The following is a 72089-nucleotide window of genomic DNA, read 5'->3' on the forward strand; positions in this document are numbered from 1 at the left end:
TTGTGGTTGAGCCCCTCTGGTAAAGAAGGTAGGAACTCCCGCACCTGTTGGTGAATAGAACATAAACTTTTGGTTAACTGGCCAAGATAATCAAGCAATACAGGATATTCAATATCGGAATATTTTCGAGGATGGGGGACATTTGCCAGGCGTCCAAAAACGACCTCATAAGGTGACATTCCTGTTCTAGAATGGGCTGTAGTTCTTGTTGACAGAAGAGCTAATGGTAGAGCATCTGGCCATTTCAACCCTGTTGTCTCCTGAATCTTTGCCAATTTCAGGTTGAGAGTACCATTGTACTTCTCAACCAAACCGGCTGACTGTAGATGATTGGCAGCATGAAATGTTTGTTTAATATGCAAACCTTCACAAATCAATGTAATCACTTTCCCATTAAAATGACTCCCGTTGTCACTCCAGATAATTCGGGGCAAGCCGAATCGAGGAAAGTACTCTTTAAGGAGTATCTTTGCAGTTGTAATGGCTGTACTATCCTTAGTGGGGTAAGCCTCAACCTACTTGCTCAACGCACAGATAACCACTAAAATATACTTAAGATTATTACATCTCTCTGGTTCAATGTAGTCCATTTGAAGGACTTCAAAAGGGAAAGTAGGTGGTGCAAAATTACCAGTTGGTGTAGGGGTACCCTTCCCTAGATTATGTATCATACAGATCATGCAAAGTTTCACCAAGTGTGCAGCTGTCTTGGAGATTTTATCATTATGCCAAATGGGGGCTAACAATTTACCAATGCCTTTCGCACTAATATGGGCTGGTCCATGGCCCATAGTAGCCACAGAAAGGACATATGCATCCGGCAACATCCATTTCTGTTCTCCAGATTTATCAATCCAACTTCCTTCCTCATTTAACTGTTCTGTACTCTCCTGCCATTTCGTGTTTTCAAACTTAGCAACTTCGGGAACCCACCTAGCTGGACCAGCAGCAAGCATATGTTTCATTTTACTGCGGGCCATCTCCTTGGCTACCTGATCTGCAAATGCATTTCCTCTACCCACGTCATCAGTAACCTTCCTATGTGCGCTGCACTTAATTATTGCTAATCTCTTGGGGAGCATTAAAGCAGACAGAAGCCACACTGTAGGGTGCCCATGTTGAATCTTGGTACCATGAGAGGTAAGAAACCCTCTCTCTGCCCAAAGTTGCCCAAAATAATGCGCGACCCTGAATGCGTACTGGCTGTCTGTACAAATATTGACAACCAACCATTCACTCAATTTGCAAGCTCGAATAAGGGCAGCAAGCTCAGCAGCTTGAGCTGACTGATAGTGGACCCGTGATGTCTCTACCACTGTACGCAACGTAGTGATAGCATAAGCTGCAGTGGTGGTGCCATCTGCTAATCTAAAACTGGAGCCATCGACATATAGTTCCCCTTGAGGGTCGGATAAGGGAACATCAGTCAGGTCTACCCTTCCCTTCGTCTCTTCTTCCATCCGGAAAATACAGTCATGTTTGTCAACTGCATCATTCTCAGACGGGAGGGGTAGTAACATTGCTGGGTTCAGAGTGGCACATCTTTTGATCAATATATGTTACCAAACAATGTCAATTCATAACCAGTAAGACATGCACTGGTGAGGTGTTGTGTCTTTGTCTTATTCAAAAGTGTATCATAACACGGGGTACCATAACTGTGAGGTTGTATCAAGTACGAGTCCAGCTGATTGCCTGGTTGAAGTGGCCACAGCCACAACCGTTCTCAGACAACTCGGAAGGGCCCTTGCGACAGGGTCAATCACAGCAGAAAATAAGCACAAGGCCTCTGTTTATCCCCAAATGTTTGTGTTAAGACAGAAAGTGTGCAACCAGCCATCTCATAAACAAAGGAATACAAACGGTTTTCTATAGTTTGGTGTGCCAAGCACCGGAGCTGAACACAACTCAGTTTTTAATTGCTCAAAAGACTTCTGACATTCTGGCGTCCAAGGCAAAGGCTCATGCACTGCCTTTGTTGTTAATGCAAGCAAAGGTTTGATTAGTAACAAATAATTTGGGATCCACTGGCGACAGTAGGAAGAAATACCTATAAAAGTGCATACATGCTTTTGAGTTTGTGGAATGCGCATCTTATTAATGGTACTGATGCGCTCAGGGGTCAGCCTCCTGCCCTCGTTCAACAGTAGGTGACCTACATATGTAACCTCCTGTCGACAATATTGAAATTTTGAAAGAGTGACCGTATGTCCATGATGCACCGAATGCAACAACAATTTCACTGTACTGTCCTTACAACCTTGTTCCGTATCAGAGGTTATTAACAGGCCATCGACATACCGCACCAATACATTACCTGGGGAAAGCGATAGTGAATCCAACTGACTTTTTAATGCTTGACTATAAATACTAGGACTCTCCGTATAGCCTTGAGGAACACGACAGAATCTAAAGCTTCTGCTGGCCAGTGTAAAGCCAAATAAATACCTACTGTCCGGGTGGATAGGAAAACTGAAGAATATGCTTTTCAAATCAATAACAGAAAATAACTTAGTAGTAGATGTGATCATCGTTAGAAGTGTATTAATGTCAGGAACCACCGGAAACTGCTGGACTGCAATTTTTTTAACCTCCCGCAAATCAATCACAAAGCGATAAACATCATCAATAGCCTCAGAGGAACCCGTGGGTGCCCTCTTAAGGACCGGAAGAATAGGACTATTGCAAATGTTGGCAGACATTTCTTCAACCACTCCCTTTCGTATCAAATCCAGAATAATCTGAAGAAGGGCCCATTCTCCTGCCTGCAGTATTTTATATTGGGGAATACGGGGCAGAATAGCGTTAGCTTTAACCTGTATAGAAACTGGTGGTATATACAACAAACCCACATCTGTATCACCTGTGGCCCATAGCGTGGGTGGTACCACAGCGAATTCAGCTGGGAGGGGCGCATCTTGAGATAAACACTATCTTATACTCATATCTGGACCCATAGTAATATAAACACCAGCAGGGGAGCAATAAATAGTAGCATGTAACTTCTTCAAGAAGTCCAAACCCATCAAATTTTCACCACATTTAGACGTTAACAAGAATGGAGATTCCACAGTGAAAGGACCAACAGTTAATGCAAGGGGGCATGAAATGGGGCTGACGACCGGAACACCGGAAAAACCTACAGAAATATTATTCTGGCGAGACGGGGCCGCCCCAGGGACCATGTGTCGAGAAACAGAACTTTTTGTCGCACCTGTATCCACCAAAAATTCCTTTGTCAAACTCTGGCAATCCGCTGTGACATAAGGACCACGCTGATCTACAGGTATCTGAACTGGTCCCCCTCCCTGTCCCTGGCTGTCCTAGCTATAAGACATATCATTCACAATAATAATACTGTCCATCTCTGGGGTCATCAAAATAATTGTTGTCGGGGCGGCCCACAGGAGCCACAGCATTCTGATTTCTGTTGGTCTCACGACCTCTACCACCAGAACTCTGTCCTCTAGGGGATGCGACCTTCTGTAAAAGCACAGGGCACTGGCATACACCAGTGTCCTTCCTCCTTGCAATAAGCACACTGGTTTTGTCCCAAAGATGTTGTTGAAGGCTGCCTAGTACGTGGGAGTTGTCGAGAAGGACCTCCCCGTCCCCTATTATTTCCCCAAAATTCTTGTGTTTTTTATCTGTTTTAGCCTTCTCCTCCTGATCTCGATGCTCATAATATTGAGCCATATTCAAGATAACGGAGGGAGAAGACGTAGACCAAGTACTTTTAGATGCCTGAAAACGAGTCATTATTCCAGGAGGAAGATTAGTAACATACCTGTCAATAAACAAACAAACTCCTCCCTTCGTGGACATATCCTGCCCAATGTAATCCAAAAACGTATCTTCAAACCTAGTGAAGGAATGAGATGCACTCTCATCCTTCTGTCAACAAGCTGTCAATCTATCCCAACTTACTTTCTTTGGTGAAATAGGGGTATGCATATATGTAATAATATGACCAGGCAAGGTAAGTATCTCAGCACGGGGTTTGTCTCCTGGCTTTGTTTCCTGATCCCATCCTTTAATTACATACCATGTGCCGCCCAACTCTGCGACATGCATCTGCCGCCAAATATCAACTGGAACAAGAATACCAGAGAATATTTCAATATCAGCAAGAGTCATTACAGTGGAAGAGGCAGCCTCTGTTAACTCCTTATTATAGGCAGTGGGGTTTTTCTAGAATCGGGCAGAGTTGCCTTAAGGGCTAAAACCTCACTTCTTTTCCATGAAGTGTAAACCCATTGCTCCTGAAAGCGAGCAGCCACGGCCGGTCTAGTGACCAGTCCGTTCTGAACCAAAGGTATTTCTGGATAATAGATTGGGTGGGCTTTATGCATAGGAAACTGGGTAATTTTAGCGGGACTATTATCATACAATCAACCTCTATAAGAAACTATAGTGGCAAGATTTGCAAGCACCTGTCCTGGCGCTAAATCAGCTGCATAAATGCGATCTCTAATATCAAATAGCACTTGATGTGCCTTCATTTTTATATGCATGCGCCAAAGGTCTATCAATGTAGCAGACATGTGTTTAAGCACGTGCTGCTGTAGAAAAGGCTTAATATCACAAACAACTTGCTCAGTACTATAAACCACATTACCTCCGTCTCATCTTCACCTACTCCAGAACCCACCAACGAACCCATTCGCTCCATAAATCTCTCCCAATCCCTGTCTTCAAATGTTCGTACAGGCGTTTCAAAATCCAAGGATATCAGAGGATGAGTAACCATAGGAGGAGACGGAGTGATAGAAGTAGTGGGTACGGCTGTAGCCAAGGTTTATACCGCAGGAGAAAGAACAGAGGACACAGGTCAGAACAGTAGATGTACCAGAGGTCACAGTCGTCAAAGATAGCGAGAAAAGAGAAAGAACCGGGGGTGCCGTAGCCAGAGCCGTAGACACTGGGGCAACCGGAGCAGATGAAACAGGCTGCTGTGACTGTAAAGGAACAGTGAGAAATATCCTCTGCTGGGCATAAGGAGGTGGGGGTCGAATAGCTAACAACTCCTCTACAAAAGTGTAATTTTCCTCTTTGGCCAGATAGGACTTTTCAATGTGCAACCGAAATCTCCTATCCTCACATTCAATTCCTGTCTCCTGTTTTTCACTATCATATGCTACAACTTCCTGCGTTAATGTCTGTAATTCCATTTCCGTGTCTCTTTCTCCATTTTTAATAGTCTTTGCTTTGTCTCTTTCTGCCAAATTCGAAGAGAGTCAAACATCGACTGTCTACTTCGTCTCTTAAAAAACTGTTCTTGTAAAAAACAATCAAAGGCCACTGTAACTCGGCAATGTCCCTCGTATATTTGTGCCATAATGTACTAAACTTAATAGGGCCAAGACCATGTTTCACATACATATCAAAATGAGGGCTGCCTTCAGGAGGTGCAGGCTGAGCTTCTTCCAACCGAGCATCTTCAGAACAACAACGACAATACAGATCCAAAACTTGCTAAGGCCAAGCGTTGCAAAAGAAAAACAAAGTCGTTATTTTCACCTGGCAAAGTATTTGCAAACAGTTTTTATCGAAACAGTCCTTAGACTGTACCAAACTCAAACCCAAACAGTACCATATCCACAAAGAACCAAAACAAACTCACCTTATATCAGTAGTACAAACGAACTGGTTCTCCACTGCTGACGCCTCAGACCAAACAGTCAAATCAAGGGTTTCACCGTTAAGGACTCCTGTCGGGATGACCACTGGGCAAAGCACCATCTGGAGGGACAGAAGGAGCAGCTGCGAGTAACAGAAACTCTTCGTGCAGGGATCCCTGAGCCGTCAGTCTGACCCGACGATGTCCTTGACCTTCCCCCGTCTGCGGAAAGGGGATGGATTAATCACTGGAAGGAGTCCCTGTTCAGATGCCAGCTGAAGGAAGTGACCTGCTTGGGGCCACCCGGGTCTCCTCAGACCACGTCTCAGCCTTCCATACCAAATGAAAAGTCGGAAGAACAGTGGAGAATATACCAATAATTGTTTTATTCAGATGCACTCAGAGTGGAGCCCCATCTGCACAGTCTCGAGGAGTGGTACAGAGGGAACTGAAATCGACAAGCAAAAAGATACATTATGTATGTTTCATAGCCGGGCAAGAACATGCCCACAGTGGAATTTTCCAAGCAGATGCAGCTAAACAGTAAAATACAAAAAAAAGGTTTCCGCCCTCATATCTTACACAAGCTAGCATAGACCAAAGTTGTTCCATCCTGAGCCCGCCACCAGACACGTGGGAGAGGGCCTCTATCTAGTGAGAAAGCTATGCGCTGACATGAACAGTGTACTCATTACTGCAACAAAACCTAACATGTCCGAAACAAAACTCAGGAGGGGGTATTTCTTGGAATTGAACAAGATCAGTTTCAAGCAGCCTAAAATGGCGCCTGAAGAGAAAATGGTCCAGCGAATGCTAACTTACATAGGGCACTGTGTAAGCGCAGACGGGTCCATTCTTTTAAGTTCAGAAAGATTTTATTAATAGAAGTAAAGGTGTCGATACACAATTCACAATATAAAACTCATGTCATTACAATGGAAATTGCAATAATACAGTAATATGAATTGGACTCATAAATAAACGAGAAAAGGATTAAAACAGTATAATAGATCATAAGAATCATTAAAATATCAAACAATTTAGAAACATTGAGGGGATTCAAGGGGGTTTTAAAACTTCTTGTCGAGATGGTTGCATCTGGGAACACCGCTTGGCATTTGTGTCAAGGTATATTGTAACAGGTCCCCACAAATCCAAGCGCTTCGTTGCCATATGTAAGGGATGGACAAAAGCGGTGTCTAATCTATGATTGTGGCAAACAGTATACCACCATGCCTTATAAGAAATTTTTGTAAAATCTTGCCAATTTGCAGTAATTTGTTGGCATGCAACCGCTAACAGCAAATAAATAATTTTAATATTAAGCGTAATATGCTCCCAACAAGAAGATAGACTGCCTAAGAAAACATTGGTAAAAGAGAAAGAACACTTAGTTCCATAAAACAGGTTAATTTGAGACCACACTTGCTTCCAGAAAATATGTACAATTGGACAGGAAAAAATCATGTGAAACAAATCAGCATTTGGGGAGGTACATGTCCAGCAAGCAGCAGGTGCAGTTGTAAACCGTTTACTTAAGACATTGGGTGTCAAGAAAAGTCTATTATACACAAAAAATGGCGTCTGTGTGATTTTGGCTGCTCTGGATGACTTAAGAATCTTGGTCCATATTTTATTCCATAAGGACACTGGCCAGGATATCGTAAAATCCTTTTCCCATGCCTCTTCTATTCTGGATTTCTGCCTAATAAAGTCTTTGTTTTGTAGATAACTGTATATCGTGGAAGGGGGGGCGTAGCTTGGACTCCATCGAGCATGGACGTGTGAGCTCTGAGCTCCGTGTCGGCCGTGCGAGTTATCCTGATTTAAATCTTCCTGGTGGCGTCGGAGTCTCAGAGGGGGACCCCCCCTGACGGAGAGGTGCCTGCCGGTGGGTTGAACTGCCCGGATCGGCGACTGCTGTGGACCTGCTTGGTGGGGCCCGGCCATCTTGCCTGCGGCCTGTGGAGGGCCTCGCATCCCCAGTGTTGCGTGCAGAGCAGCCCCGCCGGAGGTGGACAGTGACCCGGCTGGGGCGGACCATCGGCCGCGCTGCTGCCCTCTGGCCCAGAGGTGAGCGGGGTGAGCGGTGTCGGCCCAGGCGGGGCATGGAGGATCGCGGACGGCTGGTGGCACTAGCGGAGCCCGCGAGGACCGGGGAGGCGCAGTGGTAGCAGCTACGCTGGCAGTGGTTGAAGCTAAGCTGGGCCCAGCATCGATGCCCCGGGGAGCGGTTAGAAGGGCGGCCTGCGGCAGGAGCGGCGGAGGAGAAGCTGTGCGGGCACTGCAGGGATCCTGAAGCGCTGGATACCCCCATAGCGCTATCGCGTCTTGGAGTGGGGGAGCACCGGCCCTCGGGAGGACTAGCGAGGACTGCGACCATTATGGTCTCCACCGCAAGTGGCAGCACAGGTGCCAGGGTGCCTTCTTCGTGGGCTTCTGCTGCAGTTGGCGCTGTATGGGGACATTGCAGTGAACGGTGCGCCCCGTAGCTTGGGTCCCTTGGGCCTTTCCGGCAACGGCGGGGACCCGCTGCCTTTGCCGGTGTTGGAGCCATGCCAGATGAGCCTGCGCATTCTAAGCCGATGAGGGAGCCCTTAAGCAACAGGAACGGTAGAGTGCATCGCTGTCTCCCAGTGCGCTGAGTCAGGAGCAGTACCGGACTCGTTTTAGACTAGGCAGTGGTATTATCAATAGAAAATAGGCGCTTGTAGTGAGTACACCTAATATTAGTGACGTAATCAATTAATGGCGGTGCTCAAGGGTAAGGGAGAACCACTAGCCTCCCAAAAGGATTGTGACCAAAGCCACACAAGTCAACACAAAAAGGTACCTAAGCACACGCAGAAGTAATTTTTGCAAATATTAATGCGTTAATTAAAACATGTAACACAACAAGTGAGTCTCCGTTTCTTTCTTCAATTTAATTTTCATGTTTTCATAGTGAGTTTGTAGTCTTCACAGTAGTTCCCAAGCCAACACGTGTTTCGTCGCCTCTAGTATTATTGTACATGCGACTTGTTCACGGCTGAACACTGTATTTTAAACAATCATGTATGTATGACGATAATTCCGGGTCATACAGTCAATCGACGGGGGGGGCTCAGTCCTAGTTTAGGAAGGCGTATTTCATCCGTAGCGGTCCTCAGTATTTGTGTGAGGTGCCCATCTCCGAGTAGAGGAGAGAGTGTCCGAAGTCTGCAACTGCCCCCAACCGCGTCTGGCTCCAATTCGAGTACCGGACTCGACAGCACATGACATAAACCTCTGTGGAGATACAGGTCAACTGGAACTGTTGCTGCTGAGCGGGGAGATCGGGGCGCATTTCTCGCTCTCTGGTGATCACTGTGTGAGCTCGTCGTCCTTTGAGCTGGACAGCTGTGGTCGGGGCCCGACCATGGGGAAGCCGCAGCGTGGCCCGGGGGCGGCGCAGACTGAGCACAGGGAGGACCTGCCTGACTCTCCAGTTCGGGACCCGGCTGGAGCCCTGGCGGCGGGACTACAGCAGCAGCAGCTGGATCAAATCCTCAAGGCCATATCGGACACGAGGGAGGCACTGTGTCGCGATATAGCGCAGGTGTCCACGAGCCTTGGATTTTTTCGCGCTGATCATGGCAAACTGGTTGGCCGCGTCAAAAGCACGGAGCACAAACTTGAGACGCTGGAACCTGCCCAGAAGGCGACGGAGGCCTCACTGGGTGACTTATCGCGCAGATTGCAGATGTTGGAGAAGAGGGCTGAGGAGGCGGAAGGGCGCAACAGGCGCAATAATGTACGGGTGGTGGGCCTTCCCGAGAGACTTGAAGTGGACAATATGGTTGAATATCTGGAGAAGTGGCTGCGAGAGGTGGTGGCACCGGAAGGTTTATCGCAGTTCTACACCCTTGAGAGGGCCCACCGAGTGCCGTCTCGCCCACTGGCTTTGGGCCGTCCCCCTAGGCCGGTGGTTGCACGCCTGCTGCATTTCAGGGACCGTGACCTTATGCTGCGGAATGCCCGGACATCTGGCCCATACAGAGTGGATAATGCCTCGGTCTCCCTTTACCCTGATTACTCCCAGGAGGTCCAGCGGAGCCGCTTCTCCTTCATGGCCCTTTGGGCGGAGGGGATCCAGTATGCTCTGTTCTTTCTGGCACGGCTGAAGGTGATGGTGGACAGGACTTCTACATTCTTTGACACGCCAGACGACGCATGGCACTGGCTGGAGCAGTATCATGCAGGTGGGGGCGCAATAGGAAACGTGTGGCGAATGGACGGTCGACGTCGGCCTCTCAGACGGAGCTGGAGAGGCAGGCGGCTCTGCAGGCAGTTTCCGCCATTTCTGGAGTGGCAGTTGTGGCTTCACCGGCGGCTTCAGGATCTCGACGGACATCTGAAGGGGAGGAATCAGCAGGGTCGGAGGATTCTGGGGAGGATGTCGAACACCTGCCAGAGGTTACGCCAGGCACTGCCGATGATATACTGGACGAGTGACGATGCCTGTCTACAATTGGTTTACAATAGGGGGTGGCACGCCGGGGGCTGCTCTGTGGCTCAGTGGGGAGTGGCTGTGGTTCTGCTGAAGATAGTGGGAGACCTGGTTCCTGGTAGGGACGGGGGTGGGGTGGGAGGAGGGGGTCCCTTAACCGGGGGGGGCCACCGGGGACGGGACGCTGCCGGGAAGAGGGGAATATGACGATTGAGGCCTGACACACAGGCTGGGCTGGTGGGATCGCTGTCTGGCTTGTGTTGGTGCTGGGTCACCCCCTCCACCTCACACTTATTGTGAGTCTCTGGTAGCTACCAGGGTATTTTTCTTCGTTGGGTCTGTGTTTGGATGGGTACCTATGGTTTAGAGCCTGTTCTGGGGAAGGGAGGGAGGGGGGTTCTTTGGGGATGTTTTGCAAAGGGGGGGGGGTTTGTCAGTGTGCCCGCTAGGCCGTATTGGCTTGTGCTCTGTTGTATCCTTCTATATGGCGACCCGACTTGAGTTAAGATGTGTCACTTGGAATGTGCGAGGGCTGAACTCCATGAGAAAACATTATAAAGTACATGCTTATTCGGTCCGTAGGAGGATTCAGGTGGCCTTCTTGCAGGAGACACACGTTGACCAGGCGGAGGGGCGGGCATTACAAAGGAGCTGGAGGGGACAGTTGTTTTACACTACCTATTCAGCCTTTGCTAGAGGGACTTTAATTTGGGTTAGAGCCGGGATTCCTTTCCAACCCTTGAACACACTAGTAGATCCGGAGGGGAGGTTTGTGTTGGTGTTTGGCCGCCTAGACGGCAGAGATGTGACATTCTGCAGTGTATATGCCCCGAACTCCGATCACACCGCATTCTTTGCGCGGCTTTCTGGGAAACTGGCATCGTACTTAGCTGGCACGGTGTTCCTCGGGGGGGACTTTAATTCTGTTACTGATGTGGAGCTGGACCGTTCTCACCCCCCGCTGGCTCAATCAGCGGTATGTAGGGTGGCCAAGGTGAGACGGGACTGGCAGGAAGCTTGGGGCCTTATGGATGCCTGGCGGGTACAACATCCGTTAGACAAGGACTACTCCTTTTATTCAGTGCCGCATGACTTACATGTCCGGCTTGACAGCTTTTTGTGTACCCCGGGAGCCCTAGAGCTTACGCGCCATAGTGAGTATCTGGCAAGGACACTCTCGGACCACAACCCCTGCTTGATAACGATACTCTGGTCGCAGCAACGGCAAGCGTTTGAATCCGGTGACGCTGGAGGATCCCGTGTTTAATGCGGAGTTAGGGGAGGGCGTGGAGCGCTACTTTCTCGGCAACTCGGGGACGGCGACGAGTAGAGCTCAGGAGTGGGACGCGCTTAAAGCGATGGTGAGAGGGATTTGCATCTCATCCGTAGCTGGGACGCGCAAGGTGCTGCTACGGGACATTGCCCGGACTGAGGCGCGGCTGCGTCAGGCAGAGTTAGATGACCACGCAGCTGGGGGCGCGCGGGAGGAGTTGTTGGTGGCGCGAGAGGGGGTGGCCTCTCAGGTTGAGCGGCTTTGCTGCTATGACTATAAAGAATACATGGTGCGGGCGCATGCTGAGCGGGACAAAGTGGGGTCGCTTTTGGCCTGGCTGGCTAATCCGGCTGTTCGGGGATCCCCGGTGGTGTCGCTGGCTGCGCCGACGGGGAGCCCGGTTCACTCGCAAAAGGAGATTAATGACCAGTTCCTGGGTTAATATTCGTTGTTGTACCAGAGTAGGATGAGGGACCTGCCCGACGGTCTGGACGCTTGTTTAGAGGCTGCGGGGTTGCCCCGCTTGGATCAGGAGCAGGGCTCTGCGTTGGGGGCAGTTATCTCTCTGGGTGAAACCAGGGCAGCAGTTAAACATATGGCCCGGAGAAAGACTCCGGGGGCTGATGGCCTCCCGGTGGAGTTCTATGCAGCGTATTTGGATCTTCTGGCACCGCAGCTACAGTCAGTATATAGAGAGGCGTGGGATCTGGCAGGCTACCGACCACTATGAGAGAGGCGATCATAGTGCCGTTGCTGAAGAAGGGCGGGGTCCCCACCTCTAGGACGGCGTACCGGCCGCTCTCCATGCTCTCGGTTGACTATAAGATCCTTAGCAAGATCTTGGCCACGCGACTTTTGGGTCACATGCGCTCCCTGGTACACCCGGATCAATCGGGGTTCATTCCCACTAGGAATACTGCGACGTGCATTCGGCAGTTGGTGCGGATACTGGGGGAGGGAGGGGAAGGTACGTCGGAGGCCGTGGTGCTGTCGGTGGACATCGAAAAGGCATTTGACAGTGTGGAGTGGCCGTATCTGTTCCGGGTGCTGAAGGAGTTTGGCCTGGGTGATAATTTTGTGCGTTGGACCAGTCTGTTATATAGCTCCGCCACAGCTAGGGTTCGTACGGGACGTACCATATCAGCAGCTTGCCGGGTGGAGAGGGGCACTCGTCAGGGTTGTTCTCTGTCCCCGCTGTTGTTCGCGCTGGCAATTGAACCCCTTGCGGCTCATGCCCGGCAAGGGCGGTACTACGAGGGCGTTCGGCTGCGAGGGGAGCTCAATCACATATCGCTGTATGCGGATGACCTCCTGTTGTATCTGGCCGATGCGGGGGGTTCCCTACGGGGCGCCAGAACCCTGCTCAGGGAGTTTGGTCAATTGTCGGGGTTGCAGGCGAATTGGACTAAGACCTGCCTGTTTCCTTTGTCCCCTGGAGCTCAGCAGCCTTCGGAGTTCGCAGACTTGAGGTGGGAGCCTACCTGCTTGCCGTATCTGGGCGTCCGTATATTTCACACCCCCACTGACCTTTTTGAGGGGAATGTGGGTGGTGCGCTGAGGGGGCTCAAAGGTAGTATGGCGTTCTGGCGCACTCTTCCTCTTTCGGTAGCTGGGCGGGTAGCGCTGCTGAAGATGATAGCGCTGCCGCGACTGCTCTACTTTTTCCGTACTTTGCCGATATGGATCCCGGTCACCTTTTTTAAGACGCTTCGGACATTGTTGACTGGGTGTATTTGGGGAGCTGGGAGACGGCGGGTGGCGCTGTCCACTCTGATGAGGCCGAGGGAGGAGGGGGGGCTAGCGGCTCCAGATTTTGAATGGTACTACTTGGCGGCACAGCTGCAGTGGCTGACGCAGGCCATGGCGCGTGAGTTTCGAGGCCCTGAGGGCCCGCAGGGTAAGGTTATACCGCGACATGTGTTGTCATTCATTGTACTTCGGCAGAGGCTCAGGCTGGACCAGCTTACCCTCGAGGAGCGCACACTCCGGCTGTGCTGGATTCGTAGTCAGAAGCGGGCAGGCTTCGTGGTCCCGTATGCCCCGGAGATTCTTTTGGGCATGTGCACGGTCCTCCCCCATGGCGGGGATTGGTCGGCGTTGGCTAGCTGGGAAGAGTGCAGGGTCCACATGATTGGGGATTTATACAGGGATGGCGTCTTGTTGTCATTTCAGGAATTGCAGGGGGGGTATGATCTACCGAGGGGGGATTATCTTTTGCACGCCACCTTGGTGTCAGGGATTCAGAAACAGTGGAAGATGGGGTTGTCGAAACCCCCAACTTCTTTGGGGTGTCAATACGTCACTATGGCGGCGGGTACATTCAGGGCCATCACTTGTCTATATAGGCGGCTGTCTACGGAGAGGTTGTCACCTATGGATGCCATGCGGGGTAAATGGGAGGGGGATCTTGGTAGACCCATTCCTGAGACGACGTGGGCGCAGCTGTTACGGCGGGCCTGGAAGGGCACGCGCAACACTAGATTTCAATTGGTCCAATTTTATACTCTCCACAGGGCTTACTTAACTCCGGTCAAAATCTTGCGGTACTTCGGAGGCTCCCAATCGCTGTGCCCCCGGTACAGAGTGGAAGGTGCTGATTTTGGTCATATGTTTTGGTCCTGCCTGGGACTGGGCTCTTATTGGGTGGAGGTGGTGGCGTGTCTGAATCAAGTGACTGAGCGCGAGCTGGAAGTGGAGATGGGGACTTGCCTTTTGTTATGGTTTCCGCACACACCCAGTACCAAAATTACGAGCAAGTTTTACGATTTGGGTCTGATAATGGCGAAGAGGGAGCTCACTATGCATTGGAAGGCTAGGGCTGGTCCGAGCTTTCGGAGATGGAAGGCGAGTTTCTTGTCCTGTGCGGGGAGCAAAGGGACGCTTCGTCTACAGCTGGCCAGGCGAGCATCTAATGACAAGGCGCTGGACGCAGCAAGAGCGTGGGGGGCTCTGGTGGAAGGGCTTCGTTCTTTGGAGGAGTTGAGTGAGGGGGATAGGGATCCTGTAGACATGGACCGGAGTGTGGAGCCTGGGTGGGGCCCTCCAGGGCTACTGGGGAGACCGCACAGGATGGGGCCACTTAGGTACACTCATAGAGGACTCAGCGTTTGCACACTATATTGAGAACTGTCGGGTAGTCATGGTGGGAGCATGGGGCGTAGATGGATGTCAATGCGGCGCCTCCTGTTTCTTGAGAACAATGAAAGTGCTCTTTTGATTGTTTTGAGTTAGGATTTCTCGGACCACGGGGCCCTACATGCAGAAGTGGAAGAGGGTTTGACGCGGCACACTGACAGGGGGGGTGGGGGTAGAGAGGGTGGTGGGTGGGGGAACTAGGGAGGAAGCATGGAAGAACCGATTTCTCCTGACATGTACATTGATGGTTGGGTCTACTATACGATGATATTGTATGTAGTATTGGTTTTTTGGGGGTTTTTTTGGTGCACTGATTTGAAAATTCAATACAAATCTTTAAAAAAAAAAAAAACTGTATATCGTGGAAGCTTTGGGTATGGTTTTTAACAATGTGTAAAGTTGTGAGGTGGAATTTGGATTGGTAAGAATAGTGGGTGTAGCAGAAATTTGATTATATGTATCCATCACCGCTTTTTTAAGTAAATTGTATTCATGAATAAATGAATAATAATAATAATTGACTAAGTGAAGCAAAGGGTAAAAAGTCAGATTGTGAGAATAGTTGATGGATCCAAACTAATCCTTTTTGTCTCCAAGACCTCCAATAGAATGATTTATTGCGAATGAGCAGACTTTTGTTATGCCAAATTGTTGAGTTAAGGAAGAAATCTGTAGCATTATGAGTAGAGAGAGAAACAGATTCCAAAAGTCTGGAGGTCAGTTTAATTATAGGAGTGGATAAGGTCTGTGGTTTGCGTGAAAAGGAAAGGTACACAGAAAAGGAAAAGGGGGACAGGAAGAGACGCTCAATTGTAGTTCAAAGAGGACAGTCCTCTGTGGAGTCCAACAACCATAGAGAAGACTGAAGTAAGAGGAATGCTTTCTGATATGTCTGAAAATCGGGGAAATTAACTCCTCCTTCTGTCTTAGGAAGAGATAATTTAGATAGAGACATTCGAGATTTCCTATTATTCCATAGGAAAGAAGAGAGGATCGAATTAATCCTCTTAAAAAATTTAGCAGGAATAGGGACTGGAATATTAGAAATGGTATAAATGATTATGGGTGACAACATCATCTTTAAAGTATCCAAACGACCCCACCAGTATAAGTATAAGGGATGCCATTTAGTGGATAGATCTGAAATTTTTTCAGAATTTTTTTTCATGCAGAGTGCAACCGTGTCCGAAATTGTAGGGGTAATATATAATCCTAGATATTTAATTTGGTCAGGTTTCCATGTAAAATTAGAAGCAATAAAGTCTGCCTTAAAAGTGAACTTACTTAGAGGTAAAATCTCGCATTTATCATTATTCAGTTTGTAGCCAGAAATATTAGAATAGGCTTGCACTTCTGCAGGAAAAGAAAGGCAGGAATTGAATCACTTGGGTGCCGATTACGATTCCGGCCGGAAAACGAACCGACCGACACGGACCCGGACCGAATACTCACCGACACGGACCAGCGCCGTACGACCCGTGCAGTACGATGCAACGCGAGTGAATTACAACCAACACGTACGGAATACAAGCCGTACGACCGAGCCGGAGGGAAAATAGTGATCCGGCCGGAAAACCGACGTGATTTTCACCGACCGACACGAACCCGGAATGAACCCGACCGACCCGTACCCGCGCTGTACGATTAGCGCAGTACGATGCAATGCGTGTAAAACCAGGCCGACTCGCATGTAGACCAAGCCGCACGACCGACACGACAGACAAGCAATAGAGACCGCCGCGAACGACGCGTACCAAACACAGAAGACAGGCAGCGTGAACGAGGCGGAGAAGCCCGCACGAGACAACAGCAGCGTCCGTTTCCGTCACATGAACTTCTCCTTCATGCCTACAAAACACAAAGGAAAAAACACAAAAAAGGACCAAACAAGCAATGACTAAGCCAATAAATACCCCAAAAAAATTAATTGGACAAAGACACACCCACAACTCCAACTATATAAAGGACTACAATCACTGCCATCATCCCTCGTGTTGGACTTGGCCCTTCTTGCAGGGTCAGCCCTAAACTTTTTGCCTTCCTCCCGTATTTTTTCTGACCTGGTGTTGGCTGTTGTATGACTCTGGGCACCTTACCACTGCTGACCAGTGCTAAGGTGCATATGCTCTCCCTATGGTAAAATGTATTATGTGAATTGACTTCCATGTTTGGCTTATTTGGTTTACTATCAGTCCCTAGTAGAGTGCACCAGGGGTGCCAAGGGCTTGTATATCCAAATGCTGCTAGTGGGCTTGCAGCACTGGTTGTGCCACCCACAAAAGCAGCCTGGTAAAATGTGTCTACGGTCTGCCATTGCAGAACCTGCACGCAGTCTGGTACTGTCATGCTGACTGGGCAAGTGTCCCCACTTGCCAGTCCCTAAACCTTCCCTTACCTTCATGTTAGTCACCCCTATGGTAGGCCATTGTAAGGATAAGGTAGGGCATGCCCTGAGGTGTGTGGCATGTCCTAATAGTGAATTACAGCCATTTTCGTTTTTCACTATTGTAAGGCTACCTGCTCTCCATAGGCCAGAATGGGCTGCTAGATTATAAAACTCTATAATCCTAGCAGGCTCAGGAAGCATGGTAGAAATTCATGTTTAGTATGCGTGAACTCAGAATAATAAAATACATCTTTTAGTAAAGGTTATTTTAATATCCTGGGTTTGCAAATGCTACTTTTAGAAAGTTAGCCTTTGCGTGCCTAACCATTTCAGTCCGCCTCTGGAGGGGAGGGCTATCTTCTTTGTGTGTAGCTTGAGTGACAGGGCTGGGAAGTTCCAGGAGACAGGCTGGGGCTACCAGGTGGTGAATAGAGAGATTACACCAGGATGGGTGGGAGGGGTGCACCTTGACTCTGAATAGGGCAGTGCTCTGCCACCACAATGCTGGCTCCACCCCCTGGGGAGCGTCTGATGTCTCTGCCCTGCCTGCTGAAAGAAGAAGCCAGAGTCCCAACAACAAAGTGCTCCTCACTGAAAAGAACTGGACTGGGATTGTGCAAAGGCCCCCCTGGCCTGTAAAGACAAAAGAAACTTGGTATAAATGTAGGAGCCCTGTTCCTAAGAAATCAGATCCTGATTGAACCACGAAGGAACTCTGCCTGACTAGAAGGACCTGGAAGAAGCTGAAGGAGGAGTAACTTTCCCTGACCTGGGGGATTGGCCTGCAGTTGGTGCCTTGCTGAGAAAGGAGAGGAAAAGACTGAAAGAGACTTTGCACTTTGTTTTTCAACTATCTCCAAGGGCTTGGAGGAAGAGCTTGCCCCCTGAACTGAGTCCCAGGACCATTGGACTCATCTGCCTTCCAAAATTGAGTTGCCTGGACGATCTGTGCTTGTTTCCCACTGGATTTGGCCCCAGTACGCCTCGTACCCCATCCGCCGCGAAGCCGTGTCTTTGCCGCCCGGCACCGTGCGTCTACGCTGATCCAAAAGCGTTAGTACGCGCCGTATCCCTCCCGGCCGCGTTGCACCTAACCTTCCCCGCCGATTCGAGACGTACAGACCTGGCTGCCGAACCCTGTACGCCGCACCCAAGCTCCATCGTCCCGCAGGTACGGTCCGTACGCTGCTAGCGTACTGCACCGTGCCGTACTCAGAGCCGAGAAGCCGCAGTACGCTGATCCTCCCCGTATGCTGTACGGCGCCGAGAAGTGTCGCCGCCTATCCGCACCGAAGGTACGGCTCGAACGCCGAACGCCACGGACTCTGCAAGCTGATCCGGGCCATTCTCACATATCTCTGAAGGTCCCGTACCAACGCCGCGACCCGACCAGCATCTGAATACGCTGCCGAACTACGACCCGGACCCATCAACTTGTCCCGCACTGTCCGTCGCGGACCCCACGAACTTAAGGTACTTTGTTCTGTTCGCACCGCAGCGTGAGCGTCACGGACCCCGGAGTCCGCACCGTTTGTTTGACTCGTACTTTCTTTATTTTTAATGCGGACGAGTCGCACACCCAGGTACGAACCGTACAAAGCCTGAAAAGAAGCAGAATTGAGTAAAAGAGGCCTATTTTTGTATTTTAAGCCTTTTTACAACAACATTGAACTTTGAAATAATACTGTGGTCATTTCTAAACGTTATTCTGGTCTTGTGCTAAGCCTTATATAAAGAAACCTATTTTTGATATAACCTTGACTGGTGTCCATTTGTGGTGTGTCATTGTATTACTGTATGTGTTCACAAATGCTTAACCTATGACGCCCTGAGAATAGTCTTGACTGCTTGCGCCACACTACCTAAAGGGTGAGCAGGGGTTATTTAAAAGGGTGATCCCCTTATCCTGACTTGGAATTGAGAGTCCCTGCTTGTCGCAAGTGCATACCTGTGCCAACTAGAGATTCCCAATTCTAACACCTTGCAAACAGGAGACACAGCAAGCAGCAAACACCAGTACACAGCAACCACAGACACACTCACAACTCACCCATCACACAACTCACACACCATCAGCACCTCATACAAAAGCACACACACATACACACAGCAAAACCAACACCAACCCAACATCACTTGCACCCTCACACACACATCCCCCACCACCACCACCCATCACCATGCCTCCAAAGAAGAATTCAAAGTTCACAGATAGTGAGTTAGAAGTGCTGGTAGACGAGATCATCAGAGTAGATCCACATTTGTTTGGTACATTGGTTCAAAGGACCCCCATCTCACAGAAAACCAAGATGTGGGCGAGGATTGTGGACAAGGTGAACGCACAAGCACCAACGTTGCGCACAAAGGACGTTATCCAGAACCGGTGATATGACGTGCGCAGGAGGGTCAAGAAACTCATCGAGAAAGATTACGCCTTGAGTCAGCGCACCGGCGGTGGCCCTCCTGCCAAACCAGTCTACTTCAGGACCTGGGAGGAGAAGGTGCGGGACATCCTACCACCAGAGAGCGTTCATGGCCTAACAGACATCCCAGAGCCTGGTGAGTACACAAACAACATACCCAAGATTGTGTGGCAAGGGGGCAGTGAAACCATGCACCGCAAGCAAAGCTACACTAACCAATAGATAATCAACCCAAGATGTGTATGCCAGTCACACAAACACAATACCTGCCATCTCATAGTGACTGGGGACTGTATCATGCACCAACCTACAAACAAATAGAGCAAGCCAGTGGTACTAAGCCAAATACACCCAGCCAGACAGTTTGCCACCACAAACACACCACCTCACAGTGCAGCTGACTGTCAGGAAGGAATAGTGGGGATGCAGGTGAAGTGAGTGTAGACAAAAGCATGATGAGGCCTGTAGTCACAGATAATGCCCCCCTCCTGATTGGCCCATCAAGACCCCTCTGAAACATGCCCACATCACAGGGAGTGGAAAATGACTGACAAGATGGCTGATACTGGGTCCTGCTGTGGGGAGCACAAGGCCCTGCTAGGGCTTGTTTGCAAATCAGAAGCAGGACACCACTGACTGACATCCTGAAAGACAACTTGCACGCCCTACAATGGAAGCACGCTTCATGATGGGAAGGAGGACTGACAGCCCTGACCATACTACTCAGCATGGGGAGACACCCCCCAACACAAACTCCACACAACTCACCGGGTACAATGCATTGACACACACCTCATTGAAATATCAGCAAAAGATACCCCTTACTGGGTGCTGCTGTGTGAAGCACAGGGGCTCACTTGGGACTTGTAGCCAAACAAACACCAGGATTTCACAGTCAGCCATCTTGCCATTAATGTCACACCCCCTCACAGGGAAGCAGGGTCAAGAGGGAGGAAGCAAGGGTATGCGGGGAAGGGGGGTGTAGCCAAGAGTATGATGGGAGTCGCAGTCACAGACAACCTACACCCACCCACATGGCCCAGCAAGATCAAACTGAAACATACACGCCTCACAGGGAGTGGGAAGGGACTGACAAGATGTCTGACACTGGGCTCGGTTGTGGGGAGCACAAGGCCATGCTGGCAAATGGCCTACATCATGCATCAGGACTACACAGTCAGCCATCTTGCCATTGATGTCACACCCCCTCACAGGGAAGCAGAGTCAAGAGGGAGGAAGCATGGGCATGCTGGGAAGGGGGGTGTAGCCAAGAGTATGATGGGACTCGCAGTCACAGACAACCTACACCCACCCACATGGCCCTGCAAGATCAACCTGAACCGTACTCGCCCCACAGGGAGTGGGAAGGGACTGACAAGATGTCTGACACTGGGCTCTGTTGTGGGGAGCACAAGGCCATGCTGGGACTGGTAGCCAAACAAACACCAGGATTTCACAGTCAGCCATCTTGCCATTGATGTCACACCCCCTCACAGGGAAGCAGAGTCAAGAGGGAGGAAGCATGGGCATGCTGGGAAGGGGGGTGTAGCCAAGAGTATGATGGGACTCGCAGTCACAGACAACCTACACCCACCCACATGGCCCTGCAAGATCAAACTGAACCATTCTCGCCTCACAGGGAGTGGGAAGGGACTGACAAGATGTCTGACACTGGGCTCTGTTGTGGGAAACACAAGGCCATGCTGGCAAATGGCCAACAACAAGATCAAACTCTGTCTGTGACAAGCTGGGAAAAAGCAGTGTACAGGCAGGCATCTGTTTGAAAAGTAGAAAATGTCATGTTTGTGAATGCATGAGGGGCACAGTTGTAGAAACATAAATCACATTGTGTGTCTCTTCCAAACACAGGTCGTGCTGGGCACCCAGCGCCAAATGACGAGGATACCCAGTCCCAGACTCTGGTGGACACTGAGCTCTCTGGTCTGACTCTCTCACTGTCCTCTTCGGATGACGACAACCAACCTGGCCCCTCCGGTGTGAGCCATCATGCAGCACCAGCAGCAGCAACATCTGCCCCCCCTGTACCCACGCCTCCAGCATCTGGACACCGACAGGGCACCCCCGCCAACACGGACAGACCAAGGACAATCAACACCCACAGCACAGGGCCACAGGACCCCCCGGAAGCTACAGCCAACACCACCAGCAACACCACCCAAGGGGTCCCAGTGTCACCTGTGCGTACCGCCGCTAGTCCTGCCCGTGTGGAGAGGGGTGCTGGGAGGGGTGGGAAGCACAGGGCACGCCTTGCAGAGGGGTCTGGACTGCATGATGACCCCCAACTGGCACGCATCTTAGATGCGTACCAGGATATCACCGGAGGATTTGGCCAGGTAGTGGGGATCCTCAAGGACATGCAACACTAGCAGGTCGCCCACCATGCCCGCATAGAGGCCAAGTGGGATGACATCACTGCGGTGTATCGCGATATACTACAATGCCTCCGCCAGATCAACACCAACCTGTCCACACCCCCCTGTGTGCCCACAACATCTGTCGCAACACCATCTGCCAGCGCCACAGGGAGGGAGGAGGACTCCGGTGGAGAGTCCCCTGTACCGCAGAGGCCTGCACATGAGGATCCCCCCCCCCCGGAAGAAGAGGGGTCGTCCGAAGAAGGACATGTGAGAGGATGATGTCCCAGCACATCCCCCAGGGCCTCCAAACCTGTTCTGGACAATGTTCTTTGTGCGCAACCCGTTCACCTTGTCCAATCGCACACAACTCGCCCACATTACATGGAGGGTTCATGTTGGCCCAATGTAGCAGACGACTGTGGACTTTCCTCTGGACATTTCATCTACCAGCACTTCCAACTCCAATGTGAACTTTGGATTCCCAAACCACTGTACAGCACCCACCATCCTGTGCACTTAACTCACACATGTTTGTAAATAAACTCACCAGTACACCATACTTGCCTCTGTTGTGATTCCAACTTGTCATGTTCAGGGCGAAGTCGATCTGCTACACAACACAGTGCATGCCAAATACTGCAACAATGTGACCAACTTAAGGTCAGTCATGGGGATGTGACACATGTGAGGGAGACACACCACTATGGCAACACAAAACATACTCACCATGGCCATATTACTCATCACACACAATGATGTTGACCTCAAACACATTGGCATGCACAGACACAACACCAAGCACAGTCAGTGGTAACAAGTCCACAGGTGAGGTAAGCAGATGTCACTCAGATGTGGGAAGACAGACAACGCACATAACAAAGCGTAGCACAGGTTCATTACACATCAGCAACACGTTTATTCCACACTAGTTGCACGGCAATTCTATGTAACAGTGGACACACGCTCACAATGTGTTGGAGAATGGAAGTCCAGGGATGTGTGGTACATCAGTTGTTGGGAATTGTCAACTTCCACACTGGTGTTGGCTTCTGGGTGTTGGGGGTCAGTGTTGACCACACAACAGGCAAAGGACCCTGGGAAAGACAGATAAGATACAGTCAAAAGCACAGATGAACAGGAGAGAAATGCAATACACATGCACAAAACATGTTGCAAAACACCTATGCAAACACTAGTTAGCAGTACTACCCTATTGTGTAGTACACACCACCTGAATGGACACATCACAGCACGCATCCAGTCAAGTGGCACACAGACACACTCAGACAGCAACAGAGCTGGTTCAACACATTCCAGGCTACCTCCATACATTCACATAACAACACTGGAAACTCACATTCAGGTGAAGAAGTTGTTGATGAGCTGGGAGTGGACGTCACCATCATCTTCATCATCACTGGCATCTTGGCCCAGGCCGGGATCCTCCACAGGTGCCGGACGTTGGTCGTCGTCATCGTCATCCTGGATGAGAGGCACCTCCTTCTGCACCGCCATGTTGTGTAGCATGCAGCAGACCAGTATTATTTTGCACACCTTTGCAGGCTCATATGGGAGGGCCCCTCCGGTCTTGTCGAGGCAGCGAAAGCGGCTTTCAAGGAGGCCGAATGCCCGCTCAATCACCCTCCTGCTCCGACCATGTGCCTCATTGTAGCGCAGCTCGGCTGGTGTCACAGGGTTCCTGAGGGGTGTCAGCAACCACGACATGTTGGGGTATCCAGAGTCACCTACACACACAAAAATGAACAAGTAGCTGAGTTTTGTAGGAGTGCGGAATACAACACTGACAAAAACACACAATGAGAAACAGTCAGTACACACTAACAAGCCAGGCACGCTGAGCTGGCATCTGTGACATCAGCGTTGCAATGTGACTACTCCTCATAATGTCGGCATCGTGCGCCGAACCAGGGAACCGTGCACACACATGTGTGATCAACATGTCAGCAAGACAGACCAACAGAGCATTGATCAATTGGTAGTGCTTCCTGTTCCGGTATGTCTGCTCATGTGCCTGTGGTGGTATCAGGGCAACATGTGCTCCGTCAATGGATCCAATGACGTTTGGTATCCTCCCCAGTGTATAAAAGGCATCCTTAATTTCAGGGAGTTCATCTTGGCTCGGGAACTTGATATACAGGTCGAGGAATTGCAACATCCCCGCCAAGACATCACGTAGCACCCGACTAAACATCGTTTGCGACATACCACCAGCAGTAGCCACAGTATACTGGAAGGTACCGGTAGCAAAGTGCAGGGCTGCCATCCCCTTCACCTCTGGGGTCAGTGCTGTAGGATATGTCCGGCCAGGTAGCAGATGTGGCGCCAACTGCTCCGCCAACTCCTCAATCAGTGGCCTGGTGAAGCGGTACCGTCTGATGCTATTGTGTTCCTGCATGGTTGCAACGTCTGGGAATGGCCGATGGACAGCTGGTGCCCTGAAGTACAGAGATGCACAAAGGAAGATTGCCAGTACATCCACCCATGTGGCCATGACCACGATCACTATCACATGCTAGTTCATGACATTACACAATGTACTGAGGTGTGTGTTGTTGGGCATGGACACATATGTCACCTACAAGACCACCACCTCACATCTCAATTCCACATGTCCACATGAGTGCCATGTAGTGCAATGGGCTAATCATCTGGGTGTGTCACCCAACCTATGTGCTGCTGCAACGTTCAAAAAACCCACCACAATGACAAATGAGGACTCATGTCTCCCAGGCATCACAGATCTTTGCCATGCAGAAACCCAGGCTACCTGTATTGCCACATCAACACAGCCATGGACATGGCGTAGCACGTACACACCACAAGGAAAGCATAAGTCCCACAGGTAGTGGCCACTGTTGTTCCTGCCGGCCCTACATGTACATCTCTTAGACACACACCCCATCAAGGTTGATGCATATACCACATGGATGTGGAGTTGGTCAACCATTGGTAACATGTGATTGGACACATCTAAGACACAACATGCACACAGACTGTGGGGGCAAATCAGTATTGGGGCTACAGGTCTCACTGTGACGTACATGCCATCACCCCCAGGACTCAGGGTGCACGTGACATGTCTTAAACATATCCAACCTGACACTGTGGCCTTCACTCATGCCTATTACTGTCCAATTGCACATCACAGTGGTAATGTGCACAACACACAAAGGTCTCTGCCCCCATGTACTAGATAACAGCCTGGGAGTGGCTGCACAAAGTGCCAGACAAAAAAACAGCTGTGGCCCCCTCAAACACCCAGGGAATGCAGCCTCACATGCCATGGGACACTGTGTGGCCAATGCTATAGTGTGGGAGGTGTGTGCAGGTGTCCATGGCCAGTATATGTGTGTTGCATCCGTCTAATAGTCACACTAATGAGGTCCGACGCGGGTGACAATGCGTACGCATTGCACGGTTCATGACCGAGCCGTGCGTACGCCTTGTCATTGAATCCAATGAGGTCTGACGCGGGTGACAATGCGTACGCATTGCACGGTTCATGACCGAGCCGTGCGTACGCCTTGTCATTGAATCCAATGAGGTCCGACGCGGGTAACAATGCGTACGCATTGCACGGTTCATGACCGAGCTGTGCGTACGCCTTGTCACTGAATCAAATGAGGTCCGACGCGGGTGACAATGCGTACGCATTGCACGGTTCATGACCGAGCCGTGCGTACGCCTTGTCATTGAATCCAATGAGTTCCGACGCGGGTAACAATGCGTACGCATTGCACAGTTCATGACCGAGCCGTGCGTATGCCTTGTCATTGAATCCAATGAGTTCCGACGCCGGTGACAATGCGTACGCATTGCACGGTTCATGACCGAGCCATGCATACGCCTTGTCATTGAATCCAATGAGTTCCGACGCGGGTGACAATGCGTACGCATTGCACGGTTCATGACCTAGCCGTGCGTACTCCTTGTCATTGAATCCAATGAGGTCCGACGCGGGTCACAATGCGTACGCATTGCACGGTTCATGACCGAGCCGTGCGTACGCCTTGTCATTGAATCCAATGATGTCCGACGCGGGTGACTATCATGCATATGTGTCGGACAGGCATGGTCCGAGACAGGCGTACGCCTTGGCCATTGAATCGTATGGAGAAGGGTGCATGTGTATATTCAAAATACATGTTGTACAGTCAGTTGAACGAGCCGGGCGCACCCATTGGCTCAGGACTGTCATGGAGACGGATGCGGATTCAAAACTTGTACAAGTTGTGCACTGCAAATTCAGTTGGATGCCTACAACAATGTTGCAATTTCAAGTGTTCCATGAAGGTGAAGATTTGAACGATGCGGAAGGCGTGTACGAGTCGTACTTTTGAATGGATTGGCCAGATTCATAGGATGCAACCGTGTTGGACCTATCACTTGGGAAACATGGCACAGAGTCTATCTCTGCAGCACAGATATAAGGCTGGCTGGCCCCCAGGGAGCTCACTTGCCTGCTCTACATGCTACTGGACCACATCCCTGCTACCCCTGCTGCTGTCTATGCATCCTCTGGCTCCTGCTATGGCACGTACACTGGAGAGGGCCCCAGCCTTCACTGAGGAGGAGAACCAGGCCCTGCGGGACTGTCTCCTTCCAGAGTACAGAAAGCTCTATGGGACACCAGGGGAGCAGGTGAGTGTTCTGTCCACTGCCTTCCTAATTATGCATGTTGTCTGACTAGCAGTACTCGCAGTGTGTACACCAGTGGCAAGCATTCTCACTGACTACTTTCATCCACCAAAGTGTGTAGGTACATGTAATGAATAGTTTTTCTGCTGCTAAAGTGCATTATTGCAAGCTTAAACTATCCAGGCATTGTTAACACGTCAGACATGCATGTGAGTTTTCATTCCCCATGGTTGCAATACCTGTGTAATTTATTTCCCTTTGTGATGACGAAATGTATATCCAATTGTGTGCTGCACAAATCTGGGACATGTGTGTTAATGTACTTTTCACTTTGTCATCCTCACAGGTTGATGCCCACCAGAAGCAGGACATCTGGCTGACCATCGCCCGGGCTGTTCATTCTGTGGGGGTCTACAAGCGCCGCATCCGCAACTGCCAGAAGAGGTGGCAGGACCTTCGGGGCTGGACCCGGAGGATAGCTAGAGTCCAGCTGAAGCTGTCACCTCCACGCAGGAGGGGCGGACACCGGACCCTGACTCCCCACATGCTCCGGATATTGGCGGTGGTCATCCCGGACCTGGATAGGCAGCTGAAAGCCAGACAGCAGCAGGAAGGGGGTAAGTCCATGCCTGATCTGTGTACTATGTCTGACATGCAAATAGCAGTCTTTTGTCCTGGTCACACTTCCACATTACGTAGGTCTTGTAGTCCCTAAATCAGGTCCCTCATTTGTGTGATGCACCCTCCTCATCTGTTCCAAAGTGTGGCCCCTACAGTCTGTTGCTTGTGTCACTAGGGCACTGTGTCCCTGCAGTCAGCTATGCTTCAGGTACCAGTCAGCATCAGTTCCCGTGACTCTGTTGTGTGTTTCATGGGTGGGTCAATTGTTTACACAATGCCTGAGATCTGACATGTGAACTGTGTGTGCCCTTGAGATGTGTACCAATTGCTGGTCTGACTCGCAACATGTGTCTGGGGTATTCCAAACAAAACCATGCAGCAGGGGACTCCAATTTTTGGGCATCAGGAGTATGTATATCAAGTATGTCACAATTGCTTAGCCACCTGACTACTGTCCGGGGTAAAACACTGTTTCACTTAGTCCTGCCCAGTCATGCCCCCTCAGGGGCATTCAGAAACACTCTGTAATCCCAATCCTGTGTATGAAATTGCAGGTTGTGCTTAGTGACATGTGCCCTCAGGTGTCAGCCTCTGTGTCATTAGGGTGTGGCTTGTTGCTACGTACAACTGGGGTGACCATGATTCAGAGGGTCAGCATGACATCTGCAATGTGACTGTGGGAGACAAGACCTGTGTGACATATAGGTGTGATCATCTGACAGCGCACAATGGTGTATGCAACTGTGTCCCTCATGCAGCTGGGTTACATGCATGGCAGACTGTGATGTGTTAATGTACATGGATTTGTGTTTGCTGAGACTCATATGAATGATTTGCATGATGTGGGGTCTTCTGGGTCCTGGATATGTTGTTTGCATGGGATGGGCAAGTGTGCCGGTCATCTGCAGAGTCACCTTTACCCCTGAGCTAGGATTGTGAGTCAGTGCATATTGTTGTTGTCTGGATGCCCTGCCCCTGTGACAGGAGACTGTGTTGACTGACTTTCAGGGCATCCCAGTGCCATGACATTGAACTTGCTATGAGTGAGCCTGGGTTGTGTTCAAGTGTGCACCATGCACCCCATTGTGGCCTTGCCCATCAAGACATGAGTACATCATAGTGTGTGTTGCTGGCATGCATCCGAAGCATGTGAAATGAGTCTCTGCCCATCCCTTCATCCGGATACCTGTACTGAGTCAGTCGCAAGAGATGTGCTGTGTGTATAGTGACATACTCCTACATGTTCACTTGCATATACAACTAATGTGTGGGTGGTGCATGTTGGCACATTGGTGTGTTAGCATCCAACATGCAACGGACATATGTGTGAAAGTCAAGGAGGGATATGTATGCCATGGTTGATGTTGAGAATGACAATTGTCTTATTCTAAACAGTGTTGGCACTTTGAGCTGTGTTAAGCTGATGATGCCAGGGCTTGCCCTGTGATGTAATGTACTCACTGTGGTGTGTGCAGTCGGTGCAGGTGACTGATGTAGTTCTGTTACTTCCTATTCCTATCCAGATACATCCACGGCCACAGAAGGGGACAGCTCCATGGACCAGGAGGAGCCACAGAGCCTTGCCGGGACAGAAGGAGAGGAGTCAGGTGGACCCAGTGGCACGGAGGGCGAGTTGAGCCACACAGAGGAGTCGTCAGCACCATCCCCCCCAGCTGAAGGCCAGACAGCTCTGAGGATGACTCCCTTGTGGAGGCGGCTGTCAGCAGCCACCAAACCCCAGGTAGTGTGGCTGTCTCCGCCACCACCACCACCACCACCACCCCCTCCCATCGGCTCCCATCCCAGAGGTCCCTGTGGGCTCCTGTGTTCGTGAGCATGTCTCCTTTGTGCCAGGCACCGCACCCCCTGCCCCTGTGTCCCCTGCTGCCCTGAGTGAGGAGTCTGTGGACTTACTTCGAGAGATCCATGTAGGGCAGACGTCGATGCTGAAGGCCCTCCATGCACATACAGGTCTGTTGACACAACTGGTGTCATTCATGGAGGGCATTTCCTCGGGCATGTCTGTCCTACAGAGGACCAACCAGTCCGTGGCCTCCTCCCTGACGGCAGCAGTGTCCCTCCTCCAACAGTCCCGCACCCCTCCTACCCCTGTACCACCCACGATTCCTAGCACCCTACCTGTCCCAAGCACAGAAACCCCCAAACCAAGGGCTAGACGTGCACACAAGCAAGCGCAGGGGACTGATTCCACACTCACAGGGGCTGGTTTGCTGACACACACACAGTCATCCACAACCACTCCACAGTCCTCCGAGACCTCTCCCACCCAGCCCCCTTCCCTTGCCTCACCTGCAACCCCATCCCCCCAGAAGCTCTTCCTCTGTGACCTTGGCATCTTCCCCACCGACCCTGCAGATCCTGATTACAAGGGGAAGAGTAAGTCCCCACACACAGAAGGGAGCGCCCCGCACACCCGGACACCCTCCCCGAGGCGCAGTCAGACCGAGACGCCCACCCGCAAGTCCCCCCGGCGCAAGAAGAGCAAGACCCCCCCGCCAGCACGCAGCTCCAAGGCAAAGTCTCCATCCTCCATCCCCCAGGCCACCACTCATGAGGTTCCCCTGCCACTCCCTGCCCCGGGTTCCCCCACACACAGATACACCATCCCCAAAATGCTAAGGCCATCCCCCCTAGCACTTGCTCCTCCACACCTGGTCAGACAGTTGGTGCCACTGATGTGGGGACCTCACCTGTCCCCCATTCCGCTCCCATGGATGTAGGCACTGCTTTGGAGTCCACGACCACCCCGTCTGACTTGGGCACTGCAGTGGTGAGCCAATCCACTCCATCTGACCTGCCCACTTGAGTTGTGCCGGCACCCTCCCCATCTGACTTGTGCCCCACAGTTGTGACAGCACCCCCCACTTCAGTCATCTCCACTGCAGTTGCAAGTGTCTCGCCTGCATCCCCCACCTCTTCACTGCCTCCTTCTGCTGCGCCCTGATCCTGTCCATGCGGTGCCTGGCCTGCCCCCATGTATGCCCCTCCGAGGGGATGACCTTGGTTCTTAGCAGTGCAGCCAAGCAAGGTGTGACAGTTGTCACTCTAGTTCACTCCTTGGCATTTTGACATGGACTGGCCATTGGCCTTTTGGCTGCACAGACGTTTCACTTTTCATATGCTGAATAACGTTTTTTTCTTTGTCCCTGTGAACTTGATTCATGTTGATGTTGTTTTACATGCCCTTGCACCTGTAATGCTTGGTTTACAATGTTGCAACTGATGTGTTGATGTGAGGTACTCCCTGTGGTCCATGAGATATGTATCCTATTCTGGTGGGTGTCCATGTCATCCTTTGGAGCTACCTGGGTGTGTCAGGATCAACTATTTGTGTACATCTCTCTGTTAGCATTTCATTGGCATGGTCACATCTGTGGCTTGCACCCCTGCACATATGATGTGCTTCCCATTATCCAAATTGTCACTTCCACATACTTCGTGCTCATCAATACTGGCCCTACAGGTGTGGGCATCATTGTAATAGGAGCACCTGGGGCCTCTGTGCAACTTGCTAGACATATGTTTTGGGTATGTGCAGATGACTTAGGTGAGACTCCCGTACCCAGGCTGTTGTGACCAGAGCCTTCATTGTGTGGTAACGGATGGCTGACTGACCAAGTGTTCTGCAGACATGAGTGGGACTTGCGGTGAATATGTTTGGCACAGCTGGGCTCCCACAGGAGTTGTGTCCCCTCAAGTTAGCGTGTTGTCCAGTGACATGGCCTGGGCCTATGGTGTGTGTTGTATGTGCATGTGTGTGTGTGTCCACATCCCTGTTCATACACAGACAGTGTTCCCTTGATATGTTCCTGTTATTGATGCTTGCTGAGTGGTACTGGGTTCATCCCACTACTTTTCCAATGGGCTACCAGATGTGTGGGTGCATGACACACTACTGTTAATTGGTGTATCATCATTGGGATTTGTCAGTTCTGAGTGGTGATGATGTTGTCAGACACAGATGGGACACAGTCAGGGTTCCTCAAGGCACTTGTTTGTATGCAATATCATGTAGTTGTCCTTAGGTGGTATTTTTTAATGATTGAGACATTTGTATCTGTGTGTGACTGCTCCCACTTGTCGGGTTCCCGGCTGCTATGCTGGCAGGTATCAGCATGTGTGCCTTGTGTTTCTCCTTGGCATCTGCATAGTCCTGGGACTGTGGCAGGGATTCTGAAGGTTACATGAGCTTTGAGGTCATGGCCATATACCACATACTGTGCAGTGTGTCTGTCATTCCCCAGGGTTGTAAACAGTCCTTGTGTGATGTGTGTGTGCACCTTAGTTCCTGACAACATTCCTGTGTTTGTCATGGGTGCATGTGCAATGTCACCTGTCAATGTGGAATTCACAGATACACATTGTTGCAGTTCAGGTGTGTGGTGTTGAGGGTGGACTGATGTGAATGTTTGCATGGATGGTCCCCTAGCTCCTTTTTGTCCATGGATGAAGGGCCATGCTGAGAGATTTGTGTTTGTGTATGTGTGATGTATGTTTGTGGCACAGGACACATGTCTGGGTTTCCCAGTTTGTACGACATCTGCCTTTGTCATCACAGTGGAGGTGTCATGCATGCTTGTGTCACCCCACTGTCTGGTCCCTGGGGGTAGTGGTGTTGTGTGTCAGTCTCTTGCTGTGTTAGTTGGTGTTCATTCCAGCTTGTGTCACAAGTGTCTGTTGTGCTTCCTCTCATCTCCCTATGCCTGATTGCCCACTGAGGGTGTCCCAATGATGGTTTACTTTTGTATGGCACTGTGTACACATCTGTGTCACTGTGGTTCAGCCCCCCTCATGTGTTGTGTAGTTGCCTGGGGATACTGTGACACACACACACACACACATGTAGTGTCCGATGTGCAGTGTGAGTTTGCCTGTTTGTGCATCTGCACCAGTGCATTGGTATTGCTCTTGTGGGCCTTGGTCTGGATGCTGTTTCTGTGATTTTGCATGCTGTCCCTGTGAGTAATTTCACATCATTGTGCACATTCATCTTGGTTGTTGGGTGCCATTACTGGCATGGAATGTGAGTTTGTGAGCTGACACCTACAGTCTACACTTGTTGTTTTGATTGGTGTGTCTATTTTTGAGATGTGTGCATGCTTGGTGATGGTCACTTCTGCTGTTGTGTCATTGTACGCTTTGTGCACTGTCAGCCCCCATGTGTGGTGCTTGTCTGCACATGGCCGAGAGTGTTATGTTTTCACAGCACTGTTAGCCTCACCACATCTCTGTGTGTATGGGACACAACCACTAGTTTGCCCCAGAAGTGTTTGATGTGTTGGGAGCAGGGAGCATACATGCTGTTTGTTATTTGCAGCTTTGACCATGATGACACTTACCTTTTGGTCACTGGGTTTGGTCCCCATCACCACAATGCTCCACATCTGCTGCATTTTGTGAGCCCCCACTTAACTTCTGCTCTACACAGTGAGGGGGTGTTCTTTTTACATTACCACAGTGCTATGGTAATGCTTGCCTTGTGTATGTCACACTCATGTGTTGGTCACACATGTGCTGTTACTTACATTGTATGCTCGTAGCCATAATCACTGTTGTGGGCATTTGTCACAGACTACACACTGTTGTCATGATGTCACAGGGGATGTATTTTGTGGACGTACCTGATGTTTGCTTATGCTGCATGTGTTGCGCATCACCCATCCTATGGCTGGGGGTGGCAGGGGTGATGGCCAACATAAGCACTATGGGTGTGGGTAGCAGGGATGATGGGCAACAGGTCCCCTGTGAGTGGGGGTGGCAGGGGTGATGGGCAACAGGTCCCATGTGAGTGGGGGTGGCAGGGGAGATGGGCAACAGGTCCCCTGTGAGTGGGGGTGGCAGGGGTGATGGACAACATAAGCCCTATGGCTGGGGGTGGCAGGGGTGATGGGCAACAGGTCCCCTGTGAGTCGGGGTGGCAGGGGTGATGGGCAACATAAGCACTATGGGTGTGGGTGGCAGGGGTGATGGGCAACAAAGTCCCTATGGGTGGGGGTGGCAGGGGTGATGGGCAACATAAGCCCTGTGAGTGGGAGTGGCAGGGGTGATGGGCAACAGGTCCCCTGTGAGTGGGGGTGGCAGGGGTGATGGGCAACATAAGCCCTATAGCTGGGGGTGGCAGGGGTGATGGGCAACAGGTCCCCTGTGAGTGGGGGTGGCAGGGGTGATGGGCAACATAAGCACTAGGGGTGTGGGTGGCAGGGGTGATGGGCAACAAATTCCCTATGGGTGGGGGTGGCAGTAGTGATGGGCAACAGGTCCCCTGTGAGTGGGGGGGCAGGGGTGATGGGCAACATAAGCCCTGTGAGTGGGGGTGGCAGTAGTGCTGGGCAACATAAGCCCTATGGATGGGGGTGGCAGGGGTGATGGGCAACATAAGCCCTGTGAGTGGGGGTAGCAGGGGTGATGGGCAACAGGTCCCCTGTGAGTGGGGGTGGCAGGGCTGATGGGCAACAGGTCCCCTGTGAGTGGGGGTGGCAGGGGTGATGGGCAACAGGTTCCCTGTGAGTGGGGGTGGCAGGGGTGATGGGCAACATAAGCCCTATGGCTGGGGGTGGCAGGGGTGATGAGCAACAGGTCCCCTGTGAGTGGGGGTGGCAGGGGTGATGGGCAACATAAGCACTATGGGTGTGGGTGGCAGGGGTGATGGGCAACAAAGTCCCTATGGGTGGGGGTGGCAGTAGTGATGGGCAACAGGTCCCCTATGGGTGTGGGTGGCAGTGGTGATGGGCAACATAAGCCCTATGGCTGGGGTGGCAGGGGTGATGGGCAACAGGTTCCCTGTGAGTGGGGGTGGCAGGGGTGATGGACAACATAAGCCCTATGACTGGGCGTGGCAGGAGTGATGGGCAACAGGTCCCCTGTGAGTGGGGGTGGCAGGGGTGATGGGCAACAGGTCCCCTGTGAGTGGGGGTGGCAGGGGTGATGGGCATCATAAGCCCTGTGAGTGGGAGTGGCATGGGTGATGGGCAACAGGTCCCCTGTGAGTGGGGGTGGCAGGGGTGATGGGCAACATAAGCCCTATGGCTGGGGGTGGCAGGGGTGATGGGCAACAGGTCCCCTGTAAGAGGGGGTGGCAGGGGTGATGGGAAGCAAAAGGGGTGTGGGTGGCAGGGGTGATGGCCAACAAAGTCCCTATGGGTGGGGGTGGCAGTAGTGATGGGCAACAGGTCCCCTGTGAGTGGGGGTGGCAGGGGTGATGGGCAACATAAGCCCTGTGAGTGGGGGTGGCAGTAGTGCTGGGCAACATAAGCCCTATGGCTGGGGGTGGCAGGGGTGATGGGCAACATAAGCCCTGTGAGTGGGGGTGGCAGGTGTGATGGGCAACAGGTCCCCTGTGAGCGGGGTGGCAGGGGTGATGGGCAACAGGTCCCCTGTGAGTGGGGGTGGCAGGACTGATGGGCAACATAAGCACTATGGGTTGGGGTGGCAGGGGCGATGGGAAACAGGCCCCCTATGGGTGGGGGTGTTTGTGGTGCTGGCCATGCAACCCCTATGGTGGACTGTTGTTAGTGGCCAGGATGTGGATCCCCTGTGTGTGTGTGCCATTTTGCGTGTACGTGTCATTTGTTTGTGTTGTAGGTGTCTGACTTACCGTCTGCGCCGTCGGCGTCAGTCCCTGATCCGGTCATAGATGTAGAGTACTGGTATGACCTGCGCGATGGGATTCATGATGTGTTCGTGTCGTACACGCTGCTTGTTGCTCCGTCTCGTACCCGCTGCAAGCTGGTCCGTCTCGTAGCCGTGTATTGATTTGTGGCGCAAATCGTAGCTCATATGCTTGTTTTCCGGATGCTGTGACGTGCCGTACGTGACGACCCGTCCGGCGCGTAGGAAGTACGCATCGTACTTGTCATGCCGGAAACTGCTATGGATACTTCTTCCGGGCGACTCGGTTCCTCTATAGGAGTTAGGGCTCGGACGGAGAATGTGGCTTGATTCACAGCCTAGGTGTCGGTCGTGTTTTTGGCAGTTATGCGCATCGTACTTACTCCACAGGACGGACCGGCTCCGGGTACGTGTCAGTCGCAGGGTAAGGCTACGGACAGCTGTCCGACCGGCCATCGGAATTGGCCTCTTGGTTGTGACATAAAAAGCAGAATATCATCCGCATAGGCTGCGAGTTTAATATGGGAATTTGACGTCTGAAAACCATATAAATTGGGATTTTGATGTAATTTAGAAAGAAAAGGTTCCAAAGCCAAATTGAAAAGGAAGGGTGAAAGGGGGCAGCCTTGACGCACTCCTCTACCTAAATCAAGGAATGGAGAGATTAAACCATTGGCGCATACTGCTGCGCGGGGATTTGAATAAAGAAGGGAAATCAGGGAAGTAAATTTAGGACCAAAACCAAACCACTTGAGAACATAAAATAAGTAGGTCCACTCAACCCTATCAAATGCTTTTTCGGCATCCAATCCTATCGCCGCAAGTGGTTGCTTTGAATGGGAGGATTTAGATAAAACATAAAAAAGAAGTCTTGTGTTGTCAGTGATAAATCGACCTTTAACAAATCCAGATTGTTCTTTTCCCAACAGATCCGGTAGGTAGGAGTCTAGCCGTATAGCTAAAGCTTTAGAGAAGATTTTATAATCAATATTAACCAGGGATATAGGCCTATAATGTTTACAGTATTTAGAGTCTTTGCCTTCTTTAGGAATGAGGCAGATCTGTGCTTCAGAGATGGAGCCCGAGGAACTACCTAGTAAATTAAAAGAATGTATTAGGGAGTAAAGTTTGGGCATTAGACATTTAGAGAAGCGGAGATAAAACTCGACTGTAAAGCCATCCGGTCCCGGTGCTTTGTCTTTTTTAAGGTGTTGAAGGGCCTCTGATAATTCTTGTTGTGATAAGTCTAACTCCAAGGACGACAAGTCTGGAAGGGTTTGTTGAGATTTTTGGATGTTAGAGAAAAATTGTGACAAGGAAGAATCAGTGGGTTGCGTTTCGGAGCTGTATAATGATTTATAAAAGGAAGAGAATTTGTCTAAAATTTCTACATCCTTGAATTTTAAATTGGATGGTTCATCATATATTGATTCAATGTTTAATTTGTTATGTCTGACTTTTAAATAATTGGCCAATATTTTCCCCGCTTTGTTTTTACCCGCATAACATTTTGCACTAGATTTTAACAAGTACAGTGATGCATCTTCAGTAGACTTCTTATTAAATTGCAATTTGGCATTAATGAGAGCTGTCAAACAATCTTTCGAGTGAGAAGTATAATAAGAGTGCTCCAGTTTCTTAATATCCTGAAGGAGGTCATTAGTGAATTTACGGGCACTTTTACATTTCTTGGCCACAAACCCAATTATAAAATCTCTCGCAGATGCTTTGAAAGCATCCCATACAGTTGAGAAAGGCATTGAATGAGTCTGATTTATCTCAAAAAATTCGTCAAGAAATGTAATGAAGGAGGCAGTAAATTTTGGATCTAAGAGGAGAGCATTATTGAAACGCCACCTTCTGGAACCTGTTAATGTAGGTAAAATGTCCAAGCCAAGAGAGACAGGGGCATGGTCTGATAATAAAATGGGACCAATCTCTGCATGAGTGAGAGTTTGCAAGATGGTATGAGAGACAAATATATAATCAATTCTTGATTGGGTATGATGAGAAGGGGAATAAAAAGTATACTCTCTAGTAGTCGGGTTACAAAAAACACCAAGCATCATGGAGTTTATGTTGAGTAACAGTGTGAACAAAGGACTTTTGGGGTTTATTAGGCACAAAGGAGACAGTGGAATTTCGATCTATAAATGGATCAAAAATCTGATTACAATCACCAGCCAGAATGAAGTTGTCTTCCATGCAATGAGAAATTTGCTTCGATAACTTGGGCCAGAAGGAGGGATCTCCACAGGTGGGGGCATAAACATTAAGAAGAGAGACTGGAACACCCTTCAATGAAAGTTTAACATTCAACCATCTACCATCAGTATCTGATTCTTGGGACACAAGTGTAAACGAAAGGGATTTACGGCAGAGTATCATTACTCCATTACGTCTACCATCACCTGGAGAGTAAAAAACTTCACCAACCCAACCTTTTTTTAATTTTAAGGACTCAACATCTGAGAGATGCGTTTCTTGCAAAAATACAATATCGGCATCTAATCTGGCCAGGTGAGTCAGACCTCTTTGCCTTTTAATGGGAGAATTTAATCCCCGAACATTCCATGTGATTAATTTCACTGACATAAATTATTAGACACAAAATGATCAAAGAATAAAATTCCAGAGTCCAAGTCATTATGGCAACAATAAAGAACATGAGAAGAAATAAGAATAAAGAAGATAATTGATTCAAAAATGAGAATAGAGAAAAGTAAATAAATCTAAAAGCAAAGAACAAAAATAAAGGTCAGAGACAACTGTACTATAATGAAGGAACCAATTAAATAGATGAAGGAAAAACAAAAAAACACGGAGAGCAAGATGACATGAGAAACACAGAAGAAAAGTGTTGATGACATCCATAAAAAGAGTAATGAAAGTATCTACATAGAAAAGAAAAAATGGAAAAGATGAAAGTAGGAAGGAGATGTATAGGAGGAACGTACCTACACATAGAAGAGTCAGGAAAATAACACGAGGGGGGGATGGAACCACATGGAACAGACGAGGCATCCGGGTTCAGTCAACGGAGGACGAGGGGGAACTACGCCATAAAGATGAAGAATCTGTGAAGGCGGAGAACAACAAGAAGTGAGACAACAAATAGGAACATACTATGAACACATGAAGCCATGAAAAACATAACCAACAAGCAGACGTGCAATAAATGCGAGTTCAAACAACAAGATTTCTAGGTTACGAAGTATTATAAATCGCACACAAATAAAAGGAACAAAAACTATAAAACTAACAAATGATGCGCTTAGAAAACAGATATGCAATGCATATTAAGAACAGGAGAAGTTAAACCATCATGTAACCAAAGAGTAGAACAAATTGCAAATGCAGCCAATATTAAGAATCAAGTAATATTCGAAGATGAGGGTCCTGCAGAATCCATAGCACTCGGTCTACAAGAGTTAATGAAGCTCTGTAATCGTACAGGATCATCATTGGATGTTGTTCTGTTTTTGTAAGTAACTTTAAAGAGGCAAGGATGGAAAGATCGTAGCGGGCACTGATCGATCTCAAAACTGGTCTCATATCAAGAAACGCCTTGTGCCTGTTGGCAGTGACTTTTAGCGTAATCCTGCGCAAAAAATACGGTTGAACCAGACCAAGTAATACGTTGAGAGGATCTGACCACTGACAAAATCTTTAGCAGATCAGTATATTCCAGAAAGTATAAAATAACGCCTCTAGGCCGTTGCACAGGTGAGGTACTTGAGAAGGCCTGCCCAATCTATGAGCTCGTTGTATGTTGAGAGCCGTACCGTCAGCCAAATGCAACAATTTGGGAAGGAAAGATTTTAAAAAGGCAAGAGGATCAGACCCTTCAATTCCTTCCGCCAGGCCGTAAATACGCAGGTTATTCCTCCTATTGCGGTTTTCAAGGTCCTCGAGCTGTCGTTGAAGCACAGAGACCTGAGATTGGAGCTGAGAGACAGTCGCACTTGTATCACTGAAGAAGGATATACTCTGTTCAACTACGGTGACTCTTGTGTCGAGTTGTGACCAATTGTCTGTAAGAATTTGTAACTTGGTATTAGTTTCCTCCATAAAGGGTCGAAGGGCCCTGATTTCCTCCAACAGTAACTCCATATAAACAGGTGAAGTCAATTTAGGAGGAGAGGGCGGATGTTGTTTCAGACGTTTAGTAACAGATTTGCCAGGGGAATGCGCAGGGAGATCCATGTTTGTCAAATTAGTTTGGGAGGAATACAACAGAGAGTCTTCCAATCTGGAAAATGTAGTAAAAATTCTTGAATTCTTGATGAAGATGTGTTTTGGGTTTTGCTACTTAGAAAATGCACCTTTCAATCTGCCCATAGGTCATAAAACTACCTCATGTCAAATCAAAGGCAATTGAGACCAGTTGCCATAGAGTAAGAGGGAAGAATCTGTATAAAAGACTGGCAGAAGACAAAAACAAATATGCCTGTCAAGGTTATGCACCAACAGCTGCTTTATGGTAGTGAAACTCCACTATGAGGCAATTGGTCTCCAGGAAATGAAAAAAGCAAGCATTCTGCCCAAGTATTGGTGAGGATGACGAGAGTGTGGAAAAGAATATACTGTCAATTAATCCCAGTAATATAGAGAGCCTGTGAATTCACGAAATGGCCACTAAGGAAATTGTTTGTCTGGTACAGCGAGTGCAGTGAAATATGAGCTTATAACAGCTCAGTCAGGTGTTGTGGCATAGCAAAACGAAGCAAAATTCAAGGCATATGGCTAGTTGAAGAGCCAAAGTAATTTTGGGAAAAAAACGCCTCATACGAGAGAAGCGCCGTTGAGCATATAAAATTCAAAATGGCCGCCGTTGCCGCAATATAGCGCCTCACAGAAAAGGAGTTGCATATCGCATTTGCTGCATTTTCGTGCCGTTTCGGGACCAGAGAGGGGCACAGTGCACTCACCAGACCTTCCGACGATCACCGCATCTCAGCACTTTGGAAACGACAGCCATGAAGCGCGGGACCGCCAAGTCGCGCCGCGGAGCTTCACCCGGGCGCCAAGCCACGCCCCCAGACGGGTCCATTCTAACAGAGAAACCTACACATTGCGGTGTTGGAATCCAATTCTGAGGATAAACAACACGGTCCACCAGTTCAGCATCCAGCAGAGCAGCGCAGTGGAGGACAGGAGGTTCAGGGGCCACATTGCCACACATTACTTAGCACACATTACAGTAAGTCAGGGTTAGTTCCACAAAGTGAAATACATGGTTCCACAATAGTTTGATTTATCAAAGTGAAGATACCTTTAATGTCAGGTTTTTCACAACTCTTTCCAAACAATCTGTCTTACACATAAATGTATGCAACATGAGATAAACATGTAAGTTGGTTACAGCACCAACCTAAAAGAAACCAAAAGGTTTTGCCATTTTCTGATCGGTACACCTTCATTTTGTTTGTGACTGTGTCCAGAGTAGGACCTGCCACCATGTTGAGGTGCAGGAGTACAGCTACTACTGCATTGCAGCATACGTGCTTCTGTGGAAGAGATGTTGCTGACGAAGGACAATGCCTCACTATCAGGTTGCCCTTCACCCACCCCACTTGCAATATGCGCTCTCTGTATGGCTTCCAATGCAGTGATAATCTGGTCATGGCCCCTCAACACATCCCTACTCAAGTGCCCCATTTTGACCTGTAGTGTCACAGTACGCTCTGATAAGGCTGCGGTGGCAGGTGGAAGTCTTCCAATGGACCTTGTTAAGGCACCCATATATACAGCACAGCTCCTCTCTCTTCGCCTCTGATTGCTAGTGTCCTTTGGGCCCGATTCACAGAACTTACTTAAGACAAAATCATAAACTTACTACCATTTTGGTATTCACAGAAGGCACTTACTCATTTTGGCATTCACAGAAGGCACTTACTCATTTCGGTATTCACAGAAGTTAGGAGTCCTAACTTTAGGACTCCTAAATGCCTTCTGTGAATACCGAAAGCCTTAAAATTAGGATTTTTCTCAGTTTAGTTCTAGTAAAGTTAGCAGTCCTAACTTTAGGACTCCTAAACTGAGAAAAATCCAAATTTTAAGACTTTCGGTATTCACAGAAGGCATTTAGGAGTCCTAAAGTTAGGACTCCTAAATTCTGTGAATACCGAAGTGAGTAAGTGTCTTCTGTGAATACCAAAATGAGAAAGTGCCTTCTGTGAATACGAAAATGGTAGTAAGTTTAGGATTTTGTCTTAAGTTAGTTCTGTGAATCGGGCCCCTTTGCCATCTGTGTGCATAGTTTCTCTAGGACACTTAGGTTGTCCATTATAGTAGCCACTGTATTTAAACCGACTGAAATTGCATGCTGAATGTTAGGCAATTTTCTGTAGACAATTTTAATTTGTTTGTGCTGCAGGCGCTGAATCTGCAGTATGGATGCCTAAACTCACCAAATGACGCTTGCTGTTCTGCAGTTGCCTGGTACCCAGAAGGCTGGTATACATATAAAATATCACAGTGCCTACAAACATGCACTGTGGTATGCTAGTGTCTGGGCCTGTCAACTGGTGGTAGGATTGGGGTGACCAGCTGGATGGCATCCTCATCCTCAAATGATGGTGGCAGTGGGGCGAAAGACGCACCACTTGAGTGGCCACGATGTGGTGTGAGCAGACTCTCCAACAATACTGTTTCTTCCTCCACCATTTTTGCCTCATCAATTGGGCATTCAATTTCTTCAGCAAGTGCATCTATTTGGAGATTGCACATGCTCTGTCATTATATGGGGAACCCATTTGTCTTTAGTTGTACAATATGATTTAATAAATGTCCGAAATGGACTACAGTGTGTTCCTTTTTTACTACAAGTTCCATGATGCACCATAACTTTAACAAATGGTCCCATACTGATCTGCCTGTATCAGTTCTAGTTTTACATGCATGTAGTAGACAGTTTTATAGATGTACACTTACTTTACGATGGTGCAGGTGCAGAAGTGTCAAGGCTGTGAAACCCAACTACTGTCTCTGGTTCCAATGTAGTCTGTATCATTGCTTCCAATATAGTGGGTGGGGGTACATTTGAGGGACCACCTCCTGTTGCCTGGGATTCACTTAGGCATATTGCCGCCCTTTCTTTGGTGCGAGACCGGAGGTCATACCACCTCTTCCGTATTTCTTCCACCGAGGTCTGTACCACATCTACATTGTTTATTTTCTGCTGCATGTCCTTCCAGATTTTCTGTTTCTGGGTCTCAGGCACAGTCATAGATACACGGCTAAACAGCTGCTCATGGTTGCTGCAGCACTCCTCAGTTAGTATCTCCAGTTCATTTTTAGGAAAACTTAAATTTGCGCTTTCTCCACCCTCCCTACTTCTCTGCCCATTGGTAGATATATATAAATATATACATATATATATATATATATATATATATATATATATATATATATATATATATATATATATATAATCTACTGGCGGTCGCCAGTAGATAGTTATAGTTAGGACCGTGTTTCCATAGGAAATCCGCAACATTCTATTTGGAATAACTTTGGCGCCGGTCGACGAATCCTCGCGAAATTTTCAAAACTAATGGGGCGCTACGCTCCGCTCCTACCCTGAAAGTCTCGGGGGGGATTCGTCAAGCGGGGGCTGAGAAAAAAGGGGGGTTCCAAAACGCGTTTTCCCCATGCATTTTTCCATAGGACCTTTAGACACAGCTACAGCCCGAACGGCTGAACAGAATTACTTGAAATTTGGCAGAGAGGTAGTCCTCAGGTCAAGGATGTGCCTTTTGTAGGTCTGGTGTAAATCTGTTCAGCAGGTCCTGAGAAAATAGCATTTAAATCAATATATATATCTGTAAGCGCGCTCCGTGCGCTTACCGTAAGCTTACCGTACGCGTACGGTGCCGTGCGCGAGCTCAATTCTGATTGGTGGTTACATGACTGTAAACATTCGAATCGGTCGAAATCAGGAAGTGTCGGCCGCCATTTTCTGTCTCTCGCACTGAGAAACAAAGGTGGGGAACGTGAAACGGGGGCAACAAAGAGAGTTGCAGACCCCCTAGTGTTTGTCAGGGGGTCCAAGAAGGACCCAAAAGTACGAAAAATAAATTTAATAATTTTAAAAAAAAATCGCGGGGTACGCGTACAGTAAGCTTACCGTACGCGCACGGAAAAAAAAATAAAAAAATAAAAATAAAGAAGTAACAATCACATTTATTAAATAAATTAAAGGACCCACAAGGGAGAAAAAAACAAATGTTACTGCGTAAAAAAAGGCGAGGTGCTCACGGCATGGACTGCGCAACATGGGCGCTCGGTGCGCGAAGCGCACCGAGCACCCACAGCGCGCGCACGGTGCGCGCAGGGTGTGCGCATAGTGAAAAACCAGAAAAAATAAAATAAATACATAACTTAGCATTTAAAAAACCGTACAAATTCACTGAAAAAACCATAGGTTTCACACACGTTATAGTTAGGAATTATCATTTACAAAACCTTGCAAATTCACTTAAAAAACCATAGGTTTCACACATGTTATAGTTAGCTGTACATTTCACTCGTAAAAAACCAATGAAATTCCACGTTATAGTTAGATCAGGTAACTATAACTTGCGCGACCGCAATCCACAATGTGTAATTTCAGATGTCATCATTGATGTCATGAGTGATGTCACTGACCATGTCATGAGTGATGTACTATGTGACGTCATCAGCAGTTTATTGTGGGCGCGCAAGTTATAGTTACCTGATCTAACTATAACGTGGAATTTCATTGGTTTTTTACGAGTGAAATGTACAGCTAACTATAACATGTGTGAAACCTATGGTTTTTTAAGTGAATATATATATATATATATAGAGAGAGAGAGAGAGTGTTTTTGGGACTCCACATGTCACTTGGATTGTGAAGCAGTTCTCCCCTCCTCACTCTGCCTGCACTCCTGGCTTCTCCTGGGCAGCTCTTCCTATTTGTGGGGTCCTTACCCTAAACCAAGAAGCTGTTTCACACATTTGTGAGCACTTTCGCTATTTGCGACTGCATTTGCACTTTAAGTAATAGCAAATTGTGATTTCCTATTTACCGATGCGACTTCCAAGTCAGAACATCTGGCTGGCCAGTCACCATACATGCCATTAGCACTTTCCTAATTGCGAATTGCTAAAATTCGCAATTAGAAAATCGCTATGTTGCTTGAACATAAAAAACCTTGGAAAGACAAGAGACTAGAGGCATTTGGCAAAACAGGAACAGTTTGTTTAATTAAATAGTGCAGCCAGGAGATCAGCCACAGGCATAGGGTCTGAGGACTGTCTCAATTTACAATCGGTCTAACGTGTTTTTATGCAGTTCATTGAATGCAAGAAAATAATTCCGGCAATTCTTTTTTGGTAAGGAATGTGAACTTCTGTCTTTGGAGTCTTAAATTAATGTATTGGATGAGGAATCCAAGTGGGCCTTGACCATGCGTGGGGACAATGCAGCCAGTGGGTAACGTATCCAAATGTCCAGTATGGGGAGCACGTGATCAGTGCATGTACTGTTTGTGCTGTGTCCTGATTGGCTATGTGTTCCTAACTTAGGGCATGTTACTGTATGGTGTTTTGGAAATGTGTGTGCTCCACTGGTCATGTGTGCTTTATTGGGCCTAATCTCCCTGGACAATTGTGCTATTGTTGCCCCTATCTGTGTCATTGCTGTGGTATTTCCTGTTTGTGCGTTTGTCTGCCGGCTACGTGCCATCCAACCTGTGACCTGTTAATCAATGACCTCAGGCCTGGGTCTGAGCCTGCCTGATGACATATTTCTTAGTCAGAGTTGACGTGGACTTCACAACGGGAGAATACTTTAATAAAGATTCTATTTTGTTTTTATAAATGTATCTATCATAATTCGTATTGACATCAGCTTTTTCAGCATTAAAATTCCTCCCTCCAGTTGAATTTTAAACAACACTATCTAATACTTTATGACAGTTATTTTATTGCAGGACTTTTGTTCTTCGGTTTCAACAATTTTTACTTTCCTAGTTACTTGCATTTTACTCAATTTGATGAGTGCGTTTTCAAAGTAGGAAATCCCCAATTGCCCGGAACCACACACTTAACAAGAACACGATGAAAACTTACAATAACGACGTGCACAATCTGGAAAGCCACCAGGGGAGTCAGGAGAACCAATTTGAGAACCCATTATCCCCAGTGGCACTTCCCTCCTCATTCATGTCTCGTTGTAAATGGTGCAGTGCTTGGATGGCAAGAGTCAATGTCCCATTACCCAGGTCATTCGCTGGGATAAATGTGTAGCAGGACACACCAATCTTGACACACACCCCTCCCTCCATTGCAGTTATTAAGTCTCACACATAATGATGCTGCATCACCATGAGGCAGATTGCTCTCAGTTCTTCCTTGATGGAACTAAGGCTGAGCTAAGTGCTGTTCATCATCTTAAGCATTTCTCACCTGGGTATTTGGAGCCAGTTGGCATTAGCTTTCGTCTGTACAGTGAAGAAGGGTATGGACTCTTATCTCAATTCTTGTGAGTCTGAGAATAGTCAATTCTTCTGGAATGTCCTTGTACTGAGCCCAGCCAAAACAATCCACAGTTCTTTTTTCAAGAGCCTGATGCAGCAGGGTTGTCTTTCTTTCTAGCGGGTGCTGGTAAAAGTCTGATAGATCTTCTCCGGGAATGACCAGGGTCGGGATGTGTGTGGTGATGAGAGAACTGAGACTGCGCCAGCCTGGTACAAGCTGAGTGTAGGCAACCTTGCTGCACTGCCAGTACATATCCATTAGCGTGGAGGTGTCCCATTGCATATCTGAAATGTACAGGATTGTGCCATAGTTTTCATTTATGCCCAGTGGAAGCGTTTCCTTTACCTCTGAAACATAAGGAATACAGTGTATGTGTTTGTAACCTTCTAGCCATGTATATCCACCCACCTCGGTATCCCAGACTTCCTGACATGTTTATGCTTTCGTTCAACCCTCCCCTACGAGACCCATTTCCCTTCGTATCATCAAGCTGGATGGCCCTACACAGGAACTCTGTGTTTGGGGGCCACTTGTTATTAAAGAACGCTGCCCCATATATGCTAAGAGCCACCCTTGGAACACAAATAGAGGCAGGAGCTGATGTGTTTGTGCATTGAGGTGGGGGTTTTGCTACCTCCAAGAATCTCTTCTCAGGGAACTCTGGGGGCCAAACAGTATCCTCTCCTATGGTGCCATTCCTGTGCATCCTGTCTAGCTCAGTTTGAATATCCCTAGGCTTGGTGAAAAGGTATAGAGTCATTGGGTTGGCCTCGTAACGGGTCAGATTTACTACTACTCTGAGGGGTTCTATCTTGTTGGACTGGGATTTGGCCCTGATTCTGCATAGGTATAAGTGGAGAAGCCATTTTGCTTTTTCCAGGGCTACCTCTTAAAACAAGTAAAGTCGGTCTGCGCCTACTGCATGCGGCATCAGTGAACAGGCATAAAACGACCTGGCTGATGTCTTGGAGTCCATGGTGGTCATGTGCTGATATGAGGGGCCACATGTATGACCTTTTTTGCATGCGCAAATGAGTTTGCACATCCGTTTGTGCATGCAAAAACAACATGGGCCATGTACAAAGCCTATTTAGCGAGTCACAATTTATTTGCGACTCGCTAAATAGGTTTTGCGACCCGCTATAAGTAAGGGGCGTTCCCTTCCTAGTAGCGAGCGCAAGCACATGTATGAATGTTTTTCGCCCGCAATTGGGGTTGCAAAACACTTGCAAATTACCTGCCTCTTCAAGAGGGTGGTAATGCACTCGAAAAAAGAGAAGGGGTCCCCAGGGGACCCCTTCCCTTTGCAAATGCAGGGGAAAATATTTTTTGATGGCATGCAGTGGTCACAGGGACCGCTACCTGCCCTTAAAAAATGAAACAAAAAAGTTTCAGTTTTTTCTTTTTTAAATGCACCCCATTTTCCTTTGAGCTGCTATCTCACTTCTCATAAGGCAGAAGGGGTTAGAAAGTTGTTCCGTGGTCCCCTTGTACCCCTAATCGTGCCGTCTTGTGGTGTCTGAGGCTAGGGCTTACTTCTCTCTCCAGATGGTGTATGTGAGGCTTGGTGCGCTGGTTAATTGCTAGGCCTGGTATAGTGCTAAGCGCATTTTACGTTCTACTCCCGCCTGGAGCAGTGATGGACTTTGCGGACTACCCTCCCCAGGCACCCCCGTTTTCCTGTCTTGTGGCTAGCAGGAATGCACCCGTCGCTATTTTGGAAGGATATGTCATGGTGACCAGACTTTGGAGGGAAAGAAAAGATGACACTGCTGGGATCATTCTGGGTAGTCTGTGCCAAAGTACCAGAACCCTTGCTTAATTTTGCCCAGGGATGATGACTGGACTGGGCCGACCTCGCATTTCTGGGATTTCTGGCTAACCTGGTGAATCTCTCGACTGACCTGCTGCCATGCAGGCGTCATAACGTATTGGCTCTTTTGCATGTGCAGTTGAGGGTATGGGATCTTCACTATCCCAGGCATATTGAAATTCTGGCTCCCGTCACTTGAGGAAAGCTTCGTTTTAGAACTAAAAGGGGGCCTCCATTTCGCCAGAGGCTTCTAGTCTTTTGGGGGCTCACACCATGACAGAAACATGGTCCCCGGGCCGAATACCTGATAATGGGAACCTTTCGATTCAGAGATTGGAACCCGTCCCTGTCGATTTTGGATGCTGGAACCTGGGTTCCTATTTTAAAGTACTTTGTCTGGGAACCACCCTGCCCTCTTGTCAGACCCCCCACCCCCTGTAATGTGGTCCACTAACCCCGCACTAGGTGATCTGCAGCAGAGTGGGGTCTTGGCTCCCACAGGTGCCCTTAATAGTGAACTTTAGTGAGGTTACCCGATCGACAGAACACATACAGTAGCCCTGAATCCCCAGATGCAAGTAAAAGTTTGTATTCCGAACGTTGTCTCTTTGGTACTTTTGGTACAGCTAATTTTTGGGATGTGGGTACTCTAGGGTTTGATCTTACTTCACATTTGGATCCTGTGTGTGAAGACATTACCTCCCAGACAGTTACCCCTCCCTGCTGAGCCTGTGGCCCTCAGCCGCATCCCATGCAGGTAAGAGCAGTGGGGCGGGAGATTTCGACAGACAATCACGAGGGAAAATTAATTATTTATTTAATTTACCCTCGTGGTCGTCTGTCGAATCCCCCCCAACCCTGCCCCATCATTCTTACCTGCACGGGTCGCGGCTGGTGTCCCTGGCCCCTGTTGGGCTGAGTTCCCTGTCTGCGGTTGCTGTTACCTTATGGTGATTTTAGGGGTCTTTGATAACCATAGAAATCTCTTACAGTGGTAGCTGTGGTGAGCAGCCTTCGGGCGTATCTTGAAGGAGTGTTAAGCAGCTAGTTTTACCAGTTTAATCATGTAGTGTAGGTTAAACAAAAAATAACCACACAGTGTTTATATAAAAATACATCTATTTATTACACAACACTCACTAACACATTGGTATATCTCCTACCCAGAGATATCAACACAATACACCAAAATACTTCAAATGCAATAAAGTAAGTAGCACAAAATACAGTGGTCTCCAGGGGGAGACAAAACCATATACTTAGAAAGTGGAATGCGAACTGCAAAGCAGAATGGTACGTGGACCAGAAGACCCAGATGAGCTGAGGACACAAGGAACCACCCAAGGTAAGTACCCAGGAACCCCACTGAGGCTGTGTGCAGAGTGGAAACACAGCCGTGTGACTAATGGAAGTCAATAAGGAAGTTCTGATTGCAGTTTTGCAGAAGAAGGACCCTTCCCAGTGGACCCCGAAGAATTTCCTTGGAGGATAGAAGCTTGGAGAGCCACCCCACCCGTGGATGCCCATAGAACCAGGATACCTACACCAGGGAAGCCTCTGTAGACGACAATGGAAGACTTAGAAGAAAATGCTTCTAGAGAAAATCAGGAAGGAGTCTGGTGGAATCCAAGGGTGGGTTCTGGAAGTGAAAAACCTGCAAGCAGGGGGGATAGAGTCTATACCACTTGGACATGACCAGGAGGCATGAAGACTCAATGACCACAGATGTCACAAGAATCAACAGTGACCTTATCACTGCAGCTGTGAGGACCAGGCAATGCTGACAAAGACCAGGAGCCGTGCATGAGCTGACCCATCTAGAATGTCGCTGACTAGGTGATGGGTGTCCCACGAGAGCAGCAACAAGCCTTCCTAGCTGCCACTGGTGTGGAGATCGAAGAAGGAGCAATGTTTGGACCAGCAAGGTCCAAGGAACTCACTAACAGCAGGAGAGTCAGAGCAGACCCTGAGCAAGCAGGGAAGCCCACAGAAGCAGGAGAAGACCCGCAGGAGGACCCTCGAGCAGCTCACCAAGAGCGAAGGCCCACGGTGCAGAGGATGAGGTGAGGATGCTGAGTTTAGAGGAAAGAGATGCTAGAGTCTGGAGCTTCTTGTAGCCCAAGGATCTCTGGAGTGCAGAGCCAACAAGCCTTGGCAACAGCAAGTTGAATAGGTGCATAGGGGGGGGTCAGCAGTTTCAAAGAGGGATACTGGCCTCAAAATTACAGAGAAGACAGATCAGACCTTGAGGGAGTTGCAGAACCACCTATATTGCTGAGCTTCAAGAAGTCCGTAGGACAACAGGAGCAGCAGACTGGTCTGCTTCGTTGCGGTGCCTGCAGATGCAGGGGAGTGACTTCTTCACTCCAAGGGAGATTACTTCAGGTGTTCTTGGTGCCTGCAGGGTTGTGGAAGAACCTGGAAGAAGCATAGACACAGACATTGAATAAGATTTGGAGAACAGCGAGACCAGGAGCAACAGAAGTCTTTCTTGATGCAGTCTCAATTCCAGCAAAGTCCAAGTGTCCACATGGTCGAAGAGTGACGTGGTTTCTGGCTTTAGCCTTGTTCCACGACAAATCTAAGGAACCTTCCACAGGTAAGCCCTCAAGTACCCTAGGGGAAGAGTTTTGAACAACTCAGGGGTCCCTCCACCGGGGGGGTTGGGCAGGGGCAATGATACTCTCATGTCCTTTGCCCAGTGTCACGCCAGAGCTGAAGCCAAGAGCTCCCTGATCTGGCTCAAACTGGAGTATACAAGGAGGGCACCAAATGTGCCCTTCAAAGTAGTCTGGTGGTGCTGCCAAGTGCCCCCACCCTCGCCCAATGCACTAAGTCCAGTCTGGGAGGTGGTCACACCTCCGTGTTATAGGAAATCTATTGTTCTACCTTTCCCTGCTCGAGCTTGGCTCAGCAGCAGGAGGGCAGAACAATGCCTGTGGTCGGCAGCAGCACTAGCTTGCGGTTAGACCTTGAACGGCTGTTATCAGGAGTACAGGGGGGCACCCCAAGGGATCCCCTAGTACATGGGATCATACTTTCAACACCAAAATCGGTGTAGGGGTACGATTCCAACATGTTTGATACCAAGCATGTTGGGATCATACCCAGTTTGGTGCAGCCACTATATGGTTAGACATATCGTAAGGACTGATGTCCACTATGTGTATTAAAATGGCTGGCCGCACTTACAAAGCCTGAAGAATCGACTCCGGGGTTTTTAGGAGTGTCCTGGTCATGCAGAGGTACCCTCACACTTATAACCAAGCACCCTGCTCTCAGGACTGTAGAGCTTTTCATAGGAGTGACTTATAGGTTTGAAGTTCAGTGACCTCAAGATATAAGGAAAATTATATCTGTTGTGAGAGGTGCAAGCACCAACTCACACAGGCTGCAATTTCAGGCCTGTAGTCACAGTTTAAGTGGACTCCCATGGGTGACACAATGAATATGTCTCATTACATCGCGATGCATTACATCGCGTGCTTTTACAATGCGGTCGTTACAATGACCGCGTTGTTAGTGCTGGATGCATTTACATCGCAAGTCATTACAACGACTTACACTAGGGACTTAGGAATAGTATCAATTACTATTCCTACTCCAGCTTGCACAACAGTAGGGAAGGTGTTGGAATTCATTTCCAATACCTCAGCGCCCCCTAGTGCAAGTCATTGTAATGACTTGCAATGTAAATTCATCGCGTACTAACAACACGGTCGTTGTAAAGACCATGTTGTAATGGTAGCGCAATGTAATGACAGCATTGTAAATGCTGTTTCCTGGCACAATAGATGCTGCAGCTCATTAGAGACCCCTAGTGTACCTGTGCCATGGGTACCTTAGTAATATATACTAGGGACTTACAAAGGTACACCAGTAGCGACTTGTGAATGTACAAAGTACTTACCATGGTCAATTTAGGGATAGAGCACAGTGACTGGGGTCCTGGTTAGCAGGATCCCAGTCAGACTAGGTCAAAAACATTCTGACACCAAGCAAAAAGTGGGTGTAACCATGAAAGCAGATCCTACTTTCCTACAACATCAAAAACAGTTTGTGAGAAATAGAAGCACCTTCATATGAAACATTGGGTCATCGACAAAAACACAATGTATAAGACAAAACACAGATGTCAGTAATTAACTGCATCACAACACCACACATATAACTTACATCAATAATTGCACCCTGTATCACACCCAGGGGAGTGACATCTGTATCACCCCAGCAGTCCAAGCGACCTAAAAATCTGACAGAGAAAAAATTATTACTTTGTTGCTCAAATAGGACTTTACCTTGAAAAAATGAAAGACAAGAGGCTTTTGGCACAACAGGAACAGTTGGTTTAATTGAGGACAGCAGGGGGGGCGCAGGCAACAGAGTTGGGGTCTTGTCTCAAAGTACATTGGTTTTGGCCGTCATTTATACATTTCTCAAAGTGTAATAAAACAATTTGTAAATTCTTTTTAGAACAGGAATATGAGCTTAGTCACGGACCCATAAATCTGGTCATTAGATAAGAAGCGCAGGTGGGTCCCGACCCTGCTTCAACACAATACAGAGGTAGGAGGTATGTGACCAGATGTCCGACATGCGTGTAGTGTGCATGCTCTGTTCTCATTAGCTGAGTGTTCCTAACCTAGTGTGGCATTTGACTTTATGGTGTTTTGTGAACACGCACCCCTTTGGCCAAATGTGTTTTTTTGGAGGCTAATCTCCTGAGATCACGGTGCGATCAATCTGGGTTTTCCTGTTCGCAAATTTGTCTAAGGGTTATGTATCCCCCACCTGTGATCTGTCAATTATTTGCTTCATGCTTAGGCCGCAGGGCCTGCCTGGCCACATATTTCTGACTCGGGTTTGAGGGGGAGGTCATATCAGGTGAATTCAACAGCAGAGATGCAAGTTCATTATTATATGTACATATATTATGGTGTATATGGACATCGTGTTTGTCGAAATTAACATTTCCTTTCTAGTCAAATTTTTAACTACATAATTTACCTCGTACTTCATGAAAGTCAACTTTTTTATCACATGTTTTATTGAATTTTTCAAAGCAGTACACATATACAGTAGCATTACTTCCTCAGCTAATCAATGTACATACGTATTAATCATCTCAATGAACATATCTTGATGTTATTTCAAATACAGAATACAATAAACATTGCTGATGTAATGGTCTAAATAAGAAATTATTGTAACTGTAGTACTAAGATTGCGACACATTATAATATCTTCTACTCAACCCTTCCCCCCTCCCACCTGAAACTTGCTTGGGTGGTCCGGTCGGAGTGACATATACATTAGACTTTAAGGGACCAAAAGTATGTGGGGGGGCAGGGAGAGGAGAAAGAGAGGGTAGACAGTCTTAAAACATGCCCTTTATTGCTAATATCGCAACGTGCATTAGTCTAGCAAATACGGGTGGCTCCTTTCTTGTCTGCGATATTTGGTAGTGGTGTTAGCTGTAAATTCTTCCAGGAGGTGGGTCCACTTCCACTCCATTGAGATAGGCCTTTTCCACAGCCCTCTATATTCCTCAAGCTGTAGGGCCTCTCTTTCTGCTGTGTCCCAGTGTATTATTTCTTCCCCACATGCTCCCATTCTCGGTATCAAGTGGGATTTCCAAAGCTGTGTGAGAATTGTTTTGGCCAATATTAGGGAGAGATCAGTGAAACGGCTCAACACCACAGCTGTCCTTGGTGGAGGGGATAATCCCAGTAGGCAAGCTTCAATAGTGGACCAAGAAGGTCTTTCGTATAGATGCGACAAACCTTCAGCAACTTCCTTCCAATACCCTTGCAGGGAGGGGCAGGGCCAAAGCATGTTGATCAAGCCGGCTTCAGGCAGATGGCAGAGGGGGCATTCCGAGGGAGCCGATGGGTACATTGTATGGACTCTGTGTGGTGTTAAGTATGCCCTATGTAGCAATGAAAGCTGTATGAATTTGAATCGTACATTGCAAGATACTCGTTTGAGGTCCTCAAGGATAACTGCCTATTCTTTGTCCGTAAGGGCCTGTGCAATATCCGTCTCCCATTTCTGCCTAAGAGGCAGCAGTGGGATTTCTAAAAACTCCCTTAAGCCCCTGTATAACCATCTAACTAAGTGACTCCCATGGCCCATTCTGTTTAATGCTTGTAACAACTTGAATGTAGGGGATCTCATTGCTCAACGAACCAGTGTCGGCGGATAAAGTGTATTATGATAGCATGGGTCAAAAACAATGTATTAGATATGTCATGGGTGCGCACAAACACAGTGTGAGGCATTAACGTTTTATCATTGAACAGAGGTACTACCGTTGTGATTCCAACATCCTTCCAAGGTGCCAATCTGTGGGCTGACAAAATCCTTTGCGGTATTGGGAGACTGTAGAGAGGAATGTTTGGGGCATATGGGGTGGGTTTATTAGTGTATTTCAGTGCTACCTTCCAGTAGTGGAGCGCTACCTGACGAAGTAGGGGGATTTCCCTTGTCCTCCCATGTCCTGGGCAAAGTAGAGCTTGTACTGTTCCAAGCCGTAATTGTGCAGGTGTGTACCCAATTTCGAATAAATTATGGCCAGCAAGCCAATATGCCAGCCACTGTAAATGACCATCTATACAATACGCCTTAAAGTCTGGGGCTCCCATACCCCCTTTGGTCGTAGGTAATTGTAGTTTAGTGAGGCCAATCTGGCGGCGTCCCGACCTCCATATTTGGCCTATCAATAAGGAATTTAAGATCCTGAATATCCAGGCTCGAACCACCACCGGGAGATTGACAAAGTAATGTAGGAGCCTCTGTAGCATCACCATCTTAGCTATTGCAAGGCGTCCTGCCTGGACAACAGTGATTTAATCCAGAAGGAAACCTGTGATTTTAGGGAGTTAATCGTGCGGAGCAGGTTCTCTTCCAATGTGTCATGGGTATTTCAATAAATTTGGATGCCCAAGTATTTAAAGAAGACCGGTTCAACCCTAAATTGCGCCACACCAACTTGCAGGGTGTGTAGGGTGCATGTATTGTAAAAGAATATGCTATTGATTTCGCTGTGTTTAGATGTAATCCTGACCTAGAGCCGAATCGGGTCAGGAGAGTCGCTAGTGGGTGTAAGTCCATCCGTATGTCTTTGAAATACAACAACATATCGTCGGCATATAGAGATACCGAGTATGTAGTCTGGCTGATCGGTATACCATAAGTTCTCATTGCTTGGGTTAAATGTTGGGCAAGGGGCTCTAATGCCAATACAGATAGGAGCAGTGATAGGCGGCAACCCTGACATATCCCCCGGAATATTTGGTATGTGGGGGAGATGTTGTGACCTGTTTATGCACATGCTGTTGGCACGGTGTAGAGCAATTGTACCCAACGGCAGTAGGTGGGGGGGATTCCAAATTTTCTCAAGACCGCAAGCATATAATTCCAGCTCAGGGAATCAAAAGTTTGCAGAATATCTAACAACAGACATCCTGCATGTGGGTGATGGTCTTGGGCCGTGTGGAATAAGCTGAGGAGACAAAGTATATTCAGGGATGTACTTCTGCAGGGTATAAAAACATTTTGGTTGGTGTGTATCAGGCCAGGAAGAAGAGGTAGGAGACATGATGCCAATATCTTGCTAAGTATCTTATACTCCGTATTGAGAATGGACAGGGGCCTATAGGAGGAGAGGTCCATAGGTGGTTTATCAGGTTTTAATTAGGGAGTTACTATTGCCGCCTTAGTTGTGAGGGGCAAATTTCCCTCTTCCAGAGGTATTTCATATAGTTGTAGCAGCTTGGGGACCAACTGTGAAGCGAATGTGGAGTAAAATTCAATTGGAAGCCCTTCGGAGCCCGGCGTTTTATTGCGGGCAAGTTCCTTAATAGCCACCAAAATAGGTAGAGGAGGCACTCCTTTATATTTTCCTTTAGTAAACTTCAATTCAATTAATAATTTTTCAAAAAGAAGCGTGCTGCTGAGAAGGCAAGTAACAGTCGATGCTTGCTAATCTATGCACAACAAGTCAAGGGTCATTGGGACCCTATCTCAGCGCACTGTCGCTGCTGGGTGTTCCTGGGTTTCTTTCAAATCTATAAACCGTTCGGAGGTTAAGCTTCAATACTTCATTTTCTCAGTGAAAAAAACATAAACAATCTTCTGAATTCAGCACATCACAATTTTATTCATTGGATATAATATAGTTCATTCCTTGTTGTTTAAAATTAACTTCTCGGTTGATCAAAACATTCTTTTAATTGCCCTATGCATTTCGAGCCTGCTTGGCTCTTCCTCAGGGGCTTTGAAATTCTAAAACAAAAATAACATATAACATTTGTCTTTTGTAATAAAGATGTCAAAGTACGCGTCATTTCAAACATGTCAAAACTTAACTCTATCAATACTCGATCAGTGTATCACTCTAGTTAGGATGTGTATTATTTGAACCTCCACCAGGAATCGTGCTCGGAAAAATGAGGCTTATAGTGTCATGCAAAGAAAATGATGATTGCATACCTGGTTTGAAACAAGTAATAAAAACTACCCGTTCTGAAAAGGTAAATCTGTGGAAAGTAATGAATGAGGTTAAATGAGGATGAGATGGAATCTCGAAGGAACATCGCGAAAAGGAAAAGTAAAACGTCGCCTTAGACTTACTCGAATCGTGATCAGCAGAGTCTCTGAATCTCGGATCAATATAGAGAGGTGGACGAAGATGCTGTGGCCACGGTCTATTTCAAGCGATTATTGCCGGTGAACGAATAAGAATACTTCCGGATGTGCGAGCGAGTTCAAAATCTCGCGATAATGAGACTACAGACTTACTCGGCGGCCATGTGTAAAGGGTAAACTTCTCAGTAGAAGAAACGCTTAACGAGTAGGACTGCAAAGAAAGAGGAAGCAACGGTACTCAAAGGGGGAAGAAATAGAGAAAAAAACCTAGAAAAAACCTTGGGAAATAAAATGAAGGTAATCTTCGTAGGGAGAGTGGGGAGGGAAAAAAGGCGGCCATCTTGGAAAGGTGTAAACCTGGTGGAGGAGGACTCATCATACGTGTTAGAGTGAAGCTAGTGTAGTGTACATAATATCAAAAAGAATACCACAGTTGTCTAGAAACGAACTACGTTCTGTAATCATGCGTCAAAGCTGGACAATTACAAATATGTTATAAATAACAGACATAATCAATTTTGTCATTCATTCCCTTATTTACTAGAGTGTCCAAACGTTTGATCCAGTATGTCTCTCGTTGAAGAAGACTCCTAGTTAAATCAGTATCTGGATGTTGGTCCACTAGTTCTAGCACGGAGAACTGTAGTTGGGCTATGTTGTGTTTCTCCTCATTCCAGTGAGCGGCTAAGCTGCTATGTTTGTTCTGTGTCCTTATTGTGCTCTTATGCTCAGATATTCGAACTTTAATCTTCCTCTCGGTCTTACCGACATACAATTTTCCACATGGACATTTGATTTAGTAGATTAATTTCAATGAATTACAGTCACTGTTGTGACAAAGGTTGATCTTTTCTCCTGTGAGAGGGTGATGTAGAATGTTCCCTACAATCACATTATTGCAGTGAACACAGTTACGACATTTGGTCATTCCTTTGTAGTTGGTGTGATGTTGTTTGATGGGTGCGTTAATTATTTCTTTGATATTTTTCGAGCGTTGATACGCAAACATTGGTGGATCTTTAAAGATATCATTAAAATCTGGTTCATTTTGAAGCATTTCCCAACGTTTTCTTATTATGTTCTTTATTGTGCTGGATGCAGTGGAAAATTTGGACACAAAAACTTGTCTTGTAGTTTGTTTACGTGGTTGTACTTGTAATAGACTTTCTCTAGTGTATTTAGTTGAACGTTGTTTAGCAAGTTCCACCACTTCCTCGGGATATCCCCTTCTCCGAAACATCTCTTGCTGTTGTAGGGAATAACTCTCCATGTCTTCCGTTTTTGAACAGATCCTTTTTATTCTTAAGAACTGGGAAAGTGGTAAATTCTGTTTTAGGCTGTTGGGGTGAAAACTTTGAAAATGTAACGCACTATTGACATCTGTTGCTTTTTTGTGAACTTCCGTTTTGAATTTGTTTCCTTCTTTGATGAATATAGGTACCAAAAGGGAGGGATCAGGGGGGCGTTTTCCGCTCACAAAGAGTGAGTGGGAGGTCCAAACTGGTAAGGTGCCCCGACAATGAAGTTTTAAGAAAGAAGGCTACCAGTAGTTCCTCAGGGAGAGGAAAGAAGTGGAGATGAATCGGTGAATTAGCCTAGAAGGACTACATGTATACTATGTGTAAAGTGGGTAATCCTTTTGTTGGATTTTAATGCCCTCACACACCCTTTCAGGTGTCATGCTTCATCATCTGGGCTGCTCCTCGTCGGGCCGGCGGTGCAATGCCTAACGGGCTCCCTAAAAAGGGGCACTTTATCGGAGTTCTTTTAATCCAACAGCCGTCAGGTGAAGTGCGGGTGTGTGGGCCTAATTATTGTAGATACAAAAAGTGAGTTAAAACAGGGTCGAAAGTACCAGTGTGGAAAATCAATTTATTTTAATGGTCTCCTTCCCTGATTAAAAAGGTGTATGTAGCACTAGGTAGAGTGTAATGTCTCTAGTTGTAGTGCATGGGATTGGTGGTCAACATGTTTCTCGCAGTGAGCTCGTGCGCTCGCGATTCGTCAGGACCTATCAAGATATCTACAATGGTAACAGGGGACTATCTATAGTATAGTGGTCTCCTAGTCATAGTCGGTCATGTGAACAAAAAACTTATTCCTAAAATACCTGTTGAGGTCTGGTGCTACCTGTAGAAAAAACAGTACATTAAGTTGGTCAATGTAGAGACATAAAGCCACAGGTATCAGGAATTATAAATCAAACAAAAAGGCTTACAAGGTGATTCATCTCCAACATAGTTAAAAATGTAACAGTGGTGACTGCTGGTGCTCGAGCGTCAACAACTGCTCCTAAAAAGTGGTGTACCAACAAGGTGAACTATAGTGGCTAAATACCTATGTGGAACATTTAAAAACAATCAAAGCGGCAGGAAACATCGTTGGACTCACCCTAATCAGTAGGACTGTAGGCCACAACAGTTCTCGGTGGACTCAGCGTGCGGCGAAGGACCTCTAAAAGTAGGTCTGAACTAGAAGGTGATAGCGAGCTTAAATAATGCAATAATCACAGCTGGAACATATGGGGACAAATAGCGCTATACAGTTGATAGAAATACGAATACGCTGATTGAGAAACCCCACGATCAGGCTATGTTCCCAAAGGATGTGAGGTGATGGCTGAGTTAAGATAAAATGCATGCTACTTGGGACTGTCTACTCGTAATGATGGTGTTAAATGTAAATCAATGGGGTCCCAATTCTATGACACTAGTTCTCCTAGAGCTCCATAATTTGGGGAATTACAATGAAGAATAGGGAATCGGCCGGAGCATAGTTTTGTCAACCGATGCAGACAGCCTGATGTCAGCGGGGGGGCAAATAGCTCGTGCTGACATTACGGGAGTAACACAAGCGCTCGGGGAAGGGGAGGAGTGATTGCTAGTCTTAAAGAATGAAAACACGGATTCCGTGTATAAGTACTTACATCTGCCCCGCTCACGCTCTGACTCTTGACCTACCCGAGCCACCGAGTCTGGGAGGTGGTGACCTGGACGCTCGGTTGATGTTAAATGCTTCCGGTCATGTCACGTGACGAGGTCACGTGATCGCAATTCCCACTCGCGCGAGTAGCGAGGAGTTTATTTATGCGGGCTGGGGTAATGTATCATTACGATGTTAGTGCGCAGTGTTCTTAGAATGGACAAAACACTTCGAATGAATTAAACTCTTCAAATGTGAGTGAATTACTTGCAAAAAGCAAAGAAGAACAGTATCGTCGGCCATCTTGGTTTGGGAGGCGAGATGTCAATAAAGTTTTGTCTCAATTGGATGCAGAGTGAAGGCAGGGTGCCAAGAGAACCTTAGTAAGAATTATCAACGGGTTGTGGGTGAAAGTGTGAGCCTTGGTATACACTGGAACGCATACTTTTAGCCGACAATGTTAATTCATTTAGAACATAAGGGAAGAACAAGGTAGAAGAGTGAACCAGTTGCCAAGAGCATGTCACGCTACAGCTTAAGGGCTCCCCAGGGAATATCATCATTAAGCCCAGTGACATTAGAAGACAGACGGTGTATCCATCTTTGTTCCTTCTTAAAAAGACTGTGTTGTGACAATTGAGGGTGGGTTTCTAGAACCAGCCATTTGACAGAGTCTGGGGAATGTTGTTTCTCAAGAAAATGGGCACTGATTTTGGTGTTCTGTTTTTTACACCGAAAATTGCTGCGATGTTCAGAGATTCGCAATTTAATTGGTCTAGTCGTCATCCCTACGTAATACAGATTACAGGGACATGTAAGGAGATAAATGCAATTACTGGTGTTGCAGTTAGTATGTGACCTCAGTTCCCAAGTAAAAGTCGTATTAAGGGTGATGGTTTTATGTACAGATGTGAATGTACAGGCAGTACACATGCCACACGGAAAATGTCCCTTCACTGCAGGTAGTTGCCAGAGTGTGTTCTGTGTGGGTTTGGTTTTGGGTCTCGGTCTGGTTTGTATTACCAAGTCTTTAATGTTTTTGGTGCGTCTGTATGCAAATCTAGGTAGTTCAAGGTTCATTTGCCCAGTATTAAGGATATTCCAGTGTTTTTTAAGGACCTTAACAACCTGGTTGGTGTTGGGTGAGAAGGTTGTCACACAGGTAAGGATGTCAGACACAGTAGTGGTGTTCTCTCTGGGTTCTAAAAGGGCTTCTCTGTTGTTATTTCGTGCCCGTTTTTTGGACTTGGTGATACTTCTCAGCGGGTATTGTCTTTCTCTTAATTTATTGGAAAGGACTTCGGCTTCACTTTTGAAAGTATCAATCGTGCTACAGTTTCGTCTCAATCTTAGAAACTGCCCGAAGGGCAAATTCTCCTTGAGAGCTCTCGGGTGGTGACTGGTAAAGTGAAGCAGGCTATTGCGATCAGTGCTCTTCTTGTAAAGAGTCGTGGAAAGAATACCCTCGCTCAACATAATAGTTAGGTCGAGGAATGCGATTTGTGAGGGGGACGCTGTGATGGTGAAGTTGAGGTGAGGGTTCAACTGGTTGAGCCATGTATAGAATGCTTCGTAGCCAAAAAACGGGCACGAAATAACAACAGAGAAGCCCTTTTAGAACCCAGAGAGAACACCACTACTGTGTCTGACATCCTTACCTGTGTGACAACCTTCTCACCCAACACCAACCAGGTTGTTAAGGTCCTTAAAAAACACTGGAATATCCTTAATACTGGGCAAATGAACCTTGAACTACCTAGATTTGCATACAGACGCACCAAAAACATTAAAGACTTGGTAATACAAACGAGACCGAGACCCAAAACCAAACCCACACAGAACACACTCTGGCAACTACCTGCAGTGAAGGGACATTTTCCGTGTGGCATGTGTACTGCCTGTACATTCACATCTGTACATAAAACCATCACCCTTAATACGACTTTTACTTGGGAACTGAGGTCACATACTAACTGCAACACCAGTAATTGCATTTATCTCCTTACATGTCCCTGTAATCTGTATTACGTAGGGATGACGACTAGACCAATTAAATTGCGAATCTCTGAACATCGCAGCAATTTTCGGTGTAAAAAACAGAACACCAAAATCAGTGCCCATTTTCTTGAGAAACAACATTCCCCAGACTCTGTCAAATGGCTGGTTCTAGAAACCCACCCTCAATTGTCACAACACAGTCTTTTTAAGAAGGAACAAAGATGGATACACCGTCTGTCTTCTAATGTCACTGGGCTTAATGATGATATTCCCTGGGGAGCCCTTAAGCTGTAGCGTGACATGCTCTTGGCAACTGGTTCACTCTTCTACCTTGTTCTTCCCTTATGTTCTAAATGAATTAACATTGTCGGCTAAAAGTATGCGTTCCAGTGTATACCAAGGCTCACACTTTCACCCACAACCCGTTGATAATTCTTACTAAGGTTCTCTTGGCACCCTGCCTTCACTCTGCATCCAATTGAGACAAAACTTTATTGACATCTCGCCTCCCAAACCAAGATGGCCGACGATACTGTTCTTCTTTGCTTTTTGCAAGTAATTCACTCACATTTGAAGAGTTTAATTCATTCGAAGTGTTTTGTCCATTCTAAGAACACTGCGCACTAACATCGTAATGATACATTACCCCAGCCCGCATAAATAAACTCCTCGCTACTCGCGCGAGTGGGAATTGCGATCACGTGACCTCGTCACGTGACATGACCGGAAGCATTTAACATCAACCGAGCGTCCAGGTCACCACCTCCCAGACTCGGTGGCTCGGGTAGGTCAAGAGTCAGAGCGTGAGCGGGGCAGATATAAGTACTTATACACGGAATCCGTGTTTTCATTCTTTAAGACTAGCAATCACTCCTCCCCTTCCCCGAGCGCTTGTGTTACTCCCGTAATGTCAGCACGAGCTATTTGCCCCCCCGCTGACATCAGGCTGTCTGCATCGGTTGACAAAACTATGCTCCGGCCGATTCCCTATTCTTCATTGTAATTCCCCAAATTATGGAGCTCTAGGAGAACTAGTGTCATAGAATTGGGACCCCATTGATTTACATTTAACACCATCATTACGAGTAGACAGTCCCAAGTAGCATGCATTTTATCTTAACTCAGCCATCACCTCACATCCTTTGGGAACATAGCCTGATCGTGGGGTTTCTCAATCAGCGTATTCGTATTTCTATCAACTGTATAGCGCTATTTGTCCCCATATGTTCCAGCTGTGATTATTGCATTATTTAAGCTCGCTATCACCTTCTAGTTCAGACCTACTTTTAGAGGTCCTTCGCCGCACGCTGAGTCCACCGAGAACTGTTGTGGCCTACAGTCCTACTGATTAGGGTGAGTCCAACGATGTTTCCTGCCGCTTTGATTGTTTTTAAATGTTCCACATAGGTGTTTAGCCACTATAGTTCACCTTGTTGGTACACCACTTTTTAGGAGCAGTTGTTGACGCTCGAGCACCAGCAGTCACCACTGTTACATTTTTAACTATGTTGGAGATGAATCACCTTGTAAGCCTTTTTGTTTGATTTATAATTCCTGATACCTGTGGCTTTATGTCTCTACATTGACCAACTTAATGTACTGTTTTTTCTACAGGTAGCACCAGACCTCAACAGGTATTTTAGGAATAAGTTTTTTGTTCACATGACCGACTATGACTAGGAGACCACTATACTATAGATAGTCCCCTGTTACCATTGTAGATATCTTGATAGGTCCTGACGAATCGCGAGCGCACGAGCTCACTGCGAGAAACATGTTGACCACCAATCCCATGCACTACAACTAGAGACATTACACTCTACCTAGTGCTACATACACCTTTTTAATCAGGGAAGGAGACCATTAAAATAAATTGATTTTCCACACTGGTACTTTCGACCCTGTTTTAACTCACTTTTTGTATCTACAATAATTAGGCCCACACACCCGCACTTCACCTGACGGCTGTTGGATTAAAAGAACTCCGATAAAGTGCCCCTTTTTAGGGAGCCCGTTAGGCATTGCACCGCCGGCCCGACGAGGAGCAGCCCAGATGATGAAGCATGACACCTGAAAGGGTGTGTGAGGGCATTAAAATCCAACAAAAGGATTACCCACTTTACACATAGTATACATGTAGTCCTTCTAGGCTAATTCACCGATTCATCTCCACTTCTTTCCTCTCCCTGAGGAACTACTGGTAGCCTTCTTTCTTAAAACTTCTTTGATGAATGTCACGTCAAGGTAAGATATCTTGGAATGGTTAATTAAATGTGTGAATTTGATATGTTCATCTTTTAGGTTCAGGTCTCGTATTTTTTTCTCAAGAAGTTCCTGAGTGTTGGTCCACAAGATGAATATATCGTCTATAAATCTACAATATAGCGATGAGTTGTAAGTCCATTCGATGTCATTGTAGATATAATCCGATTCAAATTTGGCCATGTACGTATTGGCATACGCCGGAGCCCCGGCAAAGCCCATGGATGTACCTTGTTGTTGCAGGAAAAATAAATAATTCCAGAAAAAATAACTATGGTATAAGCAGAAGTGTAGAAGTTCAAGGATGAAAACCTTATCTGCTCTTAATGAGGATTGGCACAGCAGTGCCCATTCTACTGATTCCATGCCTGCTATGTGCGGTATTGAAGTGTACAACGATTTTACATCTATTGTGCAGAATATCATTTCTTCTGAGGGAATAACTTTCTCTAGTTTCTGAAGAAAATCTTTAGTGTCTTTAACGTATGAGTGCCAGCCTTGTACAAAGGGTTGCAAGAAATAGTCTATATAGTGACCAAGAGGTTCAAAAATGGTGCCACAGCCCGTCACGATCGGTCGCATTGGAGGATTCATTAGATTCTTGTGGATCTTCGGGAGCATATATAAATTAGGTTTCCGAGGATACTCCACTGTGAGAAATTGTCTTGTAGCTGTGCTGATCCATCCCATCTCTAAAGCATGTTCTAGAATATTTCCTAGAGTGATTTTTAGATCTGTTATGGGGTCTTTATCCAATTGCAAGTATGTCTGAGTGTCTGCCACATGTTCTTGTACTGCTTTGAAATAGAAGGAACTATCCATTATCACTATAGCTCCTCCTTTGTCAGCTCTTTGAATTTGAATTTCAGTGTCTCTTTGTAATGACTTTAAAGTATGTATCTCGTGTTTGGTTAAATTTGTTCTTTTGGATCTTTTAAAGTTGATTAGTTGAAAATCTTTCCTTACAAGGTTGTCGAATGAATCAAGTATCTTGTGAGAAACAGGTGCTTGGTATTTTGATTTGAGGCGAAATTCCAAAAATTCTGTGTGCAGAATTTTTGGAATTTCGCCCCAAATCAAAATCTGGTCATCAATTTTGCTATCTATTAGGGAGAATGGGGCCCCTGCACATATCCACACTGCTACCCCACGTGAGAATGCTGAATAAGCAGTCGTATACAATTGCCCCCTCCGTCTTTTGTAATTTGAGGGTTTCAGTAGGCACGATGGGGCAGATTTACAAGCCCCTTGCGAATCGTTTACGCCTCCGTTGCGTCACTTCTGGGACACAGCGGCAGCGCAAACCATGCGCCATGTTGCGCCTTATTTCCAACGTGACGCATCTAGGGAAATGCGTCACGTTGTAAAGCCCTGCGCTACATTAAACCTGCGTCAGGTTTAATGTATGCAGGGTGGGCGTTCCGTCGGAAAAAGCCTCGGAAAAGTGACGCAGTGAAATCTACAAGATTTCACTGAGTCACTTTTCCAACGCTGCTGCGTCAAAACCCTGCGCCTGCTTGAAGCAGGCGTGATGCACGATGCAGCATGTTAGGTATGGGAAGCCCCTGAGCATTGCTGGAGATGCGTCGTGCTTGCGACACGACTCCAGCAATGCGCCGCCCTTATGCCATCAGATGTGTCACGCATCTGCTTATCCTTGCGCCACGATGCGCTGCATTGTAAATGCGGCGCATCTGTGGTGGCGCAAGGGTAAACTTGCGTGACGCATCTTTCCTGGCGCATCCCTGCTGATTTGCAGGGATGCACCAGGAAACATAAATCTGCCCCTAAGTGGGTTTCTTGAAGGTATACTATTTGAGCCGCTTTTGGATAGAGCCCATATCCCGAATATTCCAACTGATTAAATTGTATGATTTAACCACTGACGCCATTAGGAGGCAAAATGGAGTACAGAAACTCCCATCCACCGGACCCCAAATGGCCCCTCTGTGGTAAATATTTAATTTACCTGTACTATTTTTATGCGGTAAAATACAATACGAATAACTCAGTAAAAATAAGAGGCAGAATCCGTGGTATTCGAGGGTATAATAGGGTATTTATTCCTTACAAAGGAATGATGGTTCGAACCAGGCAATCGAGTTCCGTCACCACGAAGGTTCAGGAAGGGATCAGCAATAGATTATTGACAAGTAATAGTATATATAAGAAATGCATTACATTAAGACAGATGCAGGAGGCGTAACAGCTTGATAATATAGATAAGAATATACATACGTAATGAAAAGGCGTAATAATAGGCGTGCATAGAGGTGTATACTAAAAACGTCATTATGATGGTGACACAAATGGGTGGATCCATAAGAGAATCCTGCAAAGTCAGCAAAAATACATGGCAGAGATGCGCGCGCAGCCGCATGACGTGTGATTGACGTGTAACTAGGGGGTGAAGGGAACTTGACGTTTAGCCCTACATGAGGAGACAGAAGTCTGGGGTGTCAGGACAACCTAGTCCTAAATCATATCTAATATCTTGTGTTTAAGGAACTATTTTATCTAGAATGAAAGGTCTTCGCGGACAAATCCTACTCTATACTGACTGTTAGTGCGTGTACAAGCGTCTAAGTGTCTACATGGGATGCGAGGGGGGCATGGGCCTACCATGGTAACGTGAGTCATGAACTACTTGCATGGAGACAGTGAGGCCGGGCCCTTTGCTCGGTAGCTGGAAGGATGTTTACCTAAACTACTAGACAGGAATGCATTGGATGAGGAGCGGAGCAGATAACTTGAAGGTGAAATACAGTTTTTGGCAGGCAACAGGCCGCGTCAGGCACCGTTAGCCGCGCAGGGAGTAGGACAAAGTTCATGGATACAGATGCAGGTCCAGGCTGGAGCATTCAGAGGCAGAAGCAAGAAAAAGCTCGATGGCAGCATTCAGGGCCTACCTTGTCAGAGCTGGAAAACGTGAAAAGTATACCATATAAAGACGGTGGCAAGGCATACTTAGGAATGGAATATCCGGCCCATTCATGGCAGATATGAAAGAGGACATGTTAACGTTGGACGCACATGTATTTGCGTCTTCATAGCTGGAACTGGAGGGAACATACATGTACTTGTAGCATGTACATGGAGCCGTTGGGGTCTAAGATAGGGGACACAATTGACCATAAAAATTCATATTTCCTCATTCCCTCCTTGTCCCCTACGGACCCTCATGAAATATCGATCTTCAGGAATCCATCAATCTGTTCATGTAACATCATTTGTTCTTCTTTCTTCTTCCGGGATCTTGAATGAAAACTTGAATGTGGAATACACAGGCCGCAAATCGCTGGTCCACATTGTAGACATAGGCAGCAACTGAATACTATGAGAAGGCCAATACCTAGGAAGGATAGGACTTTCCATCCCCAGGCTGACAACACGCTCCAGAACCAACCGGACCATGTCCAGGTGCCTGCATTCTGATGTATCTGGTTTGCAATCTTGTGAAGACGAGTTATGGCTTTATATACGGATGGCGCGTTTTCTGGGATGAAAACACAGCAACTTGATCCGATGACCCTACAAGCTCCGCCCCTATCTGCTAGGATGACGTCAAGGACAAGACGATTTTGGATAACAACAATCCGCATCGCAGACTGCTCCTCTGTTAAGTTGCCTAGGGCAGAGGTAGTTTCATTCACTACTGCTTCAAGGGTTCTGGTTAATCTACGTATCAGTTTACTGTTTGAGACAACACCTATGTAAGGGAAGAGACCTTTATTGAAGTCTGTATATTGTTCCCATGCTGTTTCGGTGTAGTCAACAATCGGGATATCTCTCTGGGGTCTATGGTGTACTAGATTGGTATTTCTATGATAATCAGGAGGGGCTAGGAAAACAGGTGGCAGAAGGAATGCAATGTAACAGGTACCATCCCAATCTAGGGGTAGGCGTATATATGCGGTGTGGCCACAGATGAAGTAGGAGTGACGGGAAGCTCTAAATGTAGACTTGCCTTTATCACTGAATTCGATCACAGTAGTACATTTACTATGACCCAGGTGTACTGAACCATTCTTTCTTACACATAATTCACCTTTGACTGGTAATACGGACATAGCAGGCAAGACTAGTGTAGCTTCAGATTCAACATTTAGAATCATGAGGTTAAGTGTAAAATTACCTAATCCATATACTTCATTTTCTAGGTCAGTTCCTGTTCTTTTGGGAAGTCCCTCCTTGTTAGGATAACAGGCTTTAAGCAAAACTAAGTTCAGGTTTCCCCATACCCAGTTGCTCTGGTAAACTACAGTGTTTGAATCTAAAGAGTTAATCAAACTAAACCATGCTCCACAGGAACCATTGTGTGTGAACGGATATGGAAAGAGAGGCAGAACTCCCTTGTATTTCTGATAGGGAGGGAGTCGGCCACATATCCAACAATTTGTAGCGTTGCTGGTCTGATGGGAATGATGTAACATACTAATGAATGTGTTGTTGCGCAGCGCAAATCTATAGGACAACTCATGTGGAGGTAGTTCACTAAAAGAATGTTCGGCTGTAGCATTAAAAGCACGCTTGTAAATAGGATAGTACATATGTAACAGTATGCTTGCAACAATGATCAGAAGACTTAGAAAAAACATAATTAATAATGTCACTATACAGTGACTACGAAGTGATTTACAGTACGCATGTTTCTTGAGCTGTTTCTGTCTATTTCTCTCTCTATTTCGGTCTAGAGGATACATGTCAGAGACAAATTCAACCGATTCACCTTGGAGAGGACTTAAACAATCAAATTGTCTGACTTGCTAGACCTTAGTTTCAGTTTATAATTCTCACGCTCAGTCTTTTCAACCAGGGGGAGTTTTGAGGCAGTCTGTGAGGGAATGCAGGGCTGAACGTTTAAATCCGATGGTAGTCCATGAAATTTCTTGATATGGCTCGAGTGCAGCCACCCTTTGCGGCCCTCTATCTTCACGGCTGTCCTCGTGGTCAGTAAAACGAGTTTCGGTTGTTGCCAGCGAGGCTCCAACGGACTCCTCCTGTCGAAGTTTCTCACAAGTACCAGGTCACCTGGAACCACTTCATGAGGCTTCACCTCAGTGTTATCGGGAAAAGCTGCAGCTACCTGTGAACGACAAGATTGTAGTGCAGACATCAAGGAAGCCAGGTAATCTGTCAGCATATTACAATCAACATCAGTTATTTTACGAGGTATAGGCGTCCCCCACATATTTGGTGGCCTACCGAAGACCACCTCATACGGGGATAGCCCTGTTCGAGAATGTGCTACCATTCTCATGTAAAAGAGCGCAACTGGTAAGGCTACTATCCAGTCGACACCTTTTTCTCTACAGATTTTGGACAGTCTAATTTTCAGAGTTTGATTATGGCGTTCCACGAGACCTGCTGCCTCGGGATGTCGGACACAGTGGAATTTCCATTGATAGCCTAACAGAAGTGAAACGTGTTTCATTAGCTCGGATGAGAACGGCTGGCCGTTATCTGAGTACACGACTCGGGGCAAACCATACCGTGGGAAGAATTCTCGAACTAACTGTTGGGCAGTAGTCGGGGCAGTGTAATCTGAGACGGGATACGCCTCTGTCCAACGGGAAAGAGCGCATACAACTACGAGGACATATTTGAATCCTCGACATCGTTCCATCTGGATATAATCCATCTGGAGGACTTCAAAAGGGTGATCGGGAGGTTGGAATCCACCCTGCTCTACAGGTACGCCTTTACCTGGATTGAACTGACAACAAATCATACAAGTTCGGACTTTCTGTTTGGCTGCAGCTCGTAAGTGTTTGTTGAACCAAATGTGTTGAATACTGTCTAACATTGCTTTTTCTCCTAGATGTGCTGGACTATGTATTGTGTTAATGATAACTTGAACCATTGAGTCGGGGAGAAACCAGATAGATTTTCCCTTCGTCATCCATCCCTGATCGGTTTGGATCCCTCCTAATTCAGTCCATTTCTTTATTTCCTCTGGTGTAGCATGTGTCTGTATGTCAATTACATCAAGGGCGGGATCCTTAACTGTCATGCAGTGTGTCGGCGTCGGAACTATTGTCTTTGTCAAGTCAGTTGCATGAGTCTGATTCTGTGCTGTTTGCTTAGCTGTTCGGTCTGCTAGGTCGTTACCCTGGGAAATAATATCGGTGACTTTTGTATGGGCTTTGCACTTCATGATAGATATTGAAGTAGGTAGATGTATTGCATCTAATAGAGCTTGAATGAGGGGACCATGTTGAATGTTGGCACCGTGAGAAGTCAAATAACCTCTCTCTCGCCAAAGGACTCCGAAGTCGTGGACGACTCCGAATGCATAACGTGAATCTGTGTATATGTTGACTTTCTTATTTTTGGCTTGAATACAGGCTTGTGTCAGAGCAATAAGCTCTGCTGCTTGAGCTGATAATGTGTCGATACAATTTGTTTCAATGACTTCGGTGTCTGTCGTGACTGCATAGGCGGCCACTAACTTTCCTGTACTTGTTCTCATACATGAACCATCTACATAAAGTGTCAGGTCTGGATCTGGTAATGGGACATCTGTCAAGTCTTGTCTGGGTTTCGTCGTAATAGTAATGACTTCAATACAATCATGTGCCAGTGGGTCTGTTCCATTTAATGGCAAAAGTGTGGCAGGATTTAATGTACTACATCGTTTGATTTCTATGTGTGGCTGAAACAATGTCAATTCGTAACCAGTCAGTCGTGCTATAGTCAAGTGTTGTGTCTGTGTCCGGTTCAAGAGAACCTCTACTGCGTGTGGTACTTGTACTGTCAATTGATGTCCTAGTACTATGGAATCGCTTTGTCTAATCGCTAGAGCTGTCGCTGCAACTGATTTCAGGCACGCAGGAAGAGCTTGAGCTACGGGATCTAATGTGCTAGAAAAGTAAGCACATGGCTTGTGTGATCCTGCTTGTTCCTGCGTGAGTACTGACAAAGCAGTACCTTCACGTTCTGTAACAAAGAGTGTAAAAGGCTTACTGTAACATGGTGTCGCTAAAACAGGTGCTTGGCATAAAGCTTTCTTTAAGTCTTCAAAAGCTTGTGTATGTTCTGGAGTCCAAGGGAGGACAGTTGATGTTGCTGCCTCCTGGGTTGTCAACTGGATGAGTGGTTTAGCTAAAAATGCATATTGCGGGATCCACTGCCTGCAGTACGAAGTGAGGCCTATGAAGGCCCGTACCTCCTTTTGTGTCTTGGGTGGTGGTATGTTTACAATTAACTGGATACGATCAGGTGTGAGCTGTCTCCCCCATTTGGACAGCAAGTGCCCTAGGTACACAACTTGCTGGGCACAAAATTGCAGCTTTGAAGGGGACACCTTGTGCCCCTTGTCGGCTAAGAAATGTAAAACCGTCAGTGATGCTTTTTCACATTCGGGTTCGCTTCGGGCGGTGATCAGCAGATCATCGACATACTGAAGCAGTGCAGTGTTAGCAGGCATGTGGATACTGTCAAGTTGTCTTTTCAGTGCTTGGCTGTAGATGCTAGGACTTTCTGTAAATCCTTGAGGTGCGCGTGCAAATTTAAAACTACGTCCATTTAAACTGAATCCGAACAAATATTGGCTTTCCGGATCGATTGGGACGCTGAAGAAGGCGTTCTTGAGGTCAATTACAGTAAAGAACGTTGCCTCTGAATCAATAGCTGTCAGTAATGAAGAGATATCTGGGACCACGGGGTATTGTGGTACAATGCATTTATTCAATTCGTGCAGATCAATAACTAATCGATATACTGGGGGTGCTTTTGGATCAGTTTGTTTAAGAATCGGAATAATCGGAGAATTACATGCATTGGAGTCGGTTTCTACAACCACTCCTTGTGCAATGAGCTCGTCAATGATTTGCAGTAAAGCCACTACAGCATCTGGCGGTAACTTGTATTGTCGCATTCGTGGTAGTACCACTCCTGTTTTGAGTGTGACTCGATATGGTGTAATGTGCATGCAACCTACATCGGTGGGGCCTTGCACCCATAAATGTGCAGGTAGATTCTGTAACCGGTGATCCATGTCTCTAGACACGTAGTGACCTTTAAAGTCACGCAAAAATAGTCGTACTCCGTCCGGAGAACAACATATTATAGCTCCTAGAGCTTTCAATGTTTTAATACCTAACAAGTTTTCTGGGCATGATTTCGTAAGCAATAGATCTGTAGTCCGTGTTAATGGACCGACTGTGAATGCAAGTGGTTGTGATACTTCGTTAATAGTGGGCTTTCCTGAAAAACCAAGGGAAATATTTTGTGAGCCTGAGAGGGGTGCCCCTGGGACTTCGTCGTGACTTATAGTTGTTCTGCTTGCCCCTGTATCGAGTAGAAACTTTCTGTCTTTCCCTAATACTTGACTCTGTACATAGGGACCCTCTTGATCTACAGGAACCTCAATAAGGGGTAAGCCAACTTCCCTCTCTAGGCTATTTCATGTGTAGCGCTGATACTCTGGATAGTCATTTTGTGCATACTGGTACATCTGTTGTGTCGTGTTTTGTGTCGCAGCAATAGGCTGTGGCTGTGGTTGTGGTACGGTCTGTTGTGCAGCTTGCATAGGCTGTATATTCTGAGGTACTTGTTGTTGGATCTGATCCTGTCTAGGCGGACGTGGTCTCTCCTTGGTTCTACCCGTGGAGATATTATGTTTTAGAACTGCACAATCGTTTATATGATGACCTGGCTGTTTACAATAGTTGCATGTCCCTTTAACGGGAACTGCTGAATTACTGGCCGTACCCTTTTTATGACCGTCAGCTGGAACTGACTGAGCGACAAGCATTTTCATTTTCGTGTCTTTCATACGTCTTGTTTCGTGTTCTTGTTCTTCTCTAATTCTATTCTGGTGATACTGTAACATTTGTAACATTTGTGAAGGAGTGTTAGCTTGCCAAGTGCTCTCAACTTTCAATACTCTGTTTTTAACCTGTGGCAGGGAATTCTCGACTAGTTTTGTTACAAAAAGATGTGGATATGACTCACTATTTGCTTTCAGGCCGCTATTAATACCAAAGCATCTTTCAAATCGGGAATAAAAATCACTAGTGTCTTCATCGGGTTTCTGTTTACAGGCTGAGATTGCTCCCCAATCTTCCTTTTTCGTAGTTAATAAACGTGGCAATACTTGTACCAATAGCCCTGGCAATGCTTTTGTTTTGGCCCCAAGCCCTACGCCTGCAGTTCTGCTATTTTCTTCAGTTTCCAATGCGGTCCAGTCAATCTTTTGGTCTCCCACCTCCCATTCTTTTTCCTTGAGTTTCTCATAAATACCGGCAGGCAATAATACTTTCAATATTTTCATAATGTCAGGATAGGTATAATCACCCATGAGTAACATGTCTTTTAATTCACGGTGAAAACCTGCTGGA

This window comes from Triturus cristatus, chromosome 4_2 (genome assembly GCF_964204655.1).
Source record: "Triturus cristatus chromosome 4_2, aTriCri1.1, whole genome shotgun sequence".
NCBI classification, from domain to species: domain Eukaryota; kingdom Metazoa; phylum Chordata; class Amphibia; order Caudata; family Salamandridae; genus Triturus; species Triturus cristatus.